The sequence below is a fragment of the Amblyomma americanum genome, chromosome 2 (genome assembly GCF_052857255.1).
Source record: "Amblyomma americanum isolate KBUSLIRL-KWMA chromosome 2, ASM5285725v1, whole genome shotgun sequence".
Classification (NCBI taxonomy): domain Eukaryota; kingdom Metazoa; phylum Arthropoda; class Arachnida; order Ixodida; family Ixodidae; genus Amblyomma; species Amblyomma americanum.
Window position 1 is genome coordinate 127,169,442 of NC_135498.1, and position 71,927 is coordinate 127,241,368.

Consider the following 71,927-nt stretch of genomic DNA (forward strand, 5'->3'; position numbering starts at 1 on the left):
CGAACAATGCTTCCAGCTCACTGACTCCACCTCCGAAGTAGAAAACCATCTTCTCTATCTTTTGGAGGCCCGCCGCAGTCTGACCAAACGATGGAGAAAGCAGAACCACAACAAGAAACTCAGACACTGCATTCTTGAACACACCCACAAGGCTGCCGACTATGCCGCCCAGTTAACCGGCACTAACTGGGTGGATCGATCCAACACTGCTGCGCTCCAGATGTGTGGCCGCAATACCTGGTATCTCTTTCGTGCACTTATCGACACCCCACTCAAACGTGTGCAGGAACGGCGCGGCACCTCCAACGTGCAATACACAACTTTCCCGATAGTACAACACAACTGGCCCGAACATTGTGTGACAGATATCTCTGTACCACAGTGGACCCTCGCCTTTCTCAATGCCCATTAACAGGGCAAAGAAATCTGGAGCTGGACGCCCTCTTGAAGCTCAATGATTTGAAGGCGGCCTTAGCCAAAATGAAATGCGGTACTGCACCGGGCCGGGACAGGGTTAGCGTCAAATGTCTGGCGAACCTTCCGGATGCAGCCTATTGTACCCTCCTTGAATTCATCAACCATATCTGGCTTGGAGAGATTCCTTTCCCCCGGATTGGAAAACAGCCTTAGTGACGTTTATTAAAAAGGCAGGCAAGTCTATTGATGTGGAGCACCTCCGCCCTATCTCCCTCACATCTTTTGTCGGCAAACTGATGAAAACTATGATGCGAGACAGGTTGTCCACTTACCTCAAAACGCATAACACTGTTGCCGACAATATGTTTGTCTTCCGACCACAGAACTCCGCACAAGACATCCTTCTACAACTCCGTCATGACATATTAAAGCCCAAAGAACTCCCTCACAATTACAAGGTAGTCCTGGTCTTGGATTTGAAAGGAGCCTTTTATAATGTGAAACATGAAGTAATACTCAACCACCTCCAAGATACCAACTGTGGTCAGAATACATACCGCTACATCTGGCAATTTCTCACATGTCGATAGGTCTACATTCGAATTCAAGACAAGAAACATGGACACTATACCATCGGCTACATCACAGGGTGCGGTTTTATCTCCCCTCCTCTTCAACCTCGCAATGAAAGACCTTCCCGCAACTTAGGGTCCATGCCCGGCATCCCATATGCCCTATATGCGGATGATATCTCTATCTGGGCAACAGAAGTCAATCTCGGACACATGAAGACCAGCATGCAACATGCAGCGGAGGCAGTGGACACTTACGCTGCATACTGTTGTCTCCAGTGTGCTCCCACCAAATCAAAATTTGTCCAGATTCGACCCTCTCCTCGGGACGACACTTCAATTCACCTCACACTTCCTTCGGGCCCGATTAGAGAGGCCAAGGAAAAACGAATCCTTGGTCTCTTTATTCACAAACAACGCAGACTGGACACAACACTCGCAAAACTCCGCATGTATGGTGATCAGGTGGGCCGTATGGACCGCCGAGTCTCCAATAAGTGTGGAGGGTTACGAAGATGCCTTGAGGCTGGCACATGCCTTTTTAACCAACCCCTACCTTCCCATGCTGAAACACGACGATCACCAACTCGAGGTCATGCACCGCAAAGTCATCAAACGGGCTCTTGACCTTCCCACTGCCATATACAAGGAGCGTTTGATGTACCTGAAATGGTAAACACCTATCGTGAACTCCGAGACGCCCATGTCGTCATATAATATAAGCGCCTAACACAAAAGCCTTTCGGTCACCGCATTCTTGACCGACTCCACATCAAACACATCAACGCCTTTGAGGAAGAGTACGAGCGCCAGAAGCCTGGAGATGCGCCTTCAGGGTCCGACCCATTCCCGGCAACATGTAACATTCTGACCACAATGGCCGTCGCCAGGCGTGTGTGGAAGCACTGGAGCGACATTATGGTCGGCAACAACACGTGAACTACGTGGACATTGCCGGTTCCCACCGTTGGGGGTGGTTCACCGCAGCAGTGGTCCACAACACCACCACAGTGGCAGGACTCACTTTCCGCGCCTAGAGCACAACACACGCGGAGGAAATCGCGATTGCGCTCGCACTCTCCATCCCAAAAGTGAAACACGTCATTACCGTCTCGAAGAGGATCTGTCAGTGGCGGTAGTGGCGAAAAGCATTTATTCATCTATATGTACAGAAAGGTGCTCGGGGAGAGGCCCCTAGTGGGTCTCGCCCCTTACAATAGATGGCGGAGTCCCTCATTCCGGGACCCGGTTGGTCCTAACCACTGCGTAGGTCCGCCGAACAAGGGTCTGTCGGGCCGATAGTTCTGGCGGCGGAGCAGAGCCGCCTCCAAGTCCTCTCGGGTAGGGCCGGCACTATGAGCTGGGGGGATTGCACGATGAGGCGGTACTCTCGCCTGGTGCATCCTACAAAATTGCTTTCAATCCAGCGACGCTACACTTTGTAACCTCATCTGAGCTCCCGGCCACCAGGAACTTTATGGCAATGAGAGCCCATCGGGCAACCCGCACGCTCTCTCCCCGGGCACTCACACTTGCTCAGGAAGCCTACCATGAGCCTACCCAATCTCTACTTACAATCAAAGATACCACTACATATTATAAAGACAGTCATCGTCGCTTTCCGGAACCCTGTAAGGGTCTCCGGAGAGCAGACGAACAGCTTCTCAAATAATTTACAAATGCAATGCTGTGCCCGGCAGTTTTGAAACACTTAAATTCAGAATTTGATGGTGGCATCAGCCTGTGCGGGGCGACGTTCACGGACGTTTTCCGTATCGTCTGGGCCTGCCCTCCCAATCCCCATCCTTCACAATCATTCATCTCCCACCCTTCTATGGAGGCCTGGGAGGCGGCGCTGCTCAGCTGGCATGACCTACAGTCCCAACGGACCTTGGTCGCCAGGACGCGAGCGGCGCTAGACGCCATTGGGGCTCCGGGAAAGGTGCTCTACCTAGATCTGTGAGAACCTGGGTCATAGGGCCTCTGCCCAAACACCTCCTTGTACATAATAAATGTTTATCACCACCACCGTAGGTCAGTTTCGAATCCGGGAACTCCGGATCAGTAGCCGAGCGCCCTAACTGGACGTCGCTTAAGAGTATCACTCAGGTCAAAATGGTTTCAACAGACGCAGAATCTCGGAGGATGAAAAGAAAAAAAGCCACTATATCCTGTTGTGCGTTTCCCCACTACGCCAATACTCGGCGTTCGCCGACACACGGCGAGGCGGAAAATAAAGAGTTTTCGTGCATTATTTGGCAGCCGAACCGGCAACGCTGCGCATAGCAGATTTTCGGAATTCGTCTTCGTCATCCATGCAACACAATAATAATAATAATAATTGGTTTTTGAGGAAAGGAAAGGCGCAATATCTGTCTCATATATCGTTGGACACCTGAACCGCGCCGTAAGGGAAGGGATAAAGGATGGAGTGAAGGAAGATTGGAAGGAACAGGCGCCGTAGAGGACGCCTCCGCAATAATTTCTACCAACTGGGGATCTTTAACGTGCACTGAAAGCGCACGGCACACGTGCGCATTTTTTGTAGCGATAGCTACACAGGACTACCAGTTGAGTATTTCACGGTTCATGGGAGAGGACAGTTGTGCGCATCCGCCGTTACCATGGCAACCGAAAAAGGAGCAAAGTGCGGCGTGCGATTCACCATTTCCGCTGCTGAGCGCCCGCTCTACCCTCAAAGCTGAGCTTGGCGTCACGTGGATTAGCAGCTGTGCGCATGTGCCGATACCATGGTAACCAGAGAGACCCCACAGCTGCGCGGTGGTCTTTGTCGCCGCCTCGTCGCACGCCGCTCTACCACCCGAACACCACATCGCATGTGCAGTATTGCGTATAAAAGGCGTAGATGAGGTGGGCCGTCTGTATCACAACGTTTGACATGGATGCAGAGAAGGAGAGTCCAGAGGCTGCTGAACGGCGCTATATACAAGAGAACGTTAATTCTTCCGATCCTGAGGTTGTCCTCTAGCACTTGGCTTGAACCAAATAAGAACGCTGGAGTCTGTTTATGTGAAACAAGGTATCACCGCTGTCAGACGCAACCGGTCAACCCTTATAGCCATCCCTCGACACATCCATACACCTCTCGTTGTGAAATCCATTCCTTAAAACGTCCATCCCCAATATCACATCCCTCGCCGGGTAGCTCGCGCTAATGCCCTCCTTAAGTGTTATGGGCACGCCCACGATGCCATTTGGGTAGACGCCGCATGTACAGCGCATGAAGCGGTAGCAGTTGCCTACAATCCAGCCCTACCTCGCCCCTAACTCACCGTCTTCCCTCGGGCTCTATGCCTGAGGAGGCAGACGAGACCGCCATCGCCCTAGCCCTTGCACATTCGGACGCCCAATGTATCTTCAGCGACTGCAAAACGGCTCAGTCCAACTTTGCCAGGGGCAGGATTCACGCCCCTTCCTGGCAATTGTTGAGAACCCCTACCTACAATTTACCGCGAAGGGTAGAGATTGAGTGGGTGCCGGCTCACTCTGGGAACCCTAGAAACGAGGCTGCCGATAAATTGGCCCGAGGTCTGATTTGCCGGGCTCAGGACAGTCTCGATCCAGGATTTTGGAGGGAGCGGGCGCACAGCTTTGCGGAGCTCACTCAAATACCCCGTTTGAACCGTCGGACTAACCCTCCTCCCCACCCCTCTCTTACGCACTCCCAACAGATCCTCTTCAGACGCCTCCAGACCCGCTCTCTGTCATCCCCTCAGCTTTTATCCCACTATTGCGGCACATCCCCTGCATGCTCCCTATGTGGTGACCCCCAAGCCACACTCTCCCGTATCCTTTTCGGCTGCCCTGCTGATCCTCCCCCGCGGGGACAGCACGCCATCTCGAGCTGGGAGGACTGGGAGGTCCTGCTCATGTCCGCATACCCGACATCGCAGCTTGCTGCAGTGACTCGGGCTGCCGACGTCATGTCCCGGCCTGACCTACTTGATTCAGTGCGGGACCACCCAGTGACCCTGGGACCCAGATGGGTCTAAAATTAACTTGTTCAATAAAGTTTTTCTTTCAGTCTGTCTCCCTTCGATCGCGGTGAATAATGGTGTAGCCTGCGGTGTTCGGCTTTTGGAAAGCGGCATTATCTTGCAAGAAGTCTGTGTGGCGCCGGGAACACCTGTCAAGCAGACGATTGATGTGGTTGCCCCGTGTATACCAACCTACAGCACAAATTCTTTTTAGAATGTCTCGTAAATTTAGTGATTAACGAATGCGCGTTGGCATGACTCAGTTGTAATTATTCTTGTAACTATATATGGCTTAGCCAGGCCGCCAATGAAAAAAACATTTTTGACAAGTGCACAGAGCTCGCGCTGTTGCTTTTGTCCGATTTCTGGGCATAATAACCCGCTTTTTTGTGGACTTTAGGTATTTGAAAGCGATTTTGGGTGCTCTGCATGCGCGAGTATCTGAAAACCATTAAAAGAGGGCTTCCTTTTGAAGAAAAATCAAATTAATTTCATTTCATTAATTTTCCTAATTAAAAAGCGCTTTTTTGCTTCACTCTAGAGCAATCACTGCCACACTGCGCAGTGGGTGTCTGCTTAATGGAGATCCTAAATCAAACATAATAACTTAGTATAAGTGCATTCCCTCAGTCGACTTTGTGCCCAATTATGGTAACGTCCAGGAACGAATCAGTGGCCTCGTAATTTACAATTATAAGTTGCGCACGCGCGAAATATTAGGCCGCCTCTTCATAAACGCACGCGATCACGCGGTGAAAGATTCCTATGCTTTCTTAAGTCGTTCCCTGTGATAGCGCCCTGACCTGTGTTTTTCGATTTACTTTTTCCTTCCTTTTCTGCACATCGTAATGCTCCAAAATGTTGCTTTTGCGCATTTTATTGTTCTGTTGCGTAATTTGCATTGAGGGCTACAGCTCTTGCTAACGTCTTTAATTATTTGCTCGAAGATTTGTTTCGTTCTTTCGAACATTACCTTTATTGATGAAAAGCATCGGAAATAGTTTCGAGCCACAATTCAACACAGTTTTGTTTGTTTTAGGTTCTTCTGTACAATTTCCACACCAACAAAAAGTTGGAGCATTCTTCGACGACGAGCGAATAAATCTACTGACAAATGGTGTTAGACGCATGTGTCACAGATCTCTCCGGAGAACACTCGGACCGAAAGAATTGACTAGGCGACGGGTGTAGCCACACAAACGCACATTTAGTACACCCTACGTGACACACACACTAGAACAGAAAACTAACAAAACTAACACAACACAAAGACTATAAATACACACGACCCGGGCACTCTGCTACCAGCGTCTACTACTAGTGTTCTAATATTAGTGGTCGCCATTCGTGCTCACGGTTAGTTCGGTGCGGCTGCGGCGTTGTATGGCTCCCGTAGCCGGCGTCGAGGCGGCGTTCGGAGTGCTTGGGCTGGCGTCACTGGCGGCGTCGCTTGGTGTGTCGTACAAGCTCCCGGTCTAAGCGCCCGTGGAGGTGATGCCGGTGTTGTTGGCGTTTGGGACGCCACCCGGATGGGTAGCAACAGCGCTGGAGACACCTCTGGCCGTAGCAGGTGGTAGCGTCCTCCGTTGACTCCCCGGAACGGGCTCAGGCATGGCAGGATGTCCACGATGCGATGTCGTAGAACTCGAGCTCCCCGGAGCAGTAGCCGGCGTCGCTCTCTTCCAACCAAAGTGTCCCTGACCTGCCAGAGCCTCCGCTTCTCTGCTGTTCCCCCTCGGGCCTCGCTCTCACTCGCCATTTTATAGCCTCGGTGTTAATACACGTATGTCTTGTCGTCGCGTCTTCTCTTCTCCACCAATCATCTCTCTCCACCTCACCGAATGCTTCTCCACCAAGCGTCTCTCTCCACATCAACGAATGCTTCTTCTTACTGTTCGTTATTCTTCGGTAACCTAGCTTGTTTGCCACGTGTCCAGTATGCGAATTTGCTTGAATAATATATTGTTTTTTTGTTTTATGATGCTTCTCCTGCGGCTTTGCAAGAATGCTTTGACGCTTCCGCGTTTTCCACACCCTTGCCTTCAAAACTGCTTATGGCTCATTCTCCGAAAATTCCAAACCTCTTTCACAGGTTTTGGCCCGCGTCTCCTTTCTTTTTTGAAGTCTTGTATCTCCCCAACTCATCTCCCGGCCGTGCACTTTTCAAGCCAGTGTGGTAACCCCTTCTCTGCGAAGCGTTTTTTTTTACTCACTTTCTCCTAGCTGTTTCTCCCGTTCGCAGCTACACTCTGCGCCGTTCGTGCCCCCTTCAAGACATTCTTTCCCCTACCATTCAGCTGGAAACTTTTTTTTTGCGACCACAAAAGCTGTGTAAAAAAAATGGCACCACCCCTGCAGCCACCACCCCCTCCATCCCCCATCACCATCGTCTCCCCTGCCATTCGTCACAGCGCGATGCATCGCAACGACACATTCTTGACCGGACGAGACTTGCCTTGTCTGGCACGGCGGCGCACAACCGCACAACCTGCGCGACGAAAGAGCATGCACACTCGAGCTGGCTCCAATAAGCGAAAACCCACATCCGATACTATATGACAGCTCCGACGCGGTTCGCTACTCTGGCCTGCAATATCTTATTTCTAAGTACTACAAACATTTTATCTTGAGATACGTTTGGAAATGAATGTGAGTTTAGGAGTACGTGTTGCTTTGACTATATGCGGCTTTACTTTTTCCGGCAGAAACACGGATCGAGACAAAGCACGAGGACCACTTCTATATACCTACTCTCATTGCCAAATATCTGGGTTGTCGTCGTGCGCAACGCAGATCTGCCCGAATGGCAACAACTTTATTTTTCATCTTTGCTGCAATGAATTCACCAAGCATTCACTACTTTGTCGAACAGCAGGTTTGAATTTATGTGACCTGACATTCGATGCATTCAGGAATACGTTTGTCATGTACAGCCTAGGTAGGATAGGAATCGGAAGTGTTTTATGTTCTACTACAGACCAGTCGTTGAGGATATGTGTACTACTTCCGCGCTGTTTCATTTTGGCTAACACACTTGCAGGTGCAATAGAAAATATGCAGTTTATTGTTAAATCTTTTGCCAAGATATCTCTCAATGAAAGAAAGGCATTACTCTGGACTGTCAGACGTTTGTTTTGTGTGGTTTTTAAGTCAATTTCGAATCTGTATTACAAGCAACGGAAGCGACTAACATAAACTGCTGGATTTAAAAAAAAGGTGATGTGAGTTTTTTCCATTCAGCGCATTTATTTCGAACCCCATCCAAAAAACTGTTTCCTCAAAACTGTTGTTTCGACTCGATATGGATAAGATGCTACAACCTGTACATCTTTACCCGAATAAAAATGCGCTCTCCTCAATTTAGAGATACGTAGTTAGTATACTAAAACAAAATAATACATTATTCGCCTTTCAAGATCACATTACTTTGTTTTTTTTCACATTGAATATCTTACTGTAGGTGCGAAACGGCACAATAAACTAAAAATCACCTAATTGGTACAAAGAAAATCAATTTCCTTTTGTGCAAGAATTACGGTGCTCACAAAATTCAGTGTTATTTAATCATTTCTGTTTTTGTCCTGTGACGGCCATATTTAGGTTCATGATGACTCTCTTTGCAGGCTCGACGCATTGTGTGGTCATCGTGCACGAGCTGGACGAGGAATTTGAGTGCAGTGGAAGAATCCTCTTGCAAAAGGAGTGCAACGATTGCTTCAGATATGCCTGATCAGTTCACAGGAGGACAGCTCCGTTTAGCACTTTATGGATGTCTTAGCCGTGCTACAGCATCTTGCCGGGCTGTGCTGTCCAACATGAATCACCGGCACGCAGCAAACGTGATAATAAATGATTATCTCACAGCCCTGCCACCATGCTTTTGGGTTCTCCTTTCCTTTAATTCCCAGGATTTTTGGTAGCATCGCGAGCCATTCTGCGTGCGCTAGAAGCCTTATCCTTGTAACTGGATGCAATAAGCCGGTCTTTTTCCTCATTTCTTAGGCACCCTCATTATGAATATTTGCTAGGTTGAATGGCACATCCACTGTTCCAGTCATTAAGTAGTGGGTTATGTTGCATGTGCCAATTTTCGAAAGCAGGATACCAGAGTTAGAAAGCTGGCTATTAATGTTTGTAAGCTGGATAGCAATGTTCGATATCTGGATGGCAGTGTTCGAAAGTTGGAAAGCCAACCCGAGGCCTTTACTGAGCCATGTCGCGGAACGAACGCCAAGCCTACGATGGCCCCTCGAACGGCCAAACGTTGGCGCAAAACTGGCCTGAAAGTGGGGCCAATGTGCAAAATGGTAGCGTTTTGCCTAAATGTCAATGTAGGACCACCGTTCATGCAAAGGTTCGCCAATGAACGCCCAGTGCTCGCCCAATGCTGTTGTGCTGCCTGGGGTATTGTGTTCATTAGCCTTGGGTAGACAATGTTCTAGAATCCGATGATTTTGAGGAATGGAAGGGCGCATAACTTGCTCGCTGGGTCAGCGGACGCCTCAATTGCGATTTGAGGTACGTGGCGGTGTTGGGAGGGAGATATGGGCTGGATGCTAATATTATCACTGACAACGTTGTGGCAGAGTGCAGTAATAGGCTGCAGCTTTCATTGGGTGACCAAACTCAAGGGATCAATCATTAACTGCCACCTGCCAGAGTGACAGAGTGGGCGCGCTCTGTAACCAGTGTGCGGAACGCATTTAACGTTACAGACGTCAAGAAAAGCCGGGTTCTTGGCTAAATCACGTTGACAGGCAGCAGCCTTTCCGCGGATGTGGAACCTCGGTGTAGTATGTGGTTTTTATTAAAATAATAGTAAAAAGGAAGGGAAATCGTTTTTGCTAGCCCCGGCACCTGTCATCTCAAGCACCTGAGCTGGGGCAGCGGAAATAAAGGATAGCAGGAAAATTGGAGAAATGAAATTAAAGTGGTGAGGGGACCGGAAGGGAGAATAGGGGGAGAAGTAATATTTTTATGTGACGGCCAGCAGGTGAAGACAGGACCACATGAGAGATAGCGATGGAATGATTTAGTGTGCTGGGCCTAGCGCGAGCGCTCCGTGCCGCGCCACTACCCACTTTGTCGTCTCCTAATCTGTGACACTACCCGGGACTGCCGAGTTATCGGGAATAGAAGAACGGCCGTGACGATGAAACGCAGGACCTGACGACGTGTGTGACAGGAGGGATGAACACAGAAAAGACGAAGATGCAGGGCTTGCCGTCAAGATGAAAGAGATGAGTATATGATGATCAGATGAGCTCTGGTCTAGGAAACCTCCGGGCCTTAGCTAGGCCGTATTGAGCCGACGGCCGAGGTCCATGAACACACCGACCGGCATGGGCAGGGGCTGTGTTCGAACATGGCGGCTTCTAGGGTCCACGTCGGTGGGGTCATAGGTTCGAGTTGCGGCGCCTCTCATGTCGTCGTGTATTCTGGTCGGGGCGGGGATAGTACTGGGGATAACAGCGTGGTCAGTTCTGGTCTGGTGGGCCGGAGCACAGCCGGGCGGTGCGGACAGGAACACACAACCGACGATCCCGGTACACGCAGGACGCCGAAGCTCGAGGACAAGGATGGTGATGTACCCGCACCTCACACCAAATATTACGTGACGGCAAGCAGATGAAGACAGGATCACATGTCAGATGGCGATGTAATTATTTAATGGCGGTGGGCCTAGCGCGAGCTCTCCGTGCCGCGCCACTGTTCACTTGGTCGTCTTCTAGTCCGTGACAATATACACAAACTCTTTACACAATAGGAAATGTAAAACAATCCGGCTCGCCGGTTCGGTGAAGTCACGTGATGCGTTGCTATGGCAGCGGCGCCGCATAGAATTTCAAGGTCAACCTTATACCCACGTCGAAATCAGCTCTGCTAGGGCATTAAAGCTTTCGCTTTAAAAATTCCGTGAAATTCCTGCGCGCCAAATCACTGCTATTGGCGGGCGCTTCCCCACTGACATCCACGTCACCGTTAGGATGGCGGCGCCCCCCCCCCCACCCTGCCACATACAAAGCTCTTTCATAGCGTTGCGTGGAAACTTCATCACCAGAAAACGATGTAAGGATTCCGGTAGAAGTGCGGCCCGAATTAACTCAGTCCTCACGTATGCATGTATGTATGCTAATACTGGCATTTGCTCCCGGGTCAGCGGAACACGAAGGTGAGGGCGCACCGTGGAGTATATGTATGCAGACATTTTGACGGAGCATAGCACCGTCTGCGCTGCGCGTTTTCCCTAGCATTTCTTACAGCCACCACCCAGTACTTGCCACAATATTCATAAAAATGAGCACCACATCTTGAAAGCGACTTGAAAGAATAGACGATGGGGCGCATGATTAGCTTCCGTGATTGCAGTTCTAGCACCTCTATCTACGGCACCTTCACCCAATACCTATTTAGTTATGGGCTCCTTTTTCGTTTCTATCACAGGGAATTCGAGGTTGCAGCGCTGAGTACATGAAACAATTGTATTTTTTTATCTTTTTTCTCGGTATAGTTGGTGCGCTATGCTTGAATATTCTGTAGCTTTCTTCACTGGTGATAGAGCGCTTAACACGAATGCGAACAGAAGCCACCCATCTCCTCGTGGGTACCCCCACTTGACTGAGCTGCGATCTCTCTAGAAAAAGAGAAACACCGGATACTCGGCACTCTCTCCTTTTAAACCAACGTATTTAGAAGAAACCCAATCTTTACTAAAATAATTTAATTGGTAACGAAATTTCTCTATACAATCCACCGAAATTAATACACATTTAAAAGGTTTAAAATTGGTTCTTGGGGAGAGGAAATGGCGCAGTATCTTTCTCACATCTCGGCGCACACTTGAGCCGCACAGTATTCTCTGGAAGGGATAAAGGAGGGACAAAGAGAAGTTTGCGTTCCGTGCTCACTGGGCGGTGACTGTTCGTATCACTAGCTTCTGAGTGCTTGATTGTCTTTCGCTTTTGCAGGGCGCTTGCAGGTTGCTAGGGGCGCATGTCGACGTCCTCTCCTGGCCAGGGGAACTCCCCCTGGTCGGCCAGCCTCCCCCCTAACCAACTTCTCCTGGACGCCTTCTTTCGAGGTGGCGTCGGCACTATTCCCGTGGACTTGCTTCCATCGGATGGTGGCGCCATTCGACTCAATAACCCGGATGCGGTTCAGACTACGCTACAGGCGACTACGCCTCACTTCTAAAAAAACTGTGATGTCCGGCAGTACGGCAGAGGAGGCGTGGTGTGCAGGTCGGCCGACCAGGCCTGCATCATGGATTTGTTAACGTGCACAGCTTTTGGAAGCCAGTCGGTAAGCGCATTTATCCCGCCGCACTTGGCGTGCTCCAAAGGTCTGGTGCGAGGGGTTGACCCACACCTTAGCCCTAAGGAAACGCTAGAGAAACTCTCCTCCGCAGGGGTGATTTCTGTACATCGGTGCACTCGGGTCGTCGAGGAAACAAAACTTCCAACTGAAACGGTAATTGCCACTTTTGCGGGTCTCTCCTGTCCATCTGAGTTGAAGGTGTGGCCCCTGGTTTTCAGGGTCGATCCGTATTCTTCAAGGCCACTTCAATGCCGCAACTGCTGGAGGCTTGGCCACAGCGCGAACACCTGCAAGTCGAGCTCAAGGTGCAGTGTGTGTGGTGGTAATCATGACCATGAAGGAAGGTGTTCAAAAGATGAGATGTGTTGCTTGTGCAGCGGTAGTCACTCCGCCCCATATTTTAATTGTCCTGCAAGGGCTGAGGAGGTTAAGGTGCTGGAAGTGTTAGAAAAGCGCCGGTGCTCAAGGCGCGAGGCTATATGGCTATTTTTAAGGAAAGGACGTACGGGTACTCAAGTGTGGCAGCACGGCAGACGACTGCGGTAGTGGATTCAAGCCTGTCAGATGCGATTGCTACAGCGGTTGAAAAGGCAATGGCCAAGGTCATGGATCGGCTAGTGAATTCAGTAACAGAGTGCATATCGCAAGTCATGGTGGCGCAAATGACCTCTTCAATAATGACCTCCAATGCTGCGTTGAAGTCATCCGTGGATCCTGCAGTACCTACTCAACTCAGTGCGGAGACGCCTTCCCTTGTTTCAATGCAGCCACAAAAAGAGCGCACGCCTCCAACTCATGTACCTGAAGTCACGGCGGGAGCAATTGATGGGTGTGTTGAGCTGATGGAGCTCGATGCTCCAGCTCAGAAACGTAGCCGGTCTCCTTTGGCCGTTGCTGGTCCGTCTAGCTCCCCTCAATCCAAAACAAAAAAGAGTAATTCAGAAAAAACCGGTCACCACAGCATTTTGGAATAGGCAGTTGCTGCTGCAGATCTCTCGGCAGAATAGGGTCTCTGAAAGTGCTGCAGTGGAACTGCCGTTCCATTCAATCAGCCTTCACTGATTTAGTAACTCTTTCAAATCGATTTTCTCCAAATGTCATTGCGCTTCAAGAAACCTGGTTGTCGAAAGAGTTTTCATTTCAAATGGAACATTATCGAATTTTTAGAATGGTCCGCCCATCAAGGGGGGCCGGTTTGCTTCTGCTGGTTTCATCCAGATTCTGTCACAAGGCACGATTGGTGTTTCAGCGTGTGGACGCTCATTGCGAAATTCAGGCAGTGGATCTTTCAGTTCCTGGTTTCCATCCCATTACTGTCGCAAATGTATATTTTCCATTTGGGGTTCATGACACACGGCCATTAGATTCCTTACTCTCTGTCAGCAGATCACATGTGTTGCTTGTTGGGGATTTTAATTCGCATCACTTGACTTGGGGTTATCGAACAGACCAGTGCGGGTTGCGTTTATGGGATTGGGCTTGTGTGAATAGCCTAAACTGTCATAACTCGGGTTTTTCGACCTTTCTCCGTGGGCACTCCCGATCAGCATTGGATTTAACGTTTTCAACCCCAGGGGTAGCAGTTTCCTCCTGGACTCCGGTTGACTCTGCAACAAACTGACCATTTCCCACTCACTTTTGACATTGTGTGTCCGATGACTTCTATCGGCGGATTCAGTTGCCCCCTAGTCGATTACAACAAGTTCAAAAGTTCACTCAGTTCAGAACTACACTCTTTGCCGAATCTGTCTCAGGAGAGCAGGGTTTTAGGCTTATGCTCTATTTTAGATCGGGTACGGAGGCATCAGAGTTTACAGTGTGCGATAGCATAGGCACTTCTCTGAGCCCTTGGTGGAATGCAGAATGTTCAAAGGATTATAGGCGGCGCAAGGCAGTCTGGAAGAAACTTATCCATAATCAATGTTCCCGGAATTGGATCGATTATAAGTTTCTTGCAGCTACCTTCAAGCGCACAATCGCGAGGGCAAAAGAAAAATATGATGAAGATAATTATGACCATCTATCAAAATCTAATAACAGACAAGCCTTGTTTCGCTTTCTGAGGTCAAGGAACAGGCTGCCACCGCCTGACAACATTCCCTCTAACGTGCTGACTCCAGTAGAGCTTGCCAGGTCATTAGAAGAAATTGGCAAACGCTTCGAACACCGTTTTTCGGCTGCGCTCTCTCGCCCACAACTGCTTGGGAATCACTATGATGATTTCCTTAATGTCTCGGTTTCTGAGCTCTCCCAGGTGATAAATCGGTTACCTTATGCAGCTCCTGGTCCTGACCGTGTCACCTCTGTGATGATTAAAATATTGTTCGACGAATCCCCCAATGCTATATTGGAGCTGGTAAATTACTCTATTAGCACCCCATGGATCCCGGATGTATGGCGTGTTTCCAAAATTATCCCGGTGCTTAAAAAGCCAGGCGAAGGGTTGGTCTTAGACAACATTCGACCAATTTCATTGACATCGAATCTGGTGAAATTGGTTGAACGCGTGCTGTATGGACGAATCATGCCCATTATTACTGAAAAGGGACTACTTAACCCCTGTCAGATTGGTTTAAAGCCTGGGTGCTCTATATGGTGTGCGCATACTGTCCTTGAAAGCCGTGTCCGACTAGCGCGCCGGCGTCGACAGTATGCTGCGCTGGTAACTCTAGACATCTCGAAAGCATATGACAGTGTCGAACATGGGCCTCTGATGTACAGACTACGTGATCTGGGCTTGCCAAGTTATTTCGTGGAATGGGTGTCAGCTTTCCTGGCAGACAGAGAATTTTATTGTTGTCAACGCGGAGTTTCTACAAGGAAATTTTATCAATCTAGAGGTGTGCCTAGTTCGTTCCCCTGTTCTAATCAACCTCTTAATCAGTTCGATTCCGACTTCCCCTGACGTGACTACGTACGTGTATGCAGACGATATAGCTTTCTTTGCTGCTGCGAGTGATTTACATTCTGTGTATATAGTTTTACAGTCATATTTAAATTCTCTTGACCGATGGTTATCTGAATTACACTTAAGTCTTGATGTAAACAAGAGCGCTTTGTTACCTTTTCCGGTTACTCAACAGGTACACATTTCATTGTCTTATCGTCATCATGTCATTCCTCAGGTATGTTCCCTAAAGTATCTCGGGGTAACTTATGACTCCTCTCTCTCTCTTGGGGGTCACATATAGATCAGGTTGCTGCGAAAGAGATTCGGGCGGTAGGCCTTCTGCGAAGGATGAGTAGCCCTCGCTGCGGTATGCGCAGACATGCTCTTCTGCTGATTTACAAAATGTATATCCGGCCAATCTTGGAATTCGGTTGCGTTTTTGTTTTCTGGAGCAGCTGCATACAAACTGCGCCCACTTCTGCTCTTAGAGCGAGAAGCTCTGCGCCTGTGTTTGGGTCTCCCTAAATACGTGGCAAACAATGTTTTGTATCTGGAAGCGCGGGTGCCGTCTCTTACTGCAAGGTTTCGCCTTTTGACAGTACAAATGTTTTTAAAGTTTTGCGACTCGGAGTAGCATGCATCGGAGTTGATCTTCCTAGGGCAGCGAGCGGAGTTCTTGGGTGTCGGATGGTCTCGCCTTCAAACTCCCCAAATCTGTTTTGTTGAATGTTTGCTGGGCCCACTCAACGTGCGAACACCTCAAATTGTTCCGGTGCGGTCGATCCCCGCAACTGTGTCTATCATGTACGATGACATTTATCCATATAATGCAAAATTACTGCCTTTCTCATGGTTAAATGGTATGTTGCAGGGTTATTTGTCGACCTTCAGCTGGCATGTTGCAATTTCGACTGATGGCTTGGTGGGTGCAGAAAAGGCAGGTGTAGGTATTTACTCCCAGTCCCTTGACTGGTGTTTTTCTCTCCGTCTCCAAGATTTCACTCCTATCTATCTGGTTGAGTTTCTAGCAGTGGTTCTCGCTCTGCGCAAGGTACCAATTTCTTTATCAGCAGTAATAATAATTACGGACTCGTAATCTTTATGCACTTCCCTCTCGGCGTCCACTGAATCGCAGCTCTTTCGGATACTAAAATTCCAGATCCCTCCACACATCACATCAATTCGATTTCTTTGGGTTCCTGGGCACAGGGGTCTTCTATTAAATGAATCAGCTGATGCTTTAGCGAAGGCAGCCCTGAGTGTACCGATTGTTGACCCGCTTCCAAGAACTGCTTACATCATGGCGGCACGCTTTCGACGGTACACTGTAATGAACGAATTGGGCGCATCAGCGCTTACTTCCTTGGACGACTTCCAGCACCTACTGTTCCCTTGGAGAAGCTCAGTCTGGCGATCGCGAGATCTTGAAGTTTCCTTCACGAGGCTTCGTTGCCGGGTGCCGCAACTAAATTTTTACCTCTACGGGCCTGGTCTGGCGATCTCCCCATTGTGTCCGTATTGTGCGGAGCCGGAAACAATAGAGCACTTTCTTCATTTTTGCCGTCGGTACTCATCGATTAGGAGCCGACTATTAGAAGTTCCAATACAGAATCTCAGTTTGCGCCTTTCTTTTGCGGTTGTTTTGTCTCTTGGCGCTTCTATGCTTGGCCATACCAATGGGAATGTTTGCTCTGCCGTTCAAAATTTTCTTCTAGAATCAAAACGTCTGCCATCATGAGCTTTCGTCCTGCCCATCCCATTATCAGCTTCTGTATTTCGGTTTTTTCAACCACTTATAGTAATCCCTACCCCTTCTTTGCCTAAATATTAGTCTGTATGACCCTCCTCACCTCCTGCAACCACCTCGGCTACGGAGACTGTGCGATCCAAGTTATTGTAGGTCATCCCATGCTTGCCACATGCAACTGGTCATTTAAATAGTCACCGCCTGGTTATGGCCAATTCCCCTTGTGGGTATGTGCCATTGTGTGAGGTCAACAATAACAACAACAACGACCACCTGGGGATGTTTAACATCACTGACATCGCTCAGCACATGGGCGCCTTTGCGTTTCTCCTCCATCGCAAAGCGGTCGTGTTCGAACCCGGGTAGTACGGATCAGTACGCGGGCGCCCTAACCACTGAGTCACCGCGGCGGGTAAATACATTTAAGAGCTTAGCTGTGGGGTTTTACGCAATATATTTTGGTGTGGCTTACACAGTATGTATTTTCGTCGACGTCGAAGAGAAGCTGAGATTACCAGCGGCAATTGTATAAAGAATTTTCGTGATACTTTCTTTGTGCGTGGAAAAAATATATATGCGCAGGTGGCACACTTCAGTCCTGCGGACAACGTACCCGCCGAGAACTATGTAATAAAAAATATTTTTGACCGAAAATTGCGCCTTTTAACTTAGACAATGGGTGCGGAGTTTAGACCCTTAAAACTGGGTGTCAACACTAGGTGCAGAGTGTGGAAATTTATTATCTTCAACATCAAAGTCTCTGAATTGTTTTTTCAACTGTGAAGCATCTGGAAAGCAGTACTGCTGTTCTTTATCGCCACTTTCTTGTGACCCGGTGGTTATCAAGTGGGCAATTACTTCCTATTTGCACTTTCGTTTTTTATGAAGGCAGGCAAGTTTATGCGCATTACGTGTTAATTTTGCATTGAACGTTAAGGCTTGGTGAGTCATCACTTTAAATTTGAGCAAATATGCTTCTCAACACTGGAATCGATGAGATGCTTGTCCGATGAGCGCCCTCGACGTGCTGAAGCATTCATTATGTAGACATTCGGTGCCATGGCGGTAAAGAATGCCTCGGTATTCTGGGTCTTATAGTTGCTTAAAGTTAGGTCCCTTATGTCATTTCTGGTCGTGGTCTGTATTTCGGAGGAGTCAATAACTAAAATCATTTGGCATCCATTGTCTATGAATAATTCTCATATGCTTAATAAAGTTTCTCCCATAATAAAGTTTTTCTATAATAAAGTTTTTCTCTCTCTCTCACACATGCTGTTCCAAATGATCTCCATCGGGGGTAAGATGGCGATTTCATGACAGTGGAGAGCACAGATTCCATGTTCCTCACAGGCTAATTGATAATAGTAAAGAGAAGCGACAAAACCTGTTCTCAAGCCAAAGTTTTACTTATGATGGTGATCTAGACTTCCGCTTATTCTTAACGCGATAGCGTTACGGGCCGCGTGTCGCAGAAAAACCGGTGTCATCGTCGGCGGCGTTAGTCTTGAGCGAAAAATCCCAGAAGCATTAATAAATAAATGCGACTAGGTTTTATTGGTCGAGTTGGGAAATCGAACCAGGGCCTCCTGAGTGCGAGAAGAGCCCGCTAAGCACTCCGCCACGCCAGCGTTTCTGTCTTTATTCCCAGTTTTGATAGCTTACAACAGATCACAAACATATGTTCTGCTCTGCCCTCTCAAACATCAAGAGCGGACATCTGTTTCACTCACGTAAGAAAATCAAAACTGTTTCAAGGAACACAACTCTCCCATCAACTCGATACCTTCATCTCCAGAACATAGCTCCTTGAACACTTCACGCAGCTTCATTATGTTTCTTTTGAAGTAATCTCCGACAGACCGCACATCTTCCCCGCAGTCTCGTACAGCCATCCAGCTTCACCAAATACTGTGGAAGCCAAGAATGAAGATTACATCTTATTTATAAAGATCCTGCTCAATGACCAAGAATCGTATCCCATGCGGCGTCAAGGGTACGTTTTTACTGTACGATGGAACACGTCCCAAAAGAGCAGCGCATCCCAGCATTTAATAAAGACGTGTTCTATTGACTCTGGTCTGTGACACAAGCAGTAAGCGCCCCTCAATAAAAGGAAGCGCTTCTCTTCCACCTATTTTTTAACCGCCAACCTAGGTGTTCCGGTTGACAGGTATCGAGATAACGATGACTTTTGGAAGGAGAAAAATCAAGAACTGGTCCACGCGTACAAAAAACTGGTCGGGAAAGGAACTGTCTGTATTCGCGCGCGCAAACATAGGTAATGCAAACCTGACTTCAAAAGTGTGATATTTTTCCAGGTCCTTTTGTGCTTTCGACTTAGCATTCAAAAGTTTCATCGTCTCTTCGAAGTTTTTGTTTGGCAGTCCTCATGGCAAAGGACTAAACGTGATAATTTATTTCTGCGTTTGAGGAAAGGGGGTCTTTTCTTGCCACACTTGTACCTGAGGCAGGTGCTGTCAAGATTTATGTTTCTTCGAGCTCAACGCGACCCTTTCCTGCGGACTTTTATTGTAGTGAGGCTTACTTCGGCTTTGCCAAACTATATTAGTTCCGCTATAGACGGGATGCGATACAGTGCAAGTATATTTTTGAAAGAAGTAATCATTGCTTTCCGGTTTCTAAATGCTCGCTTCAGTTTGGAATGCCTTTCAAATGTCACGCGTAAGGAATTGCTAAAAGATTTGCTTGACTCTGTCTTCCCCGAGCCTATGTATCGATGTCTGTATAGGGGAGGTCAAGGAGGAAATATTTAAAGAAAAGTACAGAAAATGGTAGTGCCAGCGGGTGTGGAGACGTTTTTCTTCAAGTTGCGCACTTGGTCGCCATGCCAGTTCGATGGTTTGAATTAACAAAGGCGTGCCTACTGAATACGGCGGTCTTAGAAGGATGCTATAGAGACATGGACTGTGGTGTATATTCGTAATTATGAGCATGGAGATTACAGAAGTCGCAGTGATGCGAGTAGCAAAGTACGTTTCAGCTTCTTTTCCTCTTAGCTTGGCGCGCACGTAATGTCATCAGGCGGCGCCCACTAAAACCACTCCCTCCTCCTCCTCTATGCAATGTACGCCACTGCCCTAACTAAAAGCGCGCGACGGCAGCGCCTACCTCTCGCCCGCTCATCTCGTTCGGGCGCAGTGGCGCCGTGTGGAGACGCAGCAATCACGCGGGGGTGGAGGTGTAGAAAAGCGTTTATTTATCTAATTATAAAGAGAGGTGCTCAGGGAGAGGCCACTAGTGGGTCTCGTCCTTTACAATACAAGTCCGAGTCCCTCATTCCGCTACCCTGTTCATCCTGACCGCTACGCAGGTCTGCCGAACCGGGGCCTGTTGGACCGATAGTTCTTGGCAGCCGAGCAGAGGCACCTCTCAGTCCTCTCGGGTGGGGGAAGGGGTGATGGGTGGAGAGAAGGATTTTGCCTGCGTGCCCAAACCATGTAAAAGGAGTCGGCCTCTTCCCCACACAATGAGCTGTGACCGTAAAAAAAGAAAAAAGGAAGTGCTTGAAAACCACCGGCCACTGCAGTGTGTTTCTAAGAGCCTAACGAGAGTTTGTTCGCCTGTTTTACCCAGTCCCTTGAGAGGAACCGGGTAGCGCCGGTGTTCGGCACGACAGTGCTCACTAATATCTTTAAAAGAAAGAAGAGGGCTGTGATCTGGGTTAAGGTCTTCCTAAGAAACGCCTGGTGCCCATTAAGTGAGTGCGCGAGCTGCCTCATGGGCGGCTTCGTTATCTGGCAAGCCATGGTGGCCGGGGACCCATATGATTGAGCGATGAGTTCGATCGCAGTCGCGAGTACTGTGGTGAAGAATTTTGTTAGCAAGTGGTGTGATCGAACCGAACACAAAGTTACGACACGCTCCGCAAGAGTTTGTGAGAATGAATTTAGAGTCGGGATGGGAGGCTGCGAGGGCGATCGCTACCTCCTACGCATGAGTTGAGCTGGGTGCTTTGAACGAGAGGCCGTCCACCTGTTTCCCTCGTGTATGACTGCAGCCGTGTACTATTCGACCATGGAGTGGTAGGGGCCTGCGATGTCGACGTAGAAGGCGTGTTTCTTGGAGCCATAGTGGCGGTGCAGTGCATCCGCCCGCGTCTGGCACCGGCCATTATGGTCTCCTTGTTCATCTCAGCAGGAAGTGGTCGAACGTAAAGGGCGCGTCTCCACAATTCGGGCACTCGAACCCGTTCTATCGTATGGTGGTCATCTTTGATATGTAACCGGCGCAAGAGGCGGCGACCGGACACGGTTTGGGAGAGACGCGTGTATTGATTTACCAGATGCGCCTCGCGACAATCCCGATAGGTGTTCACCACACCAAACTCGAGTAGTCGCACGTTGGAAGTGGAAACTGGGAAGTCGAGGGTTCTCTTGAAAATATTCCTGAGCTCTCCTACACAGCCACGCAGACGAAACGGGGACAAGGTACGTTGATGCCGCGGAATACGCAGAAAGCTCGCGATTCGCGGTTGCGGTCGTCGATTCGAGCGGCGAAACGCGCATAACGGCAAGTGTAGCGTGCGAGCGCGCAGAAGAGGAGGAGGCGGCGGTGGCCCTGGCCCTCACGGATCCGACGTGCACCACAGCTCTCTGCGACTCACGACAAACGGTCAAAAACTTCGCCAAAGGATACATCTCACAGACAGCTGCCTGAGACTGAGCAATCAAAACGTCCAGTGGGAGGAAGCTTTTCAAACCAGAATCAAATGGTTCCCAGCGCACATGGGAGAAGTATCGAACAAATATCGCAACCGAAACGAGAAGGCACACGCCAAGGCGCGCGAGCTCGGGAACCGCGCCGGCGACCGTGTCCATTGGACAGCACCAAAGACTGTTTGACCACATACAACAAAATTACCAAGTCCTTCTGTCGGGCCCACCGAACCTTCCCTCCGCCCAACGACAAGCTGGACAGGGCACACACGGTAGACCTCAGACAAATGCAGACGCTCATGTACCCTAACCCTGGCACAATACCACAGACTCTACCTTGGAACATACGAGACGAATATATGCAAGGTCTGCCACACTGCTATAGCAACTTTACTCCACATGCTCTGGGACTAGCAAAACCCCTGACGGTGCTAACTCCGGAACCCTCCCGCCGCAATGGGTGGCCGCCTTGCGCAGCCCCAGTCTCGGTGACCAACTCTCGGCCGTTCAGCAGGCCCGCGAGGCGACGGCGAGGCAACACCTCGACATCCCCACGTGGGAGACCTAAGGCTCCGTCGGCGAAAGCTCTGCAGGACTTTTTAATAAATGTGTTACCAATCTACAACTTCCAAGCAATCTTCGTTATGTTTCCGTAAGCGGAGGTATAAGAAGTCGAGTACAGTACTGGACTAGTTACGAAGGCATGGGCGAGCTGCACCGCATCCTTACTTCGCAACCCTTCTCGCTTGTTGGAAACGCGGCGAACCATTCGGCCCACCTAGTCGCCGACTTTGCGGAGTTTTGCAAGAGTTTTGTCTGCCTTGCGATGCTGATTAACGAAGAGACCGAGTATTCGCACCACTTGCGCTTCACGGATAGGCTGCTAGCGAGAGAAAGCTGAACGAAGATTTTGCATTTCGAAGAATGTCGAATATGCCCAATTTCAGACTTGGACGAGGAGCACTTTAGGCCGCAGTACGTAGCATAGTGGTCTACTATGCTCGCCGCTGCTAGCAGTCATTCCTCAATCTATCCAATGTTTCCCGTAGTAGCCCAGATGGTAATATTATCGGCATAAAGTGCATGCTGAACACCGTCGACACCCGCCAGCTGTGCCGGGAGGTGCATCATGGCAATGTTAAAGAGTAGCGGGGACAACGCAGCGTCATGTGGCGTGCCCAGCGTTCACATCTCAAATTGGCCGTGCTCTGTCTCTTGCATGCGTGTATAGGCCAAGCGGTCTGTTAAGTTTAAAAGAACGTCTTCTTGGGCGAGTTGGTCACAATTCATCTTTGGTAGTAGGCGCGAACACACACAGAACACAAGAAAGGCGCTTTGTCCCGTTTCCTTCCTTGTGTTCTGTGTGTGTTCGCGCCTAGTACCAAAGATAAGGGGTCTGTTAAGAAATGTTTGATCTAGTTGAACATACGAGGACAGCAGTTTGTCTCGCTGAGATGTTTTAATATGACGCCGTGTTTAACATTGTCAAAGGCACCGTTCAGATCGAGTGGTAGGACCATCTTTTCATTGTGTGGGTGTTCTATGGGTTCGATAAACTCGCCATGAAGCTGTAAAAGGATGTCTTGTGCAGACCTCTGAGGTCGGAAGCCGGTCATGGTGTCGGCGAAGGTGTTCTTGCATGCGAGATATTTCGAGAGGCGGTCACGGACGATCGTCTCCATCAGTTTCCCTACGCATGAAGTGAGGAAGATGGGCCGGAGGTTGTCTGCGTTTACCGGTTTCCCCGCCTTCGGGTTAGAGGTTACCAATTATATCTTCCAATCGGGTGGCAACGAAGTGTCCCCGGTCAAAATGGCGGTGATATATTCAAGTTGGGTTTCGTATGCACGATCGGGAAGTTTTGCCAACAGTTCGACTGTGACTTTATCCCTCCCCTGCGCATTTTGGCACGAACCGTGCGAAGGTGTGAAGCTGGAAAAGCTGATCCAGTTACGGAATATTGCTGCTTGTATACGAATTATACTGCTCGCGCGGATCTTTATCCCGATAGAGGTATTGTGAGCGTAAGACGTTCGCTAGCTGCTTTGTGTTTTCTCGAAAATTGTGCATCGCGCGAGTGTGGTGTTTCTGGATTTCCGAACGTGTTTGCGTAGGGTCTATCAGACTCCTAAAGGGCCGCCAAGTGTTGCGGCTCCACAGCGGTCTTCCTGCGCTGTTGCATCTATCTACCCAGTTATTGTCAGCGAGGTGGGCAGCTTACTCGGCAGCTTGCTGGGTGATTTCAGAGTTGCGAGCGCGGAGTTTACGATTGTGTTTCTGCCGCCGCCATCGTTTAGTGAGGCTACGTCGAGCTTCCAGAGGTGCATCAGGTGGTTATCTACGTCCAATGCACGCTTCGTAATCTGGATCTGCTTTTCGTGTGAATGGAGTGTTTGCATGAGTCCGTGTGCCCGAGTGGAGCAGTCTTGCTCCAAGAGAGAAGTTACTGGGAGCGCCTGGCGGAAAGCATTCCGGTCGTAAGGTTTGTCTTCTGCAAGGGGGCGATGTAAGGGTCGAGTGTAAATTACAGTGTTCAGTATGCAGTGGTGGCCGCAGAGGGTGTCCTCAGTGTTGATCGACTATGCGTGTCGGATCTGTTTAGTTAGAGTAAGGTCGGGGCAGGTGTCTCGAGTGACGGAATTCTCTATATGTGTCGGAACGGCAGGGTCAGTTAGAAGAGTGATGCCCAGCGTAGAAATAAGTTCCTCTAAGTTACCACCACGCGGCTCTTCCTTGCGATAGACCCACATATGACAGGGGGCATTAAAATTGCCTACTATCATGAGGGGGTCGCGACCCTAGATTCTAAACGCTACACTAAACATAATTGAAAAACTTATGTTTTTGAGTTTCAGCGGCCAGTAGATATTAAGGATGTGTGCGGGGCTATATGTCCGCCGTAGAGGAAGGACAGGGACCATCACGTATGAATATTCTAGATTTAGGTCGAGATTAACCTCCTGTTCTTTGTAGGCGTTGTGGACCAGGAGACAGTTGAGCGGGTCTTGTTGAAAAGTACTATAGCCCGAGACCTTGACCGCATCTCGGTTTCTTCCAATGCAAGGACTGCGGCGGGGTGTTCAAGGTTGTCAATGTAGGCCCTTAAGTTGGTGCGTTTTGCGTGTCGTCCTCTCTTTGAAACCGCGACAGTTCCACTGTACAAGGGAAAGGGCTTGCTGTGCTTGCGGAGGGGGGAGGCGCCCTTTTAGGGGCTGCTTGGGAGGGGACACAGCCATGCTGATTTGAATGGAGATTGCCTTGGAAACCCGGAACAGGTTCCGTCACCTACAGCGGGAGCGGTTCCGGATATTCCGAGAGTTCAGTTAGATCAATCGGTCGGTTGAATATTGATGGGCGGTACGCGTCCTTGAGGGGTCTCATCCGGCGGAGAAGCCGTGGGTTTGACTCTAGCCACATCTTAATGTAGGCTGTCACGGCGGCCGTAACTATGGCTATGACTGCCTTGAGCAGGTTATCAGATTTGGCCAAATATGGACATCTGGGTCGTTAATTGGGCAAGGGAATTTTCGGGGGCGGTGAAACGCATGTCAGAGCTAGAGGGTGTCGGGTTCGCCGGCACTTCTTACATCGGTTCTGGAGCTAACAGAGCAAAGGGTGGGGAGGACCGAGCCGTGTCTAGCGCATGAATTTTGGCACTCGGCGGGCACGCGCAGATAAGAATTTGACGGCAATGCAATCGGATATCGGTGCTGCGCCTCTCGGCATGGCGGTGGCTGCGCTCCCTCCTCACTGAACGAGTGCTCTTAATAAATTTGTGGACACCAGACACTTTCGGCTGGTGTATGGGATGCGTCTTCCACAGTTTCAATATAAGCTCTACAGGGTTTCAAGTAATGCAAGAATAATACAGTATGGCACGAATTATTGGTGCTAGCCACACATGTGCTTCTAAGGCAGTGCTCCACTTGAACGCTAATATTCACTTATGTATTGCTCATTCGGTTATGTCTGCCATAGCGTTGTCACACCCCTGGTTCACTTCAAATTTCCTGTGCCTTGTAACAGGTAGGTACTGGTGAAATAAAGCAATGAAACCTAATTGCTGCCTTTGGAATACTGTAGAAAGGTCATGAAGCACATAACTTTTCTATTTGGTCTATTGTGTAGTTAAGGATCCCAAGCAAGGAAGCATAAGCATAAAAACTGTAAAAAAGAAAATAAACACTACAACACAATGTCTTTGATTAGAGCAGTGCTTTCATGGTTCCCGCAATATCTTTTGAAGCAAAAAGCTTCACTAAGCAAGTCAACACCGCACTTCGCGCGAGCCGGCGTATGTCGGAGCACGAGTGACGTCACGCATGGCGCAGGTGGCTGTCACCGACTCCGTTGCCTGACCTTTCGCCGCTGCCGCGATTGACGTCACGCATAGCGCAGGCGGCCACTTCCGCGCGCCATGCGTCATCGTTTGACCGTTTGACGTTCTTCGCAAGCGCGTATTTATCGCGGAGGCCGACTATATAACCGCTTGCCAGAGAATAGGCGTGCGTATTCAACATGGAAGGAGAAGAGAGTGATACTAACGATACAGAAGTGCTACCACGGGAGTTGGCTGATAAGGAGCGAAGAAATGAAAGGCATGAAAGCTCAACGAGCGTCCGAGACGCCTGAACAACGAGAATAACGTCTCGCTAAACGACGCAGCAAAGCCGAGCCTGAAACGCTAGAAGTACGACAGGTACGTCTCGCTAAACGGCGTGAAAAGGAAGCTGACAGCGACGTTCGGCCATGTCAGCTGAGAGTAGCCAAGATGGTTAAAGTTCTGGAATTGCTGAGCAGCCGCGAAGGAAGAAAGAAAAGGGCGTAAGCATAATCAGAGGCTAAGCCATAAAGCATAACCATGAGCTAAACCATAAGCATCACCCAAATATTTCGCTTCGAGATGTCCAGGCTTAACTTTAGCTAAGCCCCAGCCAATTTTTTGCTTTTCTCTTGGTCTTTTTTCAAATGATGAAGAAGAAGCAAGTGAAGCACCGAGACATCCTGAACCAGATCTTTGTAAGGCTAAAATCAAAGGCAAGGTTGAAAAAAACCGCCTGTGATACCCACACGTGTACCATTTCTTTTACAAGTGGCATGCTTGATATCCGGTGTTAAAGGCAGATAGCCTGCAGCAGTAGGTCAATGATGTCATTCGTCTCAGGCTGAGGTAGCGTTGACTTGATATACGGATGAGAGCTGGTGAAGGAGAAGCGTTATGATTCCGGTGGGACATTTGTGCAGTGCCTGACTGCGGACGCATTTGAAGAAAGGGTGCATTAGAGCCATGCTTTCGTAAACATCATCAAAGAAGCAGCATTCCATTATAGCATCTAGCGGTTTAGTCCAATGTGTTCAGGATTGGAGGCTAATGAGTAATTCCCTATGCATCCAGTAATTCGCATAAAAATGCTTTAAAAAACCAGTTATACTTTTGTGAGAGCTATTATTCCAGAATCACGTTATACTTTGATCGCTTCACACTGAAACTGGGTGAGAGACATTCAATGTATTGAATGTGTAGCGCCCCTCGCTCCGCGCTTGGCTCGCAGGTCAATGCACGCGGCGCCGGACATGAAAGAGGAAGTTGGGCTAGGCCACCGCAGCGCGAGGAGTGCAAATGTGATTCAGTTTATATTAAATCAGAACACTGATGATAACTTCTTAAACACGTGTGTGGAACTTAGGGTACTCCTGGCATTTACTCTTTCCCCGTCGACAGCGGTGAGAAGTTTCTTTAAATTGAAATAATATCTTATCTATGATTGACTATGGCAGATCAGAGGCTGTAATCTTTGGCAATTTTTTCCGCTGAAACCAAAGTTCCATCTACCATCAACATTTCCGAAGGAGGAGCTCAATTTGCAGTGTTAAAAGCCCGGCAGGTTCCGTTGTGATAACTGAGTTAAATGTTCCTTCCGCTTGCTTTCTGTGTTTAACAGTCATATCAAAGCGCAGCGGAAAACAAACGTCGTTGTTTGAAAGAATAAACCTTTGATATTAATTAGTTGCAAGCTTGGTATTTTGTATGCATTTTAAGCTGTACTTTTAAGGAGCAGTAATGTTCGTGGTTATGTTCAGGTGCTTATGGTAATTTCTGTTTTCAGCACATTTTTTTATTCTTTAAAGCAAAATAACGTTCTTGCTCTTTCTGTAAAAATGGCCGCCACAATTTTTCATTGAAGAGTACCTCGTTTGCTCGTGTTTATTGTACCTCGTGCATTATAAAATAAGCACGGATTTATATAGCTCATCAAATGACCGAAGTGGATGCTTCTGTTTTTCCTCAGGTGTCTCCTTTCCTGGCTGGCAATGTTGTCAGTGCGGGAAGAAGAATGCGCAGTACGCCGGTGAAATTGCTCGTGCGCAAAGTGCATTGTTCTGCACCATCTAATATTGTGTACATGTGGGCGTGTGCATGTGTGCGTGGGTGTGTGCGTGTGGGACATTGGTGTCCATTCTATTAGTGCGTCTAGATTGGCTTGTTTTTTATAAAAGTTTAAATCAGACAGTCAAATTTCACGCTTCGTACGCGCGCGCAAGCTTATTGAAGAAAAACTGAAGTTGTCTGGCAATGCAACTGAATTTAGTTTTAATTGATAAGCCTATTTGCGTACTTTTTTTTAAAGTGCATTATCTTCTTTTAATATTAGCACTCTGAGAACCGCTGGGACCTAGGGCGGCGGCGACATGGTGACGACCTTTGCTTGGCAAAATTGACTCGATATCTCTCTTCAGGCTTGAGCCATCGAAATACACAGCCTGCGTAAATGAACTGTCAAAAACTATTTTGTTTATTATTAGGCATCTTCCCGAAAAACAACAAAAAGAATCAATAGAGAAAAGGTAACATAAAAAAGATGAGTTTGATGGTCGGGGGTTGGTGAGGGGGCGCATTGGCAGGGGTTCGCACAGGGTGCCGATTGAGGTAACGCCGGTCCTCAGTGACAGGATGGCAAGCGAAGATAAGGGGCATAGCTAGACAGTTGTGTCGGGCGATGTTGTTCAATAAGATGGAAATTTGGGCTAGTTCGAGCATGTGGCAAAAAGATATGATGTCAATGTAGCTCTTTCCGCGCCCATAAGGTTAGGTAGATGATACCCCGATTTGCAAAAAAAGACAGAAAAATTTAATCATCACTCCCGCACCTGCAAGATCAAACAGAGAATAAATTTTGTGCAGTGTCACTATGATGTGGTCTACAAAATTCCCTTCTCGTGTGGACTAGTTTATATAAGCCAGACCGGACGGTGCAATAACGTCCGCCTTAGAGAGCATAAGAATGATTGTTCGTCAGGAATAGCTGAGCACGGCCGGGTATGCAGGAACTGCCGGTCTTTATTTTAGGGGAACATAAGTTTTGTTTCGTCATCCGCATCAACTCACGAGAGGTGATGGAAGCATTCTAGATCGCATCGTATGGTAATTGTGTAAGCAGGCCACAGATACCGCTAACAAAACAAGAAATAGAATATCTCCGATATCTGAATTTTGTTTTTGCTTTTGTGCAGAACTGATTACCATTACATTTTTTTTGGTCTTTGGTTGCTTTGTCTCTGTATTTAAGGAAACCGCTATTTCTCAATAAACCAGTTTGAATACCACGCGATTCCTGTGTCTTCTTTTTCTTTGTGGCTCGTTCAGGTTGCGCCGGACGTATTTCCATAATGACGATGTAGCGCTCGCGGAAATTGTCAGCAGATTAAACAGGGGCGGAGAAATGCAAGGAATACCAACGCGCAGCTTTTATGCATTCTTGAGAAAAAGGACGCTTTTGAGAATATGTCAGTTGCCACCTATGTCTTCAACAATGCCCCGTAGCGGGTACGCGCCATTTATCCTTTGAGGACGACGACTCGAGGAGGAGTTGCACGGCAGCGTCACATTAGTCTTTTTCTTGGGCGCGTGATTGAAAATTGAAAAAAAAATATCATTGGCGCAGTTTTCCGCTACTGTCGCAGCGCATGGAAATTGATAGCTTAGATAGCACATTAGGTCATTTTTGTGGTTCATGCACGACGAAGGCAAAAGAAACAGAAAATGAGTCGACCTTAAAGAGCAGAACACTGATTACCACACACCCCAGTCATCCAGAGATCCCCTGGTGCATAGAATATCCGATGACTACGGAATTTTCGGAGCATCTGAAATAGCTAGAGAGCATAAATGTTTCAGTTTAAATCTTGTAACCATTGCCAGGATGATTCGTGTAGTTCAGGAGCGACAAAAGAAAATAATCTTTCGAAGCGACTAAAACAAGGCACAATTACAAAACCGCTACGGTTATTTCATCTCGTCTTTTCTATTCGTTTTTTTTGCTGTAGTTGACCGCGAGGACCATGAATGCGAGGTGAGAAGAAAAAAGAAGAGGTCACCTCTTGCGCCGGAGTCCAGCAGCATGGCAATGAATTTTCTTCGCCTTTGGATTCGCAACGAGCGCAAGACTGCAAATAGCGACAGGTATGCACTGCACAAGCATTTCTTTCTGACTTCGATACACGGTGCTCAGATAGAAATCAACGCCGCGCCTAACTGATAACAAAGCCTTCAATGGAAGCAGCTGGCTTTGACGCAGAGCCAGGCTTGTTTCGCGCTTGGTGACTAGTGTGCTGAAGGCCGAAGCACGGCTACCTACATGACTTAGCTGATGACATACTAAGCAGTTTTGAACGGGGGGGGGGGGGTTGCTAGTAACGGCATGGCATGACAAGAATTCCTGGACATCAACATTTAGCTTTTAGCACTGTTTGTTGGCTGTCAGTAGCGAACACGGCAAACGTAAAGGAGGAGAGGAGAGTTTTGAGCGATTCTGCGCGAACAATGTGATTATCTTTGAAGAGTATGGCCCACAATATGCTGTGCGCGCTTACACCAAATATATCTGACGGCCACAGAAAATCAGTGTGATGTACCGGAGATTCCACGTTTCCACGTAATTATGAATGTTTAGTGCTGCGCGGCACGCGGCGCAAGTCGCGCATGCTAGAAGCGTTTGTGCAGATTTCCTGGGCTTTTTTATAGCCAGCTTGAAAGAAAGCCGACGGCACTCATCCCGATTCTGTGCATCCGACACAAGGTTGTCTAATCGCAGAAAGGCATGTCGATAGTTAGAAAAAAAAATGTGCCAGACTGACACATGTGCACGAAAGTGTGCTTAGGAAACTAGCTTTTGGGGAGTGGAAGCGAAAACGTATAAGAGCTATGTTCGAATCAACCTTGACGGAGGTTGAAGAACGTGGGCAGTGGAGCATTGCATATACCAATTGAACGAAATTATATCTTGCGTCTTTCAAGACGTACAGGGAGCCGTGTGCTTCAATAGGGAGTGGGTGAATATTTAGGACATCATACAACCTTTGTCCGTAAGGTTCCGAGATTGAGTCCATTAAAAAAATGCGGTTAACATTGAAATATTGTGTGCAGCAGCCATTCGAAATAGTCTCCCTTGCAGTCTATATACAGCTTCCAACACCTCTTGAGATCTTGGAAACAGTTGGAAAGCGCTTCTTTTGGCAGGGCTATGAGCTCCTTTGTCGTGGCGTCTTGAATGGCCTCCACTCTCCCCATCCAGCGATCTTTTAGGACTCTCTTCACACCAGGAAAAAGGAAAAATCACATGAGGAGAGGTCAGGCGAGTATGGCGGATGGGGAAGTACAGTAGTGCTGTGCTTTGCGAGAAATTTTGTTACGCTGAGAGCAGTGTGCGGCCTTGAGTTATCGTGGAGAAGGTTCCATAGTCCAGACGCCCATAAGTCACGGCGACGGCGTCGCAGTGCATCACGCATGTGTTGGAGCACGCGGATAAAAACTCCAGATTCACCGCCTGCCCTTGTGGCACGAACTCGTGGTGTATGGCACCTTTGGCATGGAAAAAAACTATCAGCATCGTCTCTGGTTCAGTCTTCTGTCGCCACACCTTTCTCGATGCCGGATAGCTTGTAGACCGCCATTCGGCACTCTGCCTCTTTGTTTGAGCGTCGTGTTAAAAACACCACGTTTCTTCTTCAGCAATGATGGTGTCGATGAATGCAGTATCCTTCTCTGCCTCGGTGAGCAAGGGAGTGAGAAAGTGCGGCACAAGTCTGGCATTCTGCTTTTGTTTCCTTGTGTTCTCACTGAAAATTTGGTGGCATGTTGCCTTACTAATGTCGAGATCATCTGATAGCATGCTGACTGTAATGGTGCAGTCTTGCTGTACGATTTCCCTGATCCGAGCCACGTTGTTTTCATTCCGTGAAGTTGAAGGGCGCCCCTGCCTTTTGCAGTCTTCCCCCGACGTTCTTCTCGAAACAAAGTTCGTGTGCCACTCGAAAACTCGAGCCCGCGATAATGTCTTGTTGGATAAAGCAGCACGAAGGAGCTCATACGCCTGTGTGGCTGTCTTGCCAAGCTTCGCACATAATTTTATGTTTACACGCTGTTCGAGGTGGACGTCCACCTCTCCACATTCACTCAGAGCAGAATGCGCAGGCGACTAGTGACAACGTATTTTTTTACATGTAATGCCATCTAGCGGGTGCACAATAATTAACATAAATAGCTCAGGTTAGCCCCAAAAAATGGTGCTACACATACGCACCAACATTTGTTTTGTGGAATTATTTCTAGACAAGAAAATAATTTAGTTTTGAAACTTTACGGACAAAGGTTGTAGAAGCATTCATTCACGGTGTCATTTCCGCGATCCGCTCGTGCTCGCGCAGATACTTAGAAGACTGCCTGGATACTCGCATACGGAAGCAAGACAGGAAAACTCGTTCAGTTTTTGTATTTTGGTACACAGTGAATAAGCCTCTCCCGTCATTTTATTGGTATTGCTCCTGTTTGTACGTCTGCTCAGCACCGTCTCTGTGTAGCTATGTTTCTTCCAGCGGCATTATCGAGTGCTCAAGTTATTAGCCTTTGCCGAGGCCGCCAACATGTTCATCTAATTTTCACATTTTTGTAATTTTAGGCCATTATTACTAACAGGGTGCGCAAGATCGGATAATGGGAGCGGACTTTGTCTTGAAGTGGACATAATTCAGCCGATGATAATGGCGACGTGAAGTGAACGCAAATGGTGTGGTGCTATTTACTTTATATAAAGGCCCAATGTGCAGCCTAAGAAGCAACTCAGCTTTGGCACCGGGCCTCAATGTAGGCCATCTGCAATTCTGCTGGCGCTTCAAAGCTCTCTGTAAAAAATTACAGGGTTACACTTAAATCTGCTTAAGAGCCGTAATGCGAAAGCCTTTTCCTTACCTCTCTTTCTCCGTCCATTTTTCATATTTATTGTTCAATTTTTAAAACGTATTGTTTCAATTTTTATTCTTTCCAAATTTTTTTTATTTTCGGTTCTGCTTTATTGATTTATGTTTATGATGTTTTGCTTTTCCTAATTTTTTGTCTTTATTTTTTAAAATTTCATTAAATATATGTTGCTTATCAGCTATTGCTTAATCATTTTTTGTATTTCATTTTTAATTCCCATACAACTTAAGACTGAGAGTTCGTGCGCACACTTTTGCTTACAGCCTCTGTCTACAAATTCTGTGCACAAGTTCCGTCCACGCCACTCATCAGCCAAGAAAGGCTTACGTCCTAATAACAGCTTCAAAGTATACCGCGGAATCAGAAGAGGGCTGCTGTAGGCCCCGAACACAGCAGGATGAGTGATCGAGCGGTTTAGAGTGATTATTTTGTTACAAAGTCTCCATGCCATAGCGAGCGTGTGAGAAACGCTTCCGCGTTTTGCACTGGAGTTGTGCTTATGCGCTGTTTCCTCCATCCCGCAGCATCGTGTACGTGCTGAGGATGAACAGCCCGCTTAGTGGCTGCGAAAACAACGGCGACCCAGAGGCTCACTTTGCCGGCTTTAAGCACCGGTTCGAGAGAAAAAACTTCGTCGTATCCTCCATCGTGGTCGCACTGCTGATAGGAGCCGCCGTGTGCTTCGTTTTTGGAACAAGCCACGTATGTACTTCAGCGTTATGTTACCGCTCGTTAACAAAACGTCCATATGAGAAACAGGGGCAGAAAATCTGAAGCAGTGAGAGCAAAAGTGCCAGGTCAGCCCGGTCATGCTGAGGGAGGGGGTTGCGGTAATCCACGCGAAACTGGAGTATATAAACAATTTTCTCAGTACTACGCCACCCCATTCTCCTTTGGCCTTCTTCAGGGTCTCGAGCACAATACCACTGTAGGCTTAGCCACGACCACCCTGCTGATTCGGTGTGAAATGATAGCGAAGTGTTAAGTAAAAATATGACTGCACCACAGGTTCGATTTTCGCAAACCAACGAGCAGGCCCAGAGAGAGAGAGGAGCGCTCATATTTCCTGCGCATCTAGCCCGTGTGGAATACTGTGGCCCTCGCACTCACATGACGCTGGGCAGTGCTTTAAACTCAATCAAGCTCCTCGCTCACCGCAGAAGTTGGCGGCCTTGTACTCGATTTAGTTTTTCGAAATTCATATTAATTAAAACGCTACTTAGCTTCAGATGTACGCAATGCTAAAGATCTGACCTGGAATATTTTATATCGCACTCAAAAGCTGGGAAAAATTACAGGCGAGTCTCATTCAAACTGTTGTATGCGGAGGTTATGAGGCGGTGATTATGATTGTGACGGAACGTCACTGGGATTCTAAAATTTCCTAGCATACTGCTGAGCTTCGCGGTGCTTATGCCTAATTGCATTTCTTCTTAGGAAGAAAAGCCTGATGGAGTGCAAGAAAAAATGCTATACTGCATCGTTAGCGTCCTTAACAAGGGTGTCACGATACAACGCCGACAGTAGACGTGCTGGATGTATGTTTCGGTCACATCGAAGAGAATACATTAGAAACTTTCCACTCAACGGGACAACCTGTGCTTATGCACCACACCAGAGGGAATGGCGGGAGGCAACCGTTAAGTTCCCTGCGGTCACCGGTAGGGAATAGGAGAAGAAATTAAAAAAGACGTTAACAAAACAACGCCAATTGCGAGACAGTGTGTTTTGTGTAGGTCAAATTGACATCCCAAATTTTGCATTAAAGTTAATTGCAACAATACGCTTAGAGGCTTTTGAAGAAAAAGATATGGTAGAAACGTTTATATTTACAAAACAAACGAGAAAATTCTTCGTGCGCTGCGGCAATCTATCACCTCCAGGACACTTCAAAGGGTCTCTATAAGACGTGGGTCCTAGCACAGTAGACCGCAGTTCCCGCTGGTTTAACTCTGTTAGCGGTACCTTCGTCCAGCCATAGGGCATACAGCGGCGGTTCATATGTGAGTCAGTTGATTGCAGACCGTGTTTCTGGAAGTTCAAATAACTTCACATGCCGGCTCGGCTATCACCAAAATAGTGTCCGACCGCGGAGTGAGCAGACGATGCTCGCCGAAACGCACATGGCTGCAGAAACTTGCTGTGATGAACATAGAAGCCTGCGATGAACAAAGAAATGTTAAACTCTGATTACCATACCATAACATCATACTAAACCATGCCATACCATACTACATGATAACATATCATACTATACCATACCACGTCATACCATATACCACAATATACCATACCGTACCGTACCATCTCGTGCCATTTGTCATGCTGTGCCACAACATACTCGTTCTTTGCTCGGGACGCAGTCGCCATATGCCAGAGGAGATAGTTCCAGTTGACGCTGGACGCTCCATTCAATCACGCATTGCTTTGCAATATAGAAATGGTGATTTCGCAAAGCGCATATTAGCTATAGTATTCTTGTCAGTAGCACGAATAGATTTAGTGCTGGCCTCGAACAAAATCTTTCCTTCTCCTTCGCGTATGCACGAGAACCAACGCGGCCTCTCATGTTCGACTTAGCAGTTTGGCGAGCGCTTGATGCACTCCGTACTTGTGAACGCTGCATCATTAGACGATTAAGATGCACTCACAATATTTGTCTCGGATGTGAAAAGAGAGGAATAAATCAACAGTGGCTTCCACATGTAGCACTGAAGTTTATAACGATGTTTATTTTTTTGAAAATTGTACATTGCGATAACAATTGGCATTAAAACTAGGACCACGTGCACTAAAATTCTTTACGTTCTATGCCTGAATCACTTTTTCGCTTTGCGTCACGCAGCAGTCAAAAGTGGCAAGAAAAGACACATCTGTCGGAAGCGAAAGCCCCACACCTCTCTCGGAAGCCATCAGCTACCACGATGGCCTTCGGAACCGACACCAAGGATCCGGCGGCATCATGGTTCACTCGTCTTCAACGCAGAACGTCTCAGCGACTAGGGTCGACCAGTGAAGACTCATCAGACAAGGCCTCCGCAATTTTGTTATCATTGGAAAAATTCAAGCGAAAGCCGAAGGGTTCAGCGCTTCCAGAGTGATAAATACGAGAGCGAGGACTGTGACATGGAACGTTGGCCTTAATAAATATGCTACAATTTTGTACGACAATAAAAATAGCCTTTATGGAATGAACCCAGGCCTCAAAACACATGCGATATAATGAGATTAAAGTCGAGCGGTGACATCAAGTTGGGCAAAAGACTTTCCATAAAGGTTTGTGGAAGGGTGTTCTAGTTACTCAGTTAGCAAGATGAATCTACCGAACTCTATATTGAAATATTGAGATCTAAGATAATTTTGTAAGAAGAAAATATAATGCCATGTGTTTTCTACTTCTCTCCGTCAGGCATTAGCCACAGCGTGTGTCACCATGCGCTTTCAAGCGCCAGTGTGCCTACAGGCTGATTTGCAACTTGGTAGCGTACGCAATTGGTAACGCGCGTCCATCTCAGCACCGTAGCGCTGATTTGTCCGACAGCACGAAAATGCCGCTTGTAAAAGTTCGGTATTGAGAGCAAATGTATTTTATGCGAAGGATACTAGCCGCACAAACGAGCTCTTCCTTGCTGCGCCGCGTGCGGCCGCGTAGCTTCCACTTGACGTACATCGGCGCACCACGTGATATGACGTCATAACAGCTGTGAAAGCTGGGGCTCAACTCGTGCGCTCGCTTGCGGACGCGCAGCCTCCGGCGGCGGCCTAAGTCCCGCTCCTACCGCTAGGAGATACTGACGTCACGCAATTGTATAAAAGGCGACGCACTCGTTGAGTCAGTTGAGCAGCGAGATGTCGGCCAGGGAGAGGGCGGCTCGCCAGACCGCAAAGCGCAAGTTACAAAGAGCCAAGGAAACGGGAGAAGAACGAGAAGTACGGCTTGCCAAGCGACGTATGCCTCGCATCCTAGTCTTAACCATAAACTAAGCCAGGTCATTTTTTTTCTCTACCGAACGGTTTTCAATGCAAAAAGGTGCACAATGCACCTCGCTGTGCCCCTGGAGACCACGATATATTCAACATTGAGCTGCGTGGAAAAATAATACAGTTCAATAATTAACGGTACAGACAAAAAGGGCTCCTGAAATCAATTTTTTCACAAAACAACACTTCAAGTCGAACAGTACTGGGGCCTCTATCATTTCGATGGAGGCGGAATGTTAGAGGCCGATATACTGTGCGATGTCAGTGCGTGTTCAAGAACCCCAGGTGGTCAAAATTATCCGGAAGTTAAATCAGTTATTGGTCGCTCAGAAAAATCAACCCGAGAGCACCTGTAATCGCCGGGCAGTGGGGCATCGCTTAACCGCTGCAGCACTGCGCAAGGACAATCACGACGACTCTCATGTATCCATGAATGTAGAGAATGACCTTCTGCATATATGGGAATTAACTCATTGCGCTTTCGCTTTGTAGTTTTAAGGCAGAGCTTGAGCGTCCCCTACAATTATTCGCAACGTATAATGACTCAGCACTTTACGACTAATGTGAGGTGTATAGAGTTTGCACAAGGTATGAGTGGCCATCATAGTCATTACTCATGACATATAATTATTCTGCGAAGAAGCGTGACTCAGCACTTATGCCATCACAAGCCGAAATTATAAGCGCAAGAATTTTGCTGCCTCTAGTTTGCATGGCAATGCAAAAGATTGACAGACAGTCGGCGGTCCGATCCGTAGGAAACGTGTTGCATTGGAATTTAATTCCACCTTGCATGATACGACACATCACGCTCCGTTCTTTACATTCCCTTTCATTGCACACTCATTCTCTGTAGTTCTTTATACTTCAACCGAAGGGTGGCGTCTGGTAAGGGCGCGCGTGTCTGATATCTCCGCTGCGCATTGCTGCTGCGCATTCCTCCGCCCGCGATAGCCACCCTCTGGGTTGTTCTCGTGGTAGCCACCTGCGGACCTCTTCCTCCTTTCCCTTACAAGTGGATAAAAAACTTTTCTCGCTTCAGTTCGTCACCTGCCACCCGTAGCAGGGTGTTCTCGGAGGCTTCAGAGAACGCTGGACACTGGCAGTTTTTCCCGATATAAAGGTTCTAATGCTAACGCTATAAAATTAAAAGGCAGATTTCTTTTATGGCTCTGGCTGCACAGTGGAATAATAAGGAGGTCACGGTTCATGGTTTGTAGTTACCAACTACAAGTACCAAGATCCGGAAAAAAGACGAGTAACGGTGCGAGACAACAGGTGTGCAGAAAATGTGGGTGCGGGTCGTGACTCTCTTGATATTTGTTATTGTAATTGCTTCTCACATGATCTTCACATGCTGTTTGGAAAGGCTAGATGTTCTCAACTGATGCAATAATTATCGGCTTGGCTGAGGCCTTCTGAGGTCTGCTGATGGCCTTGCTGACGTCATTATTTTTATGGATAAAGAGACCAGATATATTCAAACCGGCATCGTGCAATGTATGCTTCCTCAGAGCCTCTTCAGTTGCTATGAACTAATAAGTTTCAGTTGAAGCGTTGTATAGGAAGCGGCGGCAGCGCGCGCATTTCTTGCGGTGCAGAAAATCGCCATACAGACTGATTCATTGTTCTTGCGCACAGATGCATCTGTGAAAATTCGGAGATGACAAGTGTAGTTTCCCCGTGTGCATAAGCCTAAGTGGAAGAAATGAATGTGGATTAGCTCAGCTAATCTAGGATATACAAAGCGAAAGCTGTCGGCCTTCATTTCTTCATTGCCGTTGGCGTTGACAATGTTCTAGTCGGCGATGGCTTTGAGCAACAGAGGGAGGGCGCATAACTGGCTCCCTGGGTGAGTGGACGACGCAATCGCGTTTTGAGGTACGTGGTGGTGATGAGAGAGAGATGTGGCCTGAATGCATTAGCGCTGACAACGTTGTGGCAGACACGCGGCGCTACAGCAATAGGCTGCAGCGTTAACTGGGGAACTACCTCTCGCGACCAACCATTAGCTGTCGCCTGCCATAGTGGTACACTGTAAAAAAATATGCTCCGCAGTACAGAGAAACCCGCTGGTAATGCGTTGCTGGAGGGTTTTCCGCAACATGAGGTACGGACTAAATGTCAGAAACAGAGACTCCGTATGACGACTGTCACATTCTTGGTAACGGAAAGTTACGCCATGCTATGCACGAGACCGAAATCGTTTTTTCACAACGAATCCTTATGTTTTGTTCTTATTGAAGTTTCCGCAATGTGTATGCATACGTCCTCCGTTCACTCGGAAGTCATTTTATCTAGAGCGGAAATTATCTGTATTGTAATTATGTACTTTCTGTAGTACATGAACATGCGTCTTCGTATAGCTTCTGCCCGCAATGTTCACTGCAGATATAGCCGTCCAGGTGCCGAAGAAATAAGTATTATGTACAAGGCTTTCCTTTACGCATATTATGTATAGTGCATACGTACAAAGACTGCAGTTTAGAATGAAAGAGTGGTAAGTGTTTGGGTGAGTACAAGTACATACATTTTATTTTCATGGCAAACTACACACATTGTATATCTGCACATTGCTGTCGGATCCATCTGAAAAGCATAAAAAAAATCCTCATTTAGTGGTCACACAACACCAAATATAAATTTCACAAATACATTTCAACCATCCGCTATTGAACAATCGGCTTTCGTAGAAGCTTTCAAAAGCCATTCACCGAGAACCAACCCGTTATAATTTATTGCCCAAAATTCATTTCTCATAACAGTAAACAGTAAAAGAAACCACAGGTCCAGAAAGAAGCAGACAAAATGCGCTTTCCCGGGCGGCACTGTGCGCATGAAAGTCTTTACACTTGCTTATCATTTTGTGCAAATAGAAAGTAGCTCAGGATGGGGGCCAGATGCAATTCAATGCAGGTGCCTTTCTGTACATAGTACTAAATGCACAAATTAGCGAGCAAGGAACATTGGTAACATCTGAAAAAGGTGGGAGAGGCTTGCCGAATTTATCGTCCATCCAATTTGTTATAGGCAAGACAAGACGAAGCGAAAGTCCCGCACTCAGTTTATATCCAGTTCCCGGGCATGCCCGTTGCGGCAGATTATGACGCTTTTTATTATGACACAAACTTGGAATACGGCCCCAGGAAGCACACTTCCCCAAAACCGCATGTTTTCACTCATAGCTTCCATTATCTCAGCATGTGGAAGAAAATGTACTAATATCTGATGTCAGTGAAAATGCAGTCACACTTACCGGAAGCAGCTCACTAAGGCATTCCAATATCTCTGCAGTGTGCCTCACAAGGGACGGATGCTCAAGTTTCAAAAAAGGGCTCTTGGCAGAAATTTAACCAAAGGCCGTTGCCATGTGAACCTTTTCAAAATGATGACCCAGAAAGACGAAGTGTCCTCATGTGTCTGATGCAAAAAAAGGATGAAGGCATGAGTCTTTCTGCTTTTTGAACAGCTGTGATAAGTTTTTTACTGGTACTGCTTGGTGCAGCTTCAGTCTCCTTCTTGACATTTTGTGAAATAATTATATATATGCGAAAGATCTCGCTAGCAAACATTTTGGCACTAATGGAGAAGCAAAAAGACCCATGTCCTAGGCCTTTTTTTTTGTGACACTAAAGGAAGGCTTGCCTTTTAGAGTCATTGATTACGAAGAGGTCCATGTGGCAACAAACTTTGAGAGAATTCCTTCAAGGGCTCTTTGTTCTCATGAGGTGCCCTGTAGATGTATCACAACACCTCAGTGAGCTGTTACCAGCCCTGTGAGTTCACTGTCACTTGACATCAAGGGTATGTACTTTTCCCCGCCACATGCAGCAATGATGTATATGTCAAGAGAAAGCATAAAAGATTTCTAAGTGCAATTCCAGATTGCTTGCGGAGGAAAGCACAAGAGTGGCCATGCTCAGCTGTTACCTTTGCTTCTTGCTCGAGTTCTGCAGTGAGTACTACGTAATGACAGGTGTCTGCATCAACTCATATTTAACACCCGTCCTGCGCGACCTCCATCTTGCACTACATGACAGGCAACTTTATAACACCCTTCGTGCAAAGAGTGTCATCAGGGTCGGTGTGTTCTGTCAGTTTCCTGGTCCTAGGGTTTGTGCTGTGTTTTCTACTCTTAAATTATTTACTGCCTTCATTCTCCACTCCATGAAGCCTGAATGTGCTACACTGGGCTGCTCCACGCGTCGTGGAGCAGCCCCGTGGGCATTTTTTTTTCATACGTCGGAGGCACTCAGCTCGAAAGCCATGCTTACTATATTCAGCAGACAAGGGTACATGTGAGACACATCATTAATAACTAATTCTCACAGTGGTATCTGGTGCAAGAATATCTAAATACTACTCAATTTTTGCTTAAGTTTTCAGATACACTCTTAGATTAAAAAAATAATTTGGCTACATTAGCAGAAGCACAGCACCAAGGTACTCACCAGTTACCTGAAGCACTGTACGCAAGTTCTCGTGCCATCATGAATACAGCACACTGTCCACGTCTTCATAATGCCATGTCACTCCAGCACTTCGGTAGCAAAATTTTCCTTAAAAAAAAAGTTTTTTTGTTTATGTTAGACTGGTCATATTTAATTTTACTATATACTATGTACTTCTCATTGTACTGCCCCAGACTAAAAAATACCAATGATCACGCTTTGAATTATGTCATATGTGATCACCAAATTATGTGATCACCATTATGTGATCACCAATATGTTCTTAGAAATTCTGATTGAAATAAATCTGACAAAATATTATTTCAGAAAATGTGGCACAAGGAAGAAGGACGCTAGCTAGATAACCTGGACGAATGTTTTCAGTTGCATGCAGCCACCGGCACCATTGCACACAAAATGTAAAATAAAGTGGGTTTTACCTTTCCGAATAGAATGTAATGCTGCAAACATTTAAGTAAAAAAATTTCAACCTTCCATTCCGCATAAAGGAAAGAAAATTCCTCTCGTTTTTTCACAAGCCTCTGCAAGTACACAATTCAGTGAATCTACTCTACGAGTACTTGAATCTATCAGCACGAGACAGAGACGAGAAAAGAACAAAACAGGCACTGACTCGCAACTGAAGTTTATTGAAGTGAACAGAGAGTATACAGAAAAGCCACACGCCACAAACTACACAATTACACATAAGCTACATCACAACATAAGTAAAAGATTGCCCTTAACATTCCTCTCATCTAGACAGTCCAACCCGCTGCATGTTAACGCTATGGGCAGCACACTCACACATTCGTCACCGAGTCATAAGATGTGTCTAGTCTCGATAATTTTCTGGTTAATCTGCTGTGAACGTAGTGCCAAAATGCGTGTTGCCGAAAGGAATGGCTAGCAGCCTTCACATCTCTTGTAATATGCAGATAAGTTACAACCCCTACCAATATCCAAATACCTCTCATGCTCCTGTAGTCTTACATTGATACACATTCCAGTTTCACCAACATAAACCCAACCACATGGTAATGGTATGCAATGCATGCAATGGTTGCAAGGCACATATATGTTGCCACCTTTCACTCGACACATGTGCTTTTCCCTAACGAAATTCACAAAATTATTAACAATTTTACAGATTGTAGACAACTTATTACGGGCCGAACACACCATTTTTACGTCATACCTTCTGGCCACAGTTTTCAAATTTTGCAACAATCTATGTATGTACAGTAACACAGTCAGTCTTTTGGCATCTCACTGGCTGGCCCCAGCCTGATCATGCCAGTCCCTGCGAAGGGGTTTCAGCTTTTAACATGCTAAAGGGAAGAATGGCACAGCATCAAGTAACGAGGAAAGCAGGACAGCACACCCACGCACAAGTGCCAACCCTGAGCAGATACAAAATCCAAGAGCGCGTGCTTGATATTCAGCGTTGACAGTCAAGGAAACGAGGAAACACGGATTTGAACGCTAAAGATTGAACGAGCCCGATCCTTGGCTGCCAACGCTGAATGTCAAGTACACGCTCTTAGATTCTGCATCCGCTCCAAGGATGGCACTTGTGCATGGGTGTGCTCTCCTGTTGTCCTCGTTACTTGATGCTGCGCCATTCTTATCTTTAGCATGTCAGACCAACTTGCCCAATCTTATATGCTCAGCTTTAACAATTTATCGCACGCTTCTGCAATAGCATGGTTGGGAAGTCATGCTTTCATTAGCCTTAAAATCTTCTCTTGGAAACCAGTTGTCACGCTGTAAAAGCATGGCTTCACCAATACCGAGCCTAGACTTGACGATGCAATGCTATTTTTCACTAGCTTAGAATCGTTCGACCAACAGTCAAGTAGCTGCTTAACACTCCTGGGTGAATATCGCTAGCACACATGGCGTGTGCAGAACATCAAGGTAAGGTTCAGAAACCGCAGCTCTTTTTGTTGGGACATTTTCTCCAAGGTAAACTTAAGACAAAGGCCTTGCTCCCTAAACAAGTTCACAATATGTACAGGTCCCACACTATCACAACCTTTGTAAAAGACCAGAAAATCATAGACGTAGCGAAAGATTTCCCCCAGCCCATGCAATTTCTTGGCAATCATTCCTTCCACCCTGCTTAAGAGAATATTGCTTAGCACAGGGGCAACCTTCGAATCGATACATTTAGCAGACTTTTGAACATATGCCGCACTGCCATACTCCACAAACGTGCTCTTCACTTCAAATAAAAGGAGGCAAGTGCCAAAAAAGACTTATGTTACACACCCGTTCCTAAACACGAGCTCATCGTTGTGCTCCGATATACACATTCATAAGCTTTTCACAAGATCTTCATACGGGATAGAATAAAATTGTTCTACATCGACACTAATCACAAGACAATCCGATGGATTGCCATTCTTAAGATACTCAACCACACTGCGAATTGAGTACAAGAAATGGATCTTCAAGATGCGAAGTAGACAGATGCTTTTGCAAATAACCAGAGATAATTTTGCATGAATCCTTTTCTGAAATTCATCTGAAGAGCATGTTATTGAATAGCATTTATTTGAAGAGCATGTTTGTAGAGCAGCGCAGTGCAGTATGTGTTCTAAAGTCTCGAATATGTAGTGGTTCAAAGGTTGACCTTGTGCTAAGCAATATTTTCTTGAGCAGGGTAGATAGAATAATTGTCCAGAATGTGCATGGGCCGGGGGAAAAATCTTTTGCTATGTCGATGATTTTCTGGTCTTTTATAAAGGTTGTGATAGTTGGGGACCTGTACATCTTCTCAAGTTGTTTAAGGAGCAAGGCCTTTATCTCAGGTTTACCTTGGAGCAAATGTTTCAAGAAAAAGAGCTGTGGTTTCTGGACCTTACCTTGATGTTCAGCACACTTCATGTGTGCTGGCGAGTGTTAAGCTGCTACCTGGCTACATGTCGACCATTCCAAGCTAGTGAAAGATAGCATTGCACTTTCCAGCGCGGGCTCAGAATTGATAAAATTATGCTTTCACAGCATGACGACTAGTTTCCAAGAGCAGATTTTAAAGTTAATGAACGCAGGATTTCCAAACCATGTTACTGCAAGAGCATATGATAAATTGTTAAAGAAGCTGAGACAGTTTTGCGGTGACCGGCACAATCAGGCTGGGGCCAGCCAGCGAGATGCCAAAAGACCAGTTGTGTTACCGTATGTACATAAATTGTCGCAGAATTTGAAAAATGTGGCCAGAAGGTATGATGTAAAAGTGGCTTTCTCGGCCCCTAATACGTTGTCTAAAGCATGTAAAATTTTAAGAATAATTCTGTGAATGTGGCTCGAGAAAAGTACACGTGTAGAGTGAAATGTATATGTACCTTGTAAAATGAATGTGGTATCAAATATTATTATCTTGTAGTCTGGTTTACGTAGGTGCAACTGGAAGGTGTATGAATGTAAGACTACAGGAACACAAGAGGGTAGGGGCTTGGCTAGGTGGTTGGGGTAACTCTGCTGTACACTGCACAGGATGTGAAGTCTGCTACCCTTTCCTTTTGGCAACACGCATTTTGGCAGTAAATTCAGAGAGATTAAATGGGAGATTATCGAGGCTAGACACATGACTCCGTGAAGAATGTGTGTTTTGTCTATCGTGTTAACACACAATGAGTTGGACTACCTCGATCAGGGAAATGATGAGGGCGATTTTTGACTCATGTTGTCCTGTATGCTTATCTGTAACTACATGGTTTATGGTATTGCTTGGGTTTTTATATATTCCCTGTTCACGCCAAGAAACTAGTCGCGAGTCAGCACCTGTCTTGTCTCCTTTCTCATCCCTGTCTTTCGCGCTGGTGGATTCACCGCAATGGCTCACCTATGCAGAAATCCAAGGCATGGCATTTCCCTCTTCACACTCGTGGTTCAGCGCATAATACGGCAAAGGCTTTTCAATTCCAAGGAAAGTTCATGGCTCCATTGAACACTGCCTCCTGCTTACAAGACACAGAGCAGCAATCATGGTAGATTCTACCTGTGACACAAAGAGCAAAGTTTTAGTTTGAGTGGACTAAACTAGGAAAGCAGCACAATATATCTATAGCCAAATAAGTGAACTGAAAGAAATAGAGGGTAGTGTAATTGTGAACACACTGATATATTGCAAGTGAGATATATGCTTAATATATTGCAATATCCAACACTGCTACCATTGCCTTAGCCAACTAATTCATAAATAACAATAAATGCAGTATCACAAAAATACTGATAACGTACTATTAGTGTTAATAGTAGCAGTGCAGGTTCCATGAACAAAAAGGGCCCAGTGCTGACTGTCGTTCCCACAGCAGCCTTGTGACCAATGGCCGGTGTAAAGGAAAGAGGAGGAATGACTGAAAAGAGAAAGAGCCAGGGGGAAGGAAAATAGGTATAGAAGGGCTTAGGATATCATAGGCAAATAAGGTTGTTTAGACCGTGAGCACAAAATAAACATCACCACACAAGTAAAGACATACAAGACCAAACATATATATCATTGTGCAGAGTGGCAAACTTGATGCCATTTAGCCCAAAATATGTTTTCAATAAAGTGATTATAATTATTAATAGAACAACTGACCGAGTGAAACTATAACAGGGATGAACAAGGAAGTTGTTAATATTCTGGCAGAAATTAAGAAGAAAATGGATCTGGCCAGGGCATACAATGCAGAGAATGATTCACCAATGGTATCGTAGGGCAACAGAATGAATTTGATGGATTTTAATGGCACAAGAGCATCTGTGGCCAAAGAGTGCCTTAGCACAAGTTAATTTCGTCTACTCAAGGTGAAATCAGAGACCCATTTCCCAAGCATTTCATTCCCGATAAGCTGAGCACCACGCCAGGAAACAGCTTGTGCATTGTATCACAACGAAATGAATTTCACCCTAAGGAAAATATAGCAGGAGATAGCTGATTACAAGCTCACTAGATAAGATTAGGTGATTTCTGATAGTGTGGCATGTAGCTGGTGCAAGACACAGATAATTAAACTGGAAAAGGCCATTGTCCTGAGGTGAATTTAAACTAAGCAATGAGGAAAATGAAATTCGCTACACTAGAGCTGTTAAGAATCAGCTCAAGTTCCATGCTTCAAGATGATGCAAGTTTGCTCAGTGAAAAAAAATCATAAGTTCACCCAAGAATTGGTATCTTGGCGGTATCAGGCTGCAGATGCAGATGAATTAATCCTGCCTCAGAGAAGAGCTACATAGCTACATAGAGCACAAACCATTTTAGGCCAGTCCTACACTGACAGCTGTTAATAACTATTTTAAAACTGTTTTTCATTGCACAAACAATAATACCGAGTTTGTGTTGGTCATGTGATTATGTTACTGAGGCTCTCCTAAAAATTCTAGCCAGAGCTAAAATACAAGCTGTCTCAACTAAGTTTTTATATCAACAATGAGAACATAAACACATGCAGATTATTCAAGTAGAAGTTTTATTCTTTATGACGTGCCCTACAAATTTCAAAATTATACTGAAAAGTGATAGAGTGGAGTGCTTGTGCCAAAAATACTAAACCTCAACAACAAAGAGAACACAATATAAAGGCAACAACATATTGCCCAAAATTTAAATGTTTGACAGAACAAATATGAAAAGAAAACCTCTCCACAACTGGAACAAAACAGCGTGATACCGAGCACACATTTGAAAATTGTTTCATCCAAATCCCCAGTCTGGTGCTCCAGCACTCTTCAGCCAGCATGTCATGAAATGTACCATAGTTCTGGTAGCTGTAGAGAGTATACAGCTGATCTGGCTTTTTGATATGTGAACAGTAACCCTCAATGACCACCAGGCTGAATACTTTCAAGAGGCTGTTCTAGTAACAAGACTGCAGTGAAACACTTAGCAAGTTATGCTGGCGTAATAATGCAAACCGTTAATATGAGAGTTCGCTATCACGCAACTCTGTAGTAACTCCTAAAGTGTTGCAATCGAATGAAAAAAGGACTGCCTATTATATAAACAAAAGTCAAGAGGCTGCAATGCAAGGCCACGACAGAAGTGCTGCAATACAGCAATAGCGATACAATGTACACTTTAAGCAACACAATGAAACATATTCTTTTATCCTTAATTATCAGAATTTAAATATCTGTTTTCCTTGCTCTCTTGCAAAATTAAGTTTAGATTGTGAAAGCGCTCAAAAAGACAAGGATACAGAAAGAGATTTCCACACAGTGCGCTTACTTCCAGTGTCTTTTTGAGCACATCCACTATCTAAACATGGTAACCCAACTAGTCTAAACGCTGTCGCTATTCCAAAATTAAGCCTTTCACAAAGTGGGAGCCCCTTTCCCCATACAAGGTGCACCATAACTAATCCAACACTTTTTTCATGATATGTTTTCTCTGAGAATAAACACTGTTTGAAGATTTTGCAATAGTACTTGTCTTTTCGATTCTACGAATGTATCATGCAAGTGTTCAATGAAATGACCATCTGCCTATCTTGATCATTGCTCAAAATCAGGGTATAATGCACCATGAAGGGCAGGCTCTGCTTGATTTTTATGTTTTCCTAACGAAGCATGTACGTGCAACCCTTCTGCTGGCTTGTATGCAGCAGGTTTGTCTAGCTAGGCGAACTGTGGTTTTGCTATAAAGATGAAATGGTACTTTGGAAGTGAATGGTTTTCTAAAATGCATTTAACATACATACCGGGGCTTTAACAGCACCTGGTGTAAGCAACATCAGTGGGGGGACTGCAGGAGTGGCCTAGTGGTCCGAGCATCTGCCTCGCAAGCAGGAGGTGCGGAGTTAGATCCCCAGTGCCACCGGGTAACCAGCGGTGATACAATGGGTCGTTTCAATGGCCAGTTTAAAACTTGAAATAACCATGCTGCAATATATACAAAAAATGATTTGTGTGCTCTCTCTTACATGACATAGTTAATCATATCATAGTGTTGGTAGTACACAAAATGCATGTGTGGAACATATACATGCACTGTTTTTGTTCACATCTTACCTGCTATGTGCTGTTATGGCATGTTATGTGCTGGGAAAGCAACAGTTAGTGAGCAATGTTGTGTTGCAGCCTTCCTTCTGGTGGAATTTGACTCATGTGAGGTGCAGCTGAAAGAAATTGTTTCATACATAACACAACAAAAAGTGCACAGCCCCATCATGAGTTGTGGTTTAAACTAACAGCGAGCTTTTTACTACTCTATTTAACATATGATGCAAGTCAGTGATGCTGGAGGCACAAAACTAAATACTGTGAGGTAACAAGAGGTAATATGGACAATCATGCCTTTAAGAGATATTGTCAATATATATTTTCCTGAATGAACTAAAGTTATCCTTAGAAGCATTCAGAGGAAGATAATTTTGCTAAATGCCTTTTGCCAGAATAGGCCTTTTATGAACCAGTTGCAAATGAAAAGAATAACTTTAAGACCATGCTATGCATGCTCTAACGCCAAAGTAGTTGCATACAAGCAGTATACTATGCCCCTAGTTTTATGGTGGGCCTGTACTGCACAATTTTCATGCAAGGTAGTGGAAAGTATGTGCCATGAAACAGACCTCTGCTTGCTGAAACTGGCAAATAAGTACTGGGTTTTTAAGGCAGGAAAGAAGTTACATAGTTCCTTCTGCAGGTTTTGAACTTCAGGTTAGTTATTTGAAAAATATCAATCCCTGAACTGCAATGATTGAAGTTTTTAGCAAATAACATTTCCATTGTAACAGTGGAAACGCTCTTTTATTTGAGGAACGACTTTTCAAAAGCCTGCGTTTCATGGTGGCTGTCAAGTAGCCCTGATAAAGAGAAACCAGTCACGACACACAACCAAGCCCCCGTAGCACATTTCCAACTATACCCTCATGATATAGCTTTAAAGTAGGTGTTAAGCAATACAAACACAAATCCCTTGATTTCCTTCATGATTTATCACTGGTGTATACATACAAAGATAACCGTACAAGATGTGGAGTGCATGGTACAGAGAGAGTAGGCAGATGGTTTCTTGACATTCAAAAAGTGAACAAGGGAAGGAAAAATCTCAGGGTGCTTGCCGTTTCGACAAGACAACTTGTTTTCGTCTGGGGTCAACATATACAGAGGAAACTTAGAATCAAGTACAGGGTTGTCCACTCTTAGTGCGAACACGCGAGCACGCTCTTTGGGCCACTGTGTCTGACATTGCCACACATCGAAGTGTAACATGACACGAAGCACCACATCCAGGTGCATCTCCTCTTGCGCCATTTTGCAGCGATGAGTGGCTGCGCCTCACACAGTGGACCTCTAAAGAGTGCGGCCATGCGCTCACATGTTTGCACTAAATGTAGCTCTGTACATTCCGGAATTGGCATAATTATTTGAAAAGGCCTTGCACATGGTCAGAGGTTTCCCAACCCATAATTTCCCCCTCCTTTCCTCCTTTCTTTAATTTATCGTTATACTTTAACCTTACGCCCTGCACCTCCTGACATCACTTCTCGGAACCTTGGCTGCCATACTCTTCCCCCTCCCCCTTCTTTTTGCCTTTTCCCCGAACCTGCCCTCATTTTCTCTTTTTTCCTTCAAATTATTTTGCCCCCCCCCGGTATTTTATTCTGCCATGCTGCTTAATTCCTTTATCCTAGTTTTTCAGGAAAAGGCAGCCAGCCATACCAAGCCACCTGTTGCGGCTGGACATAAAGCCATTCAAGCCCACTATCCACACTCCATACCCCCCCGAGATTCGTATCTACTGAATTGGGCTTTTTTGTTTTCACAGTTTTGCAGGTCAACCGGTCAATCTTCTTTAGCAGCCATCATGCCTGGTCAAGGTTCACGCTCCCCATCGTAACGCCCTTCCCATATCGCACCCTCGTCCCACACAACAGGCCTTTCGCCTCGAAGTGAAAACCTTATTTAAACCCCACCAATGATGAACACTTTGCCAGACAAAGACAAGTCCTCTTGTCGAAACGTCGGCAAGCACCCTGAGGCTTTTCCCTTCCTTATTCAGTTTGTGAGATACCAGGGACAGGTGTTCAAGCAGCCATACCACACTAATACCCCTGTCACACGGGCACCGCAAAGGCCTTTGAGAATCATATCCAAAGGCGCAAGGAGTGGAGCTACCCGGTACAAATGTTGCGCCTTTGTCGCTAAGGGCCTTGGAGGCGAAGGCGCTCAACTGAGACCTTCGGAGCCCGAAGACGCGGCATTCGAGAAGCTGTGATCGCAGTACCATCCAAAGTCAAAAAGTAAAAGCAATAAAAAAAATAGATAAGCTAATAATGTTTGAAAACATTTTTTTCAAATACGAAAGGTGTGTCTGGCTTTGGTTTTTGTACGGGTGTTTATGTTTTATGTTCAAATTTCAAGACAGTGAAAGTGTTGCGGCAACACCGAGCGCCCATGGTGGCCAAGACAATACACGTACAAAACCTGCTCCTGCTGATGAGAGTAGCTCTTGCAGTACTTTTAAGGAAGCAATCAGAATAAAAAAATTGTCAAAGCTCAACGAATGAACAGAATACACCACTTTAATTTTAGAACACTCACTTCAGCCACCTCGAGTATAGCAGCGGGTGCTAAGCCTGAACGACTTTCACCTTTGGGCTGCACCGTGTAGCTGCATCGCTGCTCCTTTGGTGAAAAATGGTGCCTTTGCTGGAAAGGCCTTCGAGGAATGCCATATGACAGGGGTATAAAGCACATTTTTTTCTGACACGAAAGACTCAGTGCCTTTAGTTCTGACAACATTCTGAATCATGCTTTGGTGGCTTAGCGTATCAAAATACTGGACATGACAAAATCAGCTAATTTGTGAGGGCTATTATTTGCTATAGGTAAAATTATAACATTCTCCTAAAATAATGAAAAGAAACCACCAGCACTGACATCAATGTACAATTTGGCTGTAGCATACTGACATGACAATATAGTTACACGTAAATTCCCTTTTCGCACTTCAAAACTGCATGCATTATTTCTAGAAAGTGCGAGAACAGAAGCTCATACATAGTGCCAAAGAAAAGAGTGCATAATAGTACCACTTTTGAGGTGTTCATCGGCAACTGCAATGAGCAAGGCTATGTTAATGGCAATCCAGGGCCCGGATTACGGAACTCGCTCCGACCGCTCTACAATTGAGAGCGCTCTAAAATGCCCGCTCCTATTGGTCGCCGGCGCCATTTTGAAAAGTTGCCTCACGGGAAGCTGCAATGGCGTCACGGACAAGAAAAAACGCATGACATTGAACACCTAATTATGCCCGCGGTTTTAGACTGTTTTTTGCGACCGCGAAGAGTCGGTCTACAGAGTTTTAGAGGGAAAATGGCGGCGGCGTCGTCTGCTGTTTATTGGTGGCGGAGGCGGCAACGTCGGCGCCAGCAACGACGAAGGACGGTGTACGAGGACGAGCTGTTCCGTCGGTTATTTCGACTCGATAAGGAGAAAGTGGAGTGGTTGTGCGGCGAACTTGCAGACGAACTGCGAGGCGTACGGACGAGCGTTTTGTCGGTGCGGCGGCAGGTGCTGTGCGCTCTCCGTTTTTTTTTGCCTCCGGGGGCTTTCAAGTGTGCGTCGGCAACGAGCAGACCGTCGGCCTCGCACAACCGACGGTGAGCAAGTGCGTGCGGCGTGTGGCTGAGGCCATCTGCAAAGTCGGCGCACAGAAGGGATGGGTGCGTTTCCCGGCGCACCCCGAGGAAAAAGCGGCAGCGAAGGCGACCTTCCTTCCCCAGGCACCATCCCAGGCGTCGTCGGCTGCGTCGACGGCACGCTGATTGCCATAAAAGCGCCGCGGGGAGACCCAGCAATCCGGGCAGCATTCTGGAGCCGCAAAGGATACTATGCGATGAACACCATGATCGTGAGTAGACTGGCTTTCTGACCGCATGGGTTCGAAAGCCGCGACCTCGACAGTGGAAGTTCACGTCCAAGATTGTCTGCCTGTGTTTCTCGCAGATCTGCGACGCAGACATGAAGATCCTTGCGGTCGACCCTCGCTGCCCAAGGTCTTGTCACGATGCCTTTTCTTGGCGCTACTCACGGCTGCGTCGGAAGGTGGAGCACGGGCTGCTGGAGGATGGAGAGTCTCTTCTGGGTAAGCAGCACTTCGACAGCACGTATTAAGCTACAGCAGTGGATATACCTAAAAGAGGCGGGTTATAACATGGATGACATGCAACAATATGATGTATCGTATTTATTTTTGTGTATTTACTGTTACTGCTGGTGCAGAGGCACAAGAAACATTGCTATAAAGTGAATCGTATTTCAAGCGTATAACATCAAGGCAGAAGAGGTGTGCACATCGTTATTGTCGTGTAAGATATCACAGTACATCATTAACCTAGAAGGCTGTGCTTACAGAGGTACCCCTTAGTCATGAATATTCTGCATGCCTATAAATTCTGGTTCAGCATACTGGCTTTGAGCTGCTTGATATGAATCATATATTACATAGGCAACAACACACTTCACTGCAAATTTTGGTCGTGCAGGAGACAGTGGATATCCACTGGAGCCGTGGCTGCTCACACCAATGTCAGGGCATCCTGGTGCAAACACTGCAGAAGGGCAGTACAACGCAGCACACGCCTCAATGCGATGTGTTGTGGAACGCTGCATTGGTGTTCTCAAAAGCCGCTTCCGGTGCCTTCAAAGGTACCGGACACTCCACTACGAGCCGGAGCGGGCGGTGGTCATCATTGCAGCGTGTGCTCCGTTGCACAGCATCTGTCTTGAAGAAGCCCTGGCTGCAGACGAAGACGACACTACTGATGACCCTGACAACAATGGACCACCTCTGCTTGCCGGGTACTTGGCGGGGACAGGATCCCGCATGACCTACCTGCGTGGTAGAGCCATGCGAGACCGTATAATTGGCCTCTTTGGCACAACCCGTCCGCAGAGGCAAGCACACCTGCAGATGGTGCGGCGACAGCAGCAGCGGCAGCAGCAGCGGCAACAGCAGCACCACCGGCAGTAAGCCCTAGACCATCTGGCAGCTGTGGCTGCAATGACTCGCCGTGCTGGCGTGGCGAGTGGTCGTAGCCACTCTTGCTACGGGCAGTGCCATTGCCCTCTGTTAGTGCGTGAGCCCCTGTGTGATATGATGCCCTTGGCCACTGGTAGCCACATTCCAGCATTTGTAAATTACTTTTTCTTACGTGTGCTTGAAAGCCACCAGTGTCAAGATATGAAGTGCACGCACCAACTGCTGCTCCACCGGCAGTGGTCACCAGTACGCCTTTCAGTGCATCAGCAAGCTTGCCGCACAGCTACTGCACTTTCTCCTTCTCAAGTCGAAATACACGCCGAAACAGCTCGTCCAACAAGTGAAATGCATCCTTGTACACCGTCTTTCGCCGTTGCTTATGTCGACCTGCCCATTTAGGCAAGCAGTTGCTTGCTGTAACTATGTGTTTGATGAATGTGCACGAGGGAAAAGTGTGGTGTGGAGACTGCTAGGAACCAGTAAAGCATTTGTTTTTGCACCACGTTTATTCATTGGTCACAATAATTTTTTTCGCCACAGCTGTTCATACTAGTTTGCCAACTGTAACACACAGCAGGGAAACAAAAGCATGCAGCATCAACAGTGATTTGCATATGCCTTGTCGAGTGCTGCGCAGAGATTGCACAATAACAGTTGTATCTAACACTCTGGCCAAACGGGCGAGTTGGCTGTACATTTTTAAGGCGAACAGTGCAAAAGACATAGCCGGAAAGCACAGGAAACACAGGATGAGCACTCGTCCTATGTTTCTTTGCTTTCCGTCTAAGTCTTACACGCTGTTTGCCTCTTAAAAAAAGCTTCATCTTGACTGCCAGCTTGAATGCTAGTAATCACAGGTTTGGCATGTTGTGCAGACTTGTAGGCCCGATGCAGCCTTGGTTTGCAGTTTTCTGAAACACATTGCATAACTGGTGGAATGCACAGCAAGTGCTACACAAGACATTGCTCTTCGTAGATTTTACTGGACTAAAAAATTATGTTACGTGTAAAAGACACACGAGTATCACAGACGATGATGACAACATGGCTGCGTTTGAAGTTGTAAAGGGATCCACAAACGAGATATATTAACATTGTTGCATCATACCTTTAAAGGCGGAGCTCAAGCATCCGCCAAATTTTTTTTTGCCTGCATTCAACACTAGTTCAGAAGCGACTTTGGACGAATGCTGGCAAGCCTCATTTTTCCTCGGGTCTACTGAGGATAGAACATGTTACAATGCACACAATGGACACTTTACGGAAAAGCAGGAAAAGTAATGCGAAAAAAAACGACTCAGGAACATGCAAACAACCTTAACAGACACAAAATCAAAGTGTTCAAAATTTATCCAGAATCCCCATATTATGATGCCCTTCATAACTACAGTCACTTCAGAACAACTTTGCCCCACATATTGCACTTGCCCACATATTGCAATGAAAGAAAACAAGCACTAGAAATTGCACCTTGTGCACCTGCCACAGCTGCAGGTAAACATTTGAAAGGAATGGAAAATAAAAGAGTATAGGAGGCTTTCACACCTGGCAGAGCTTAAATTACATAACTGGAAGAAAATAAACAGTGTGAAGCATCCGGGCCTACAGAGCTTACAAGAAATAAAAAAAATGATGCTATGGCACATGACAGAGATGATCTTGAATAAATACAAAAACAGAAACCTGACAGAGAAGCAGACAATGTAAATAAACAAACACATAAAACAAATTTTAACAAGCAAACTAAAAATAGTTCAATGAGTCTGCACCTGGCAGAGAAGTAAATAATGTTCTTGAATAAATATAAACATATGAAGAGGTTCTTTCATAAAAATAAAAACAAGCAAATAATGACATAAATATGAACAATTCAATGTGGTGCAGGTGGCTCAAGCTGCTTTTGTAAGATTAGCGTCAGTAGGTTCACATTCTGGATGAGCAGCTCTTGCTGACCATTTGACGCCTGCACAGCATATATCACCTCCCATATGGCCTGCATGTAAAAATACTTCCAATTACAAATTATTACTGACAACCAATTTTGAGATCTCGCTTAAGCTTTATGTAAAATTTCAGGTGCTGAGATATTTTGGACAAAGTATGGCTGTAGAAGACTCGTGTCAGTTTCATAAACTCAGCTGTCCCAACCACCTCCCACAAGAGGCGTCAAAACAGAAGTAGAGGTGCTCAAAAGAGGGCACTGATATTTATGCTTCAGGTGACGGCTTCGACTCTTCAAAGTGCAGTGTGCGCAGCGAGTACACACCTCCAGCATGCTTTGCTGAAAAGCAGCGTCCTGGCGGTTCCGGGCGTCAGTAAGGGAATCCAAACGATGCGATTCATACAGCATCTGGCGCAGCACCTTATTGGCCCCATCGTCTCGCCGTCGCTTCCCAAGAAGGCTAGGCGTGGCACGCGTTGAGGGCTGCAGTGGGGGCTCTGGTGTGTGCTGCTGTGAGGGCTGCGGCGAGGGCACCGGTGTAGCTGTCGGGAAAGAAAATGTGCTCATCACGTGGTGGAATACGCAAAACATTTGGTAAAATGTGTTAGAGGACTTGACATAAATATACAGGACAGCAATCTTGGGCAGCATTGTAGTAGCATATTTCATGTGCACATTTGCTAAACTGCTAGGAGATGTCACAGCCTCACTGCAAGAGAAATGAACATTCTGCACTGTGTGGCAAAGCCAGAGAGAGATAGTTTTGTGTGTACTGTAGAATCTCTGCAGTATTTTGGCTACTGCTGCAAATGCTGCCAGAGAGTATAGTGCTATTACTTTCAATCAGCTGCCAGAAAGGCTAGTATGGAGCTTGGATAATGGAAAGCCAACTCACGGTCTGTGGGGCTCCGTGTGTCTTGTCGACAACTTGCTGAGGCTCCCCGTTCATCTCCTCTGCTGTAACAGGGTAAAAGGTGCGGCTGATTGGTACTGGCAAACCATGAAACTAAAAGAGCACTAGCAAAAGAGAAGCAATCAATAATGCTCAACCACTTGTCTATGCATTCCTGCACCTCCTCCGAGACTAAAATACACCACAGATGGAATAAACAGTGCTAGCAAGGCACAAGGCAAAGACATCATGTTTTTAAACGGCCGACCCCTTGTTGTTAAGAATCGACGCAAGCTGGATCCACAGCTCGCGCTTTTCAACAGCTGTGTATGAGTTTGTTAGGTCGGCAGAAGCCCGAGCCAAGAGCGGATGGCTCTTCATAGACTCTATTACGATTAGCTCTTGCTCGCTAGGCATTCTTCAAGTTGGCGCCATTTCGAGACTATAATTCCCGCTTAGAGAATTGCAGCAGCGAACACAGCGGGGAAAACAAACAGGGAATAGTTTCTGTTCCGCTTTTCGAAAGCAGGGAATAACAGGGAAAAACCTTTGCTCTGAGTTCGGGCTAATATGTTTTTACAGGAACATATGCGTTTGCTGCGCTGCAGCAACTTATAGCACAGCCAAGAACGACCGAAAACGAGCAAGGTTGTTAGCGTGCGCCCAACCGCCTTGCTTGGTTCTTGCTCCTTCCCAACTGAATCATTTGTGCCAGACGTTTATGAAGCCAAAAAAGTTGATTTTATCCAACAAGCCGTGCTTCGTGGACGCCTTGTATTTGCTAAAGTGAAAGAAACAGAACCCAAATCATATGCTTGGCATGTGGCATCTTTAAACCAATAACACAGGCTTACCTCAAGTTGTCTTCGTCGATTTTCGGGCCCGACGTTTCGTGCAGGTTCCTTTCTGAAGGCCCGTGACCTTCACTGGCTTCGATAATTGTTATCCGCTCACTTTGGACAACCAAATAGAACCTTGATTTCAGACGACGCCTAAAAAAGCAGGAACTAGCCGTGGGATCAGCTGTTTTTTAGAAGGCCGCCATGTTCAGTGTTTACATCTGCCAGCGCGCCCTCATGGCAACAAAACTTACCCACGAAAGCAGTTATTTGCAAAAGTGAATGTCCTTCTTGTTTTACTTCATGGCAGTGAGAGTGAAATACACTTTTATGAAAGAATAAAACAATGTTTATTTTATTCACTGCGTATTCTTATAAAAAAGTTAGCATATGGCCCCTTGCCGTGCAAATTGGCCTCTTGTCGTGCAAATAAACTTTTCCGGGGCGGCACTGGTTGATTCCGCGTTCCGTCACGCGTTGACGTCTAGCCTTGTCGTCATGCTGTCGTCATTTTGACGTAACGCTCTACAACTTTAGAGCGAGTTCCGTAATTCGGGCCCAGAGTTATGTGTCTTACGAGCGCATGCACTTGGAAGGTGATAGCAGCTGTGGACGCAGCTGTCCATCGCAGTTTTGAGTCTGTCGAGATAACACATGGGGTAAGGTATTCCCTGTTTTGCTGCCGAAGGCAAAACCGTCAGCGAGTGGAGTTGCCTTCCTATTCACTGTCAATATCTACTGCTCAAAGTAAAGGAAACTAGGGCATAAAACATACAGCATTTCGTATTATGCTTTGGCCAAATGCAGTGAGAATGAAACAGACTAGAGACTTGTCTTATGACGTTTGCACTCTTTACTTTGCACCAGAGGAAAATAAATTTATGTACAGTTGACCTACTGCTTGCCACAGTCCTAGAAGAAATGAATCCAGGTCTCAGAAATTCTACCGAGAGAATACTGATGCTGCATGTGCTTTTCTCTGAACTGTTCTGAAATATGCAGAAGTTACCAATTTTTTTACTACCTGATTACATACTGTAATCTTTGCAAGGAATATGAGGTTAACGGACTGAAAAAAAATGTCAGGAATGGTGCCTTTGGTACTGGGCACTTGGAAAAACAAATGAGCCACTGGGCGTCCCCAGGAGCTCTGCTACCAGGCACCCCTAGCAACAGTAGTCAATTTTCCAGATCCAAAGGAGCCATGCGAATGATTGCCGAAAAGTCAAGTTTAAGGACAGCAGATGCATGAACACAAAACAGTGTTTCAGTGTGATAAATGGTTTCAAATCTCTAGACTATATCTGGTAGTACACAAATTATCAGAACAACATATCCCGCTCAGAATCATCTCAAAACACATTCGACACGCAGTACCAACATGGACAGTTCGTGCTTAATTGAATCCAAAAGTTTACGCTGATCGACCAATATTACTCTAAATAGAGACAGAAAGCGCATGCACGTTGTACTGATGTTATCGTGAACATAACATGCGACGAGGCGCAGGGTTACAATACAAACAAAAAACCGCTTTCAAAATTTGAGAACAAAAGGCTCACCTTCTCACAAGTTCGCCAAACCGGAGACGTTGCCGAGTGGCTGCCGCCAAAGTCACTCGCAATGCACAGAAACAATAAAAATACAGTGCCGCTGACTTTCCTTGAGCAATTCCAGTCGATTGAACTTCCAACTGTTCGCACCGACTACCTCTGCAAGCATGTCTAAAAGTTAACGGCTGCAGCCACGCCATTTACAATTTACGGAGCTACACGGGAAATTCATAGCGCCATTCGCGTATTCGCGCTCAAGCTCACGTCACTGATGTCGCAAAGGCGTACAACGGCAAAAAGATATAAGATGTATTTAATTTTACGGTAGATTTTTTAGCTGACAACCTGAATCGTTTGATATATTGTTTTTTCTTTTCGTTGCATGAACGTTATTACCACCAGCGGCAGCGCAGCTTGGCCATGGCTAGCCATGGCGAAGTCGAAGCGCTAGCCGAGCCCGCAGTCGGAAACATGTGCGCAGTTAGCGCAGTGTGGAGTTGAATGAACAGGCGCTATGGAATGGGTTTTTGTTCTTCCGTGTTCGCTGCGTGAGTCCTGCGCGTTGTGTGTCTTTAGTATGTGTGTGTGTATGTGTGTGGCCGGAACGCTGCATCGGAGTGTACATACAACAGCTCGCTTTCCCGTGCGGCATCGGTGCGTAGTAAAACGATCATGCAGAATGTGCGTTACAATGCCAGTGGCCCTGCACGAAAGAGGAGACTTGAAGCCGACGGAAAAGCTGCTCTCCCTCGTGGGACTGCAAGAATCTGGCGAGTAACAGTCGACGCGCGTTTCGCTGGATGATTCCGTTTACCACGCCAAAAAATTCAGCACTGGCCAACAGCAATGATGAACTGCTGCTGCATCATCACCTGTGTGATGTTTGTGACAAGCTTGTTGGATGTGAACGTGACCATGAATGGTATTCGCCGAGCAGTGGCCCTCAGGGCGTGGCACCAGTGGATACCTGAAGACGATTACTGTTTGCCCGCGCCCTGGCGCCTCGCATTCAACCGAATGCTTTGGCGTTAATTATTTATATCTGAATTTCACACGTAGTTGGACTCGCAAATATTACAGCGTACAAACGTACCGTCGGAAGAGCACCCTTTTTCATTTTTTTTAGGGAGGGGGTGGGGGAATCACCGTCTGCTCAAATTTAATGTCACTAATATTTTGAGCTTATTTTCTAAACAGGTGCCGTGGTGGCACTGCAAGCAATGCATTTACTGGGCAGAAGTTTATTTTATGTTGTGTTGGCACAAGGTTAATGATTGTCATTGTACTGTGGTGCCATGTTCAAACAAAACACATAATTGTACACTCTCTGAAGAATGTCTAATGAGGTAATAAATTACTGAGCAGCGAGTATGCACTGTGGTAAATGCGACGAACGTTACTGAATTACTTCACACTTGTCATGTTCTGTTGTCGTTAGTGACTACGTATGCCTTGGTGTCTGCTGCTTTCCAGTGTAGGGGTCGAGAGGCATGTCGAGCTCCACTTAGCAGCTTTTTTCCTTCCACTCTCTACTGGCCAACGTGGTAAAATAAACTCAACATAATGCGTGATTGCTCAGACCTAGATTAGACTACCATTTCACTTAATTACTCTCAGGGCCAATTGGCATCGAAGAGAGGAGAGCGACTAACATAAATACATGTGTAGGCAGATTAATTAAAATGATTATACACAGCAGACTTGAAGGCATTGGATGCAGTGGTGGACATGACGAAGGCAGAGAAGATGTGACAGCTGGAAACGTAGAAAAGTGGAGATCTGCGTGAGTTTGTACGCGACTTAAGGTGAACGCTAGCAAAAAATTAAGGCGCAGAAGACTGAGGCCAGAGTTAAAACTGTAGTTTAACAGAGGAAAGCACCTCCCAGCAAGCCAAAATGTCCACATGCAAGCAGTTATGTGAACACAGAACATAGAAAATGAAACTCCTTTTTGGACAGAAGGAAAGCTAAGGCACATTGCTTATTGTGATGTTGCTTTATCTGCAGGAAGAGCAGGGATGAATGGGCGGCAATAGTTACCTACTAAATTAAACATTGCATTGAGCAATATGTTGTTGTGTCGGTGCTTTTGTTATCCATGAAGGAGTTGGTGTTTTTGATTAATGGTTGTGTAGCAAAGATGTAACTGCTACATTGCACTGCATTCACAGATTTGTTTGCCCATGCTTTTGGTTTACTCAGTTGTTTATTTCCTTACCAAATGGCAGATGGAAATTCGGCTTTCAACGTGTGCACTTTCATCATGTTTGCAATGTACTTTCAGCTGGTGTTCAGTTTCACTTTGGAGAAGTTGTCCAACCATTGTCTGTGTCTAAATGTTTTCTAACAGTTGACCTCATTACGCAGCATTTCTCACAGAAACCAAATGTTGCAGTAACATTCTCTATCATGTGGCTAGCAGTGTAGCGAAAAATATTTTCATCAAGTCACCTTTTAACATTATAGCAAATTAAGGCCTTTGTTATTTAACATTGCTCACAATTTGTACCAATCACTCAACCTTGAAGCAACGTAATGCGTTATCACCCTTCCTCGGCTCTTCATTGTGTTAATCACATTAGACATGCTCACGGTCATTCGCCATGCTAGTTTGCGGACATGGTTGGCTAAGAGTAAACCAGACAAATAAAAAATCGGACGTCATGTGATGCCTATAGTCCGCGGGCCAGCAGTTCATCGTGTAAATGTGGCGTCACATCATAAGCATCTTCTGTTTTTGCTGCCTTTAAGCAAGTTATTAGTGCGGTTGGTGCAACACATAGTCGATGGGGTCAACCGTCCTGTCGTGTTAAGTTTTGATCCCTTAAATTGAATGTTTAGTATTTTTCCCTGCAACGACTACAGAGGAACACGGACATTTCCTTCAATACTGGACTGAATATACGGTCATTCCCTACGTTTCATTGAAAGCAGAAGTGGTTCTGTATTTAAAACGCACATAGTCTACGTTATAGGTACGGAATTTGTTTACAGTGTAGGCTGAGCGTGGTGCCTATTCAGTGTGCGGAACGCTATCAAAGCAGGTTTTTGTATTTTGAAACCAACGCAACGTACATGGACAGCTGCTCCCTTGCAGCGGCGGCTACCATACCCGCCCTGCGACTGCACAGCCAGCAACACGCAACCTTCCTGGGCTCCTCCAATACGGCGGAGTTGATGGGGAAATAAGAAAGGAAAACTGGGCGAGTTGGTAGGGATTCATGTTTAACTGCGCAAAAAAACAAGACAGAGAGCGAGAAGGCACAAAAACGGCGCAGACTATCAACTGATTTTTTATTCAAGGTAAAGAAGCCTATATATGTATCCTCAGCCCGCGGTAAGACAGACTAAAAACACGAAAACGCAAACACTATCACACACTATCTTGGCGCATGTAACGTGATTCCACTGTGATCACACACCTAAAAAGCAAACTGCGCATTGTCAGGGACAACATAGAAACAGCAAACCCACGGGCACACTCCTATCAGGCTAACACTCCATATTACCTGCTCGCGCTAAAAAAACTGCGCAAAAAGGGTATCTCCCTATAAATAAGGCCCACAGATGGTGATGCTACACAGTAATCGGATTCTTTCTTTATCAGGTAAGCTTCCACCAACTCCCTGCATACCTGATCTCTGTGCTTAAATAAGACGCTGGTCTTGTTTAACCGTGGATGACAATCTTTGCAACCTTTGCAGTGGAAGGCAAGATTAGAGGAAGTCGATCCGGCTCGGGCTCGGGTGAAGGATCCGGCTCGGGCTGGACCTGCTGCTCACCCTCTGCCCTACACCGTCCAGGAGGGCTCTGCTGTGCGACTCCCGCGCTGCCCTCAGCCGCTTACAATCCAACGGCCGCAGTACCCCACTAGTGCGGGACATTCGCTCTCGGATCGAGTGCCTCCCGCAGAGAGGATGCGCCGTGCGTGCACAGTGGGTGCGTGGTCACTGCGGCATCGCCGGTAACGAAGAAGCTGAAGACCTCGCGACCGCCGCACATCAACTACCTCCCAGCGATCTATGCCTTGCACTGGAGGACGTGCGTGCGGTCATCCAGGAGCATCTCCGAAAGCAGCACCCCGACCCACGCATCGCAGGGGGTGAGCGCATCGACAGCATCATCGGCTGTCGCGCACTTACGCGGTCGCAACGTATAATGATCCTCCGCGCGCTCATTGGCTGCATGTGGCCCGGGGAACGACGGGAGCGCCACGGAATCGCGACGTGTGATTTGTGTGACAGATATGCTTGCGGCCTATAGGGCGCTGGGAATACTACCAGACTTCCTCAAGAAGCTATTGTGGCCGCAGGGCAGTGCGCGCACCCGTGAGCGAACCTTGGTGAGCCTCTGTGCATTCCTCAAACAGACGGCCTTGCCGTCCCGTCTGTTCTTCGCCAGGTAGTTACACGCAGTGACCGAATGGTCCGTGAGTTCTACCTTGGACGTTTAACAACTGGACGCCCCTCTCCAGTTATAGTCAACACAGTGCTGTGCGCGTGTGGTTTGATTCCTCCATCACGAACTAATCACACGCACAACCTGGTCACATTTCTTATTGTGTAAATAGTTTGTGTATATTACCTCTCTCCCTATCCTCTCTTCCTGTCCCCTTAACTTTTTTATTTCATTTATCCATTCTGCCTGCTATCCTTTATTTCCGCTGCCCCAGCTCAGGTGCTTCAGTATCGATGGCAGATGTTGGGGCTAGCAGAAATGTTTTCTTACTTTTTATTATTTTAATAAAAACCACTTACTATTACACCAACGCCACGTACATTAAAGCAAGATTGAGGTGTACACTGACCCATGGAGCCAGTTTTGCGCCTTTCCTTTCGTGAAAATGAATGGCCTCTACAACGTTGTCAATGCCAATGAACCCAACGACGGCCGGCGGGTCACCTGTTTTGTTTGGTTTTTGAGGAAAGGAAATGGCGAAGTAACGGTCCCACATATCTTGGTGGACCCCCGAACCGCGCCGTAAAAAGGGATAAATGAGGGAGGGAAAGAAGAAAGAAAAAAAGTAAACTTAAAATGGAAATTTGGGTTTTGAGGAAAGGTGCGGCGCAGAAGCTGAACACCTGCGGCTCGGTGCAACCAGTGGCGCATGCGCAGTAGTGACTAGCGACGCTTAACCAAAATTCGCTGCTGACTAGCCTATGCAACCAATTTTTCTAGCGTAGTGTAGGTTTCGATGCAAACGTGTTTAATTGGCTGATGAGGCTTTCGCAAATTAGAAAACAGAAAGCAGTATTGGGAACATGTCTGGAGGATGCTGCTGACAGCGCATAAGAATCGTGGCATATGACCATGTCTCCATGGAAGCGAAACCGCCGTCGAATGCAATCAGCGTCTGCACAGCAGTCGGTTCACGAAAGCTTGTCCACCCGCGGGTCGATGAATTCTTTTGATATAGTGTAGCACCAATTTGTCTTCTAGAAAGCTTAGCGAAAGCTACTTTGCCTACGAAAGTAAATTGCAAATTGGTAGCTTAGGGACCAGAAGCGATGCACAGGCTATGTGGTACGCCATAGTGCAGGGCTCTGGTTATATTTAGACCACCTGGGATTCGTTGAAGTTTACAGACATCGCACAACACACCATCGTTTTTCTATTTTTCCTGCATTGAAACTCGGCGGCCTCGACGGGGTTCGAGCCCTTGACTTTGCAATCAGTAGCCGAACAAAAAGTCACAGAGCCACCACGGTGAGGCTCTTAAGAGAAGAAACGGGTTGACTGAGCCGAGCCGGGCAAGCCAAGCAATGAGTTGAAATATACAGTATGATCTCATTTCACTTTAGCAGGCAAAGGAAGGAAAAAGGTTTAGAAAAAAAATTCTATGCTTCTTGGTTTCATTGGCTGCTAGCTTCCGTCACTTGGGCATGTAATGCAAAGAGCGGGAAAGAGCATACACTAAATTCTATAAATTCTGGACGCGTATAATGATCTTCTTTTTCTTCTTCTTCCCCTTCTTCCCCTTAAGATCTACAAATGGAACTTCGACTTCTTCAAAGTATGCTTAGGCAATATTCATCACGCGGGTTCACCTTCTCAGGAAGAAACAGAAGACCAAGGCAGAGCGCACCACAGACAGAATGGCGGCACAACCTACGCGCCATTATCCTCTGGAGGGCAACAACAAGAACAACGACAAACCGCTACGGAGCATATTGCGAGGGTCACCGAAGGCACCCCCGGCAAATGGTATTGCCCCGCTACCAGACGTGGGCATCGACGCTGGCAATCGCAGGCGCGATGACTCGCCTCCCGGCAAAGACTGGCTCGATCTCAGTCAACCCGGCCACCAGGCAGCGGCGGCTTCTTTCTTCATGTGCGTCCTCATCAGCCTCGCCGTGCTAGTGTTGGGCGCCTCCTTCTACTTCAGCGGCGCAGCCGGTGGAGGGGGAGATGCGCCCCCGCCGGAACCAGTGACTGTCCCAGCCCCCAACGCCACCGAGGCAACTGAGAGAGCGCTACCGCAGCGTGGCGTAAGTGAAGTCACATGGAGCAACGAAGACGACAGCGCCGTCAGCGATACTAACGAGTTGACATGGGATGACGACCTACCTATGTCCGTTATCGCCAAGTAGCATGCCTAAATGTTGTGTGTGACGAAATATGCCAGCAACTCGAGGATGTTACGCTGCCACCTGCGTGGTGACACTTAGCTAACTTATTTCTACCTTGAGTCCAGGAACCACTTTATTGTAATGATTCAGAAGCAATAGATCATTAAAAAACTGATTATTTCCTGGTTCTCTGAGATCTTTAACGTATTGGGTTTCTGACATCACTGAAGGATGGGCAGCTCAATATGCTACTTACAAGTAAACTTCACCAGAAATATTTTCTTGTTCCTAGCATCTGACTATTCGCCAATGTCGCGTGGTTGAAATGTGCTTTTTTTGACAGTGGGACTCTCACCGGACAATCTGGATTCATATATTGCATGGACACAAGGTCGATATCATCATTCACTTCTTGAGTTTATCAGATCAGCTCAACTTTTTTCATTTATTTAAGCATCTTACTCATCTCTCACTTCATCATTTTTATGCCCTGAGGCAATAAACATCGCTTAAAAAAATGCTTTTTTTGCGTAGCGGGGAGTATCAAGTTGGAAACCTGGCTGCGGCGGCTGCGTGCCGACCGCAAAAGCGCCTGTGTACTGAGGATTTGTCGCAAATGTGAGAAACTGCAGCTGGTCAAAATGAACTCTAATTCCATTTAAACGGCACGTCACTCAATGCGCCATTCTTGAAAGCCTGATAGGAATGAAACTGCTACCATGCATTTTCCGGAAATCTAAAGTCGCACGTTCCATCCCCTTGCGCCAGATTCCTCTTGCACGCTTCATCTCATTGCATCAGATGTGACAAATGCGCACCTTGCTTCTATTAGACTGCAGTTCTGCTATAATTGAGAGACAAGCTAATAAGAAAGTGACAGGAAGCTTACTGCATGGAATCGGGAAAAGAAGGGTCATGTGTAAGCGACGCGTATGTCACGCTTTCGAGACAAGAAAAGGAACTCAAAAATACTAAAAAGAAATGTAGAAGACCAGTCGGAGCAGTAATGCATGAAACGTATTGTGCTTCTTCATATAGCAAAGATTAAGTCCTAACTCTGCTTCGGAATTTTGCTTTCACTTGAAATGCCTGTATATGTATGTACCCCGGAACAAAATTTGTTCCCAGTTTGTGCATGCGTGCTATGCGTTGTTTCCCTCTTGTGTTTAACTGTTCTCTTTTAAAGCCAGGAAAGCTGACTGTCACATTGAGCGAGTACCCTCCAAGCAGCACAGCAACTGTGAAAAAGAGCAAACAGGCTCCCAAGAGCAGCGACGAAGACGAAGCTAGAAAGGTGGCGACAATGTCCGAGTTAGGGCACAACAACGAAAGCAAATTGCCTCCTCAATTGCCTCATCAGCTGCACTCAAATGACAGCGGCTACTGTAGCGCCGAGCAGTGGGCGGTCATGCTGGACTTCCTGTGCGTCCACACAGGCTTGGGGCGAGACACCAACGAGTTGCGGCCCGAGACTCGGCAGCGGCTCTGGTCTGAGATGACCAGCCTGCTGAACGCACGTGGGTCCTGCCTCCAGGTTGCGTGAGGAGTGGCGCCGATACTGGCAGAATCGCGTGACCGCCGCAAGGAAACGGGCCTCCGAAATGGCCGCGACCGAATTCAGGTGAGGTACTTAGGATAGACACTCCGTCGCTTACTTTTATTACCCATAGCATGCTCTATTAAATGGTCTGCGTTTTCTTGGACTTGAGGGCAATATTTAATTGGCGATATAACTTGTTGTTTGTGCTTGTGGGTACTTCGTCACCAAAAGTATAGCACTTAAAACCGAACGACATAAAGAAGTAAAGCAAATGTCTCTCACTCGGCTTCTTCCCTGCCTTTCAAGATCTACTGTCTTCAAGGTTACATTGACGGTAAGAGAAGAGTAAAACGAGGACGTATTCGTGAAGGCAGGCCGCTCTTCGGAAATTTTCAGTATACGCAAAAGTCTTGTTTCGCCCGGTGCATGGAGCATCCAAAACAGGCGTAAAGCAGAAAATTTGTGACGTAAAAAGAATCCTTGTTCTATCCTTTCAAAGGCCTTCCTATGACGCTCAGAAAAGACCGTGGGGGCCGAAGAATTTAGACAAGAGTGTGCTTGTAAAACTACGCTAAGGTTCATTGCAATTTGGTTTGGTTTGGTTTAGTGGGTTTAACGTCCTAAAGCGACTCAGGCTATGAGGGACGTTGTAGTGAATGGCTCTGGAAATTTCGACCACCTGGGGTTCCGTAACGGGCACTGATCATTGAAATTTCAGGAAGCATAGGTTTTTTAATAGTGATGCGGACTAAAGTTACTTGGTTTAAGTGGAACCAAGTTGTAACTGCAGTGGACAGGTACTACATCAAGGTGGCCAGAACCTGTTTTCGTGACAGCGTGCATACTGTACTATGGTCCCCGGGATCGGGGCTGCTAGAATCGAAAGGCTGGACATTTGTTGAAAGACGAGCGTGACGTTGTCCTGGAAATCTTGCTACCCTGTGCATAGGCAGTGGCTGACAATCTGTGGCGTACCTTAAACTTGCAAAAACTTACTGGAAAATGTGTTTAGCGGTTGCACAGTGACCGCGGTCCTCCAAAGGCAAAGTTATAAAATACCAATCAGGAGAGGTGCGATGCAGGGAGACGCGATCTTTGTACTACACTTCTCTCCGTGTTGTTGGATTGGAAACAAAGGGGATAAAATTTCAGATAAATATAGAAAACACCTTAGTCACCTCTGACTCACTGATGACGTCTTGTAACTGAGGGGAAGAATTGCAAGGTGCAATAGAAAATCTAGAGAGGGAAAACAAACCAACCAGCCTATAAATTATTAGATGAAAAAATAGAGCATTGTCAACACTGTCGGAATTGATTACGATACCAAGCGAAGCAGTGGAAGCAGTAAGGGAATATATTTACTTAGGTCAGGCAGTGGTTCTAATGTTAGCATGCATGCAGCGTGCGCTGAGAGCGACCGACACGTTCGGTGCATCGGCAGTAGAGCCCTTTATTGTCCCGGTTCTTTTTCCACGTTTTCGGCTCCCCCAGCGCGGGGCTTCTCCCTGCAGTCTCTTCTTGCGGGCTTTGTTCAGTGTAGTCTACCGCGTGCCACGAGGGTGGCCCGGCTCTCGGTGCCTTTGGCGCCGCGGGCCTCGTGACTCGCAGCCTAAACCACAAATCCCCTTTCTAAGGCGGAATTCTTTGGATCGGATTAAGCGTACCATCGCTTCGTGTCTTGTATAGCTCTTGGGATGACGCACCTTTGAGCGAGGTTAGTTTACTCCCGCTCTCTTGACAAGGTTTCTGTGAAAATTGCGTTTTTTTAAGCGATGCTTATTGCCTCAGGGCATAAAAACCTTTAAAGTGAGAGATGAGTAAGTTGCTTAAATAAATGAAAAAAGTTGAGCTGATCTGATGAAATCAAGAAGTGAACGATGATATGGACCTTGTGTCCATGCAATATATGAATCCGGATTGTTCGGCGAGAGTCCCACTGACGCCAGGTGCCGATTTCTCGTCGGCTTCAGCGCCGGGCAGTCCCACAAAAGGTGGTGGATATCCGCCTCACAGTCTCTGTTCTTGCAGACAGGACACCCGGGGCGGGGATATAAATCTTTGAAATGCGGCCACTCGCATGTCACAGCTGGAGTCAGGGCAAACCCGACCCGTATCCTCCGAAGCGCAACCTCCTCTGCACGGGTAAAACCACGGGGGAGGGTTACCGCACACGGAGGGATTAGAGCCTGTGTGCGGCGCCGGAAGTGTTCTTTTCTTGTTAAAAGGGCGGTGGTGTTATTCAGAGTGAGGACTCGTGGCAAAACTTTTCTTGTTAAAAGGGCGGTGGTGTTATTCAGAGTGAGGACTCGTTGCAAAAACGAGGTTGGGGTCGAAAGGCTGGTCGCAGAGTCTGCGCGGCTTTGTGCGCTCAGGAGGTCACGCGGGACCCACTCAATACGATTTGCTGCGGAATGCGTGCCACTAGACGATGGATGTCTTGGCAGATTTCTGGGGAGCGACTGAGTCGTCGTAGTAGGCGTGTGACTTGAAGGGCGTCGGTGCGAATGACAATGCGGGCCGTGGATAGCATGGGAACAGCGGCCACAGAGTAAAGTGCCTCTTGAACCACAAGAATCTCCGCACAGAAGAGGGAAGGAGGTTCTAAGAGGCGAAACCTCGACGTTTTGTTAAGAGCAGGCTTGCAAGGACAGTAAACTGCTGTTGTTCTTTCCCAGGCCTGTATGATTGCGTCAACGTACATAACGATGAAGCCATGCGGCAGATTGGCGTCTTGCTCTCGTCAAATGCTGGAATTGGGCTTGGTAAACGAGGAGGCGGTTGCACAACCGCCTGCACCAACTGTCGTGCAACATGCGAGCGGGCTCCGCCTGTTTTAGGAGCAATGCGTCTAATCAGACCCAACGCCTGAACTGCTTGCTTTTTAGCCAGAGAAAGGAAAGCAGTACCTGTTCCTGACTCGTGTATTGTCAAGCCCAATATTTTTAAGGTCAAACTTTCTTGAACTGGAGTTCTAGATAGTTGGAGACGAATTGGCGTTGCAGGCAGTTTACGGCGCCCCCAGCGGCTGGCGACTGACACGAACGTGGTTTTGCTCACTGAAAGCTGCAAGCCAATAAAGAAGCCAAAGTCGACGTAATATCTATGGCTGATTGTAGGCCTGCTGCTTTAGTTATCAGGTCGTTGTGAGTGCTCCACACCGTTATGTCATCAGTACAATAAGAACTTAATCTCGGACACATCATGCAAGCGCCAAGAAAGGGGGAAAAAGCAATATTAAATAATGTTGACGATAACACCGATCGCTGAGGAACGCCGCGAAGAGACACAAATGATCCGACGGCCTCACCACTGAGGCGTATGGTGTCGGCCTTCAAGGAAGAATTTAATAAAATTTCGCACTCTAACGGGGAAATGCAGCATGTCAAGCGATTTCAGGATGGCAGCATGACTGATATCGTACGCTTTTTCAACGTGCATGGCCGGTACAGTACGTACATTGTGGCTGCGAGTTGAGGCCAGAACTATTGACGCCAAGACAGCCAGTCCATCTTCTGTACCTATGGACGTAGGAAAACCAATTAGGGCGGGATGGTAGAAACCATGGTGCTCAAGCCACCACGGCAGTCATGTGGCAAGCATCTTTTCGAAACGCTTGCATAATGCTGGCCTAAGCGATATAGGCTGGAAATTTCCGAGGTCTCTCGGCGACATCCCCGGCTTTGGTATGGGGATCACAATAGCCGACTTCCAAGCTTCTGGTACGACGCCTTCTATCCATACCTTGTTAATGGTGGAGAGGAGTTGAGGCAGTACAGCGTAACTTAAGTTCTTGTAAACGTCGTACAGAATGGAGTCCGGACCGGGCGCAGTCTTCAGACGGGCCTCGTCTATTGCTGCAAGCAACTCGGGCATTGAAAATGGGCTTGCAATTCCCTCGGCGTCGGCTGTAGATTGGAGCTTATCGACACATCCTGGAATGGCAGCCAAGGGGGCTCCTATGACCCTTGGAGGCAACACATCATACTTGTGGAAAAACGTCCGCGCTGCGTCTCTGACGAAATCATCCGGAGCTAAGTTAGCTGCGAAGCATGCTGTGGCCGCTGCGTCAGGACGACGGGAACCACGTTTCATTGCACGAAACGTTCGCCAGATAGCAGCACTCGATGACTTTGTCGAGAAATGCTCACACCACGCATGGCACTGCCGTCGCGAGAGATCGCGTTCATATCTGTGAGCCTTGGCAGTAAGGTAATTCAGCCATGTCCGTGTTTGCGCGGATGTCGGGTATCGGGAAGCTGCCATCTCCGCTTGACAGCGAACAGCCCACAGGTTAAGCAGATCAACATCCGGCGCCGGGCGATTCACGTCCGTCCAGGTGACAGCAGTAGCCTTATTCAGCGCAGTTTGTAAGCAGTCCACAACTAGTGTAGATGATTGCAGAGAGAGAGGGATCTTCGACGGTGGTGCGAAACTTGTCCCAATTGACCACAGAACACCTACGGCGCAATCGGCGGACCCTTGATGGAGGGAGACCGATGATGATAGGATGGTGGCCACTGCCCCAGCAGTCTAGCTCCAGGTGCCACGTTGAAGTCCCGGGTCCTGACCACCGCGTAAGGCCCGGAGCATATGCTGGACTGCGAGCATGGCGCACAGTCCGTGTTGCTGAATCTGGATGGTTGAGTAAAACAAACAGTGCATCCGCGAATGCGTCCCGCACACGACTACCACGGTGGCTTGAAGTGGGGTACCCCCAGTCCGGATGCGGGCGTTAAAGTCCCCACCGACTAAAACAGGCCACCCTAGGTGCTGTCGTTGTTGAGTTAATAACCACCCCAGAATAATGCGGGAGGGAGATCCACCGGCGGGTCTTACATAGTATGACACGACCACAACAGTTGCCTTGGGAAGCTTCACAGTCACTGCGACTACCTCTTGATATGAGGTGCACCAGTTTTCTAGAGAGAGGCGAACTTGAGGAAAAGTGCATCAACATAGACCACCGCCTTTCCCAGAGGGGCACCAGTGTGCACACGACGGTCGTTCATTGATGGAGACACGTATTCATTAAAGCCCAGCATGGATGGCAAGGCATTGGAATCCTGCAGCAGCAGGGCCCACACCTGGAGCTTTTCATGCGAAGTCGAGATTTGAGCTCTCCCAGCTTTGTGGAGAGGCGTCTGCTGTTTCATTGGAGCACACCACAACAACGTGTACTCGCCATTTTCGATTAGGATTCCAAGCGTTGTAATACAACTAATGTCAGGTTAGATAACTGGTTTACCATTAATCGGAGGAGGGATGTTGAGTTGTCCTGCAGTGCTGCAGAAGACCTGGTAAAGTCT

General features: G+C 46.9%; 1 protein-coding gene and 3 long non-coding RNA genes across 5 annotated transcripts; 1 reads left to right on the forward strand and 3 right to left on the reverse strand.

Moving 5' to 3' along the window:
- Nucleotides 1–29,947: 29,947 nt before the first annotated feature.
- On the forward strand, nucleotides 29,948–35,995 carry LOC144119078 (uncharacterized). The gene is made up of 3 exons (XM_077651802.1): nucleotides 29,948–30,078; nucleotides 33,396–33,573; nucleotides 35,717–35,995. Exons 1-3 carry the CDS (start codon nucleotides 30,017–30,019, stop codon nucleotides 35,885–35,887), a joined length of 411 nt encoding a protein of 136 aa, XP_077507928.1. The 5' UTR covers nucleotides 29,948–30,016; the 3' UTR covers nucleotides 35,888–35,995.
- Nucleotides 35,996–39,364: 3,369 nt separating this feature from the next.
- On the reverse strand, nucleotides 39,365–45,279 carry LOC144119079 (uncharacterized). Its single transcript, XR_013312251.1, has 3 exons — nucleotides 45,154–45,279; nucleotides 41,304–41,411; nucleotides 39,365–39,441 (listed from the first exon to the last, which is right to left on the reverse strand). It is a non-coding gene; the product is annotated as an uncharacterized LOC144119079 (long non-coding RNA).
- A 269-nt stretch (nucleotides 45,280–45,548) lies between these two features.
- Nucleotides 45,549–48,391, reverse strand: LOC144119080 (uncharacterized). Its single transcript, XR_013312252.1, has 3 exons — nucleotides 48,306–48,391; nucleotides 47,996–48,176; nucleotides 45,549–45,667 (listed from the first exon to the last, which is right to left on the reverse strand). It is a non-coding gene; the product is annotated as an uncharacterized LOC144119080 (long non-coding RNA).
- A 6,864-nt stretch (nucleotides 48,392–55,255) lies between these two features.
- Nucleotides 55,256–57,328, reverse strand: LOC144119081 (uncharacterized). 2 transcript variants are annotated; one of them, XR_013312255.1, is made up of 4 exons: nucleotides 56,972–57,322; nucleotides 56,121–56,182; nucleotides 55,550–55,767; nucleotides 55,256–55,276 (listed from the first exon to the last, which is right to left on the reverse strand). It is a non-coding gene; the product is annotated as an uncharacterized LOC144119081 (long non-coding RNA). The 2 variants fall into 2 exon arrangements; XR_013312254.1 differs by lacking the exon at nucleotides 55,256–55,276 and having other exon boundaries at nucleotides 55,283–55,767; nucleotides 56,972–57,328.
- Nucleotides 57,329–71,927: the final 14,599 nt, after the last annotated feature.

Coding starts and splice junctions, on each gene's coding strand:
- LOC144119078 (XM_077651802.1), top strand. CDS start 30,017: ATGGCAATGAATTTTCTTCGCCTTTGGATTCGCAACGAGCGCAAGACT. Junction 30,079..33,395: donor AAGACTGCAAATAGCGACAG/GTATGCACTGCA, acceptor TCCATCCCGCAG/CATCGTGTACGTGCTGAGGA. Junction 33,574..35,716: donor TCGTTTTTGGAACAAGCCAC/GTATGTACTTCA, acceptor TGCGTCACGCAG/CAGTCAAAAGTGGCAAGAAA.